The 72,089-nt window shown below is 37.4% G+C and overlaps 2 pseudogenes; both read left to right on the top strand.

Annotated features, from left to right (window-relative positions):
• Positions 1 to 10,241: 10,241 nt before the first annotated feature.
• On the top strand, positions 10,242 to 12,450 carry LOC137965256 (villin-2-like; annotated as a pseudogene).
• A 4,382-nt stretch (positions 12,451 to 16,832) lies between these two features.
• On the top strand, positions 16,833 to 56,608 carry LOC137965257 (transcription termination factor MTEF1, chloroplastic-like; annotated as a pseudogene).
• The last annotated feature ends 15,481 nt before the right edge of the window (positions 56,609 to 72,089 follow it).

Consider the following 72,089-nt stretch of genomic DNA (forward strand, 5'->3'; position numbering starts at 1 on the left):
TTCTCGTATTTCGTTTTCAGGATCAAGAAGTTCAAGGTCGGCATATGGTTTTTGTTTATTCCACCATTCTAATGGTTTCTCAGAACAAGTGGAATCCAGAAGCTGCTGAACTTCTGATTCACAGGATTCTGCGAGGAGGAGAGATTCTAAGAGGGGAACCTCATCACCATGCTTGCTGCGTTTTTTGAAGACCAAATGGAGGACGTCTCCATTGCCAGAAATGGCAAAGGCTTCAGGGGGTTTAATTGCATAGACAAATACTGTAGAATTATTTATTTCGCATCGAGTACGACAACAACGTTTATAGTAGGCTGGTGTTTTTTCTATAGGGGCATGGAACATGAGCCATTCATTTTCTAGGACTAAATCTGGTCCTGTGTTTATGTGAGGTCCTAAACTAATTAGTTTTGGGATCATAAATTTTTCACCTCCACTGTCGAGATGAATGTTTCTGGCTTCTACAGGAAACGAAATATTTTTGCCTGAGCCAACTGTTACTTGAAGGGGTACTTCAAGGGATTTCCATAAATTTGTGGGAAGTAGATCTTTATCCCAAGATTCATGCATATTTGCAGCATTGCTCATGCTTCTTTCCCATTCTTTAAGGAATTTTTCTCCATCCTTGGTGCAATCCAAGTTGAGGGAAAATCCAAAAGGGTTTATGCTATCTATGGATTGGTGTCCCTTGGTAGCATGTGATGGATCGACATTTGTGTATTTTTTCGAATACCGTTGTCCTCCCAAAGAAGCCTTGGAGAGGGAGAAACTTTCTCTTTCTCCAGAGTTATCCGTTGTGCGGTCTCGAAAGTTGTCTCGGAAGCTGTCTTCCATGTGGGTATCTCGTACCCTTGAAGTTTCTGCTTCATGTTGGTGACTACCTCGAAGCATTCTAAATCTTTTACCAAGATCATCTGCCTTTTTGTCTTTAGCAGAGTAGTCTGTTGTCTTGGTATTTTCCATTGCAACTTCGTCAGAGTCCCATGCTTCTAGTTCACTGTCTTGTTGCTCTTTTTGTTTACTAAAAGAAGGTTTTTCCTCTTGAACATAATAGATCGGTTGGCGACCAAAAGTATTATATTTTGAGTAAACTTCATCATCTGTAGAGGATGAGGCTTTTGAAGCGATCCTGAAGTCTGAAGGTTCTGGATCTTTTTTCCTAGGTGCAATGCAAGGTGTTATATACACTAGGTTTTAAACCCATCCAGTAATGTCAGGAAGGCCTAAAGGTTATGGAGTTTCCATATCAGTTAAATAGAAAAACTCATTCATAGAGCTAATTCGTGAAGCTTTCTTTGAAGTCTTCGAATCATGCACAGTAGTGCATATGCTCTAATGTATAATCTTACCCATTCAGCTCGATACTCGATATAAGCTATTGTGGTTTCATTTGCTGGTCTGAGATTATCTCAGGTTTTTAGAATTCTATCTCTTGTTATACGTACCAGAGTTAAACAATCTAATAGTCTTTCTCTATAGATCATTTTTAAAAAGCTAAGAGGTGTAGCTTTTGTTTAATTCTTTTGATCTTGCCTCTTATTTTATAGGCGCGATCATTATATCTTTTCCATAGATAATTGTACCACACTATTGCCTGGATTGTGTCATCTTCAGATTGAAGAGTGTCTCTTTGTAGTAGGACAAAGGCAAGGCCATTCTCTTTCTTTCTAGACGATCTAAAAGTTTCTTCTTATAGATCATTTTGGAGTCCAAGGTGTAAAAGGGGTTTTATACCTTGATGGGCTGGAAGAACCCAAATGTTCTTTTAATGCTAAGACTTCGGTGAGAAGTTCTTGCATTTTATATTTGTTTAGACTATCTAAACTTTGTTTTAGTTCTATTAATTCTTTGAAGAACACAGGGCTATTTCCATGCTCAATTTTTTCTAGAATATTTTCTAGAATATTTTCTAGGATATTTTGACATTTTATTATTTCTCTATGTTTATATTCATCATAGAGAAAATCAACTTTCTGCTGTAGATTGTCAACAACATTTTCTAACCTAGTAAGGGCCTTTTCATAAGACTCTAAAGTTTGGTTGGAATGGGTGACTATGTCGATGTTTCCTATTGGTGGACCTAAGGCTTTATATGGGTTATGTGCCATCATCGATGTGAAGTGGAACATAGGCATTGGGCCTTGGGTTTCCTATTCCTTAGAAACGGGAACTGGTTGAGGCTCTACTGGTTGAGGTAGAGGGCCTATCCTGTTCGAGGTGAAAGCGGGGCCTAGCATTTGTAATCACTAGTTTGCCTTCTATGCCCCTAAAGACTTCTCTAATGAGTCCAAAGGTCATCTTCGGGATGCTATCCATGCTTGTTCAACATCTTCTTTTGTCTAGAACTTTCTATGAGAGTTACCAGGGAATCCTATGACTTGGTCTTGGGCTTTTTCCCAAGAATCATATATTCCGGGTTGTCGTCCAATAAAGACAACGTACCATTTTTGTGCTTGTACTGGTATACCATTTTGGTATACGGTGTCTGCTTGGTTCATTCTTTCAATTTCTTCTTGAAGGATGATAACCAATTTCTCTAAGAATTGCTTAGATTGTGGATGATCATCCGAAGCAATCGGTTCAATGGCAAGCATGGGCCAAATACTGCTACAACACTTCATTCCACTCCGCCTTGCAATCCACTCCTTTCAGGGTTCTTTATGGCTGGGATCCTCCTCGTCATCTCTCTTATACTCCAAGGTCCACCCATGTGGACGCCATTGATCAGGCACTCATGGATCATGACTAGGTGTTACAGAATATTGTAGAATGCCTACGGCGAGCTTGGGTTCGCATGAAAGATGTCTACGACAAGGGACACCGCGAAGTCACGTACCAGGTAGGGGACTATGTTTGGTTACGCCTACACCCATACCGCCAGCAGTCCCTTGTAGGACCACCATGCCATAAGCTCTCCCCCAAGTATTTTGGACCTTTCTCCATTATTCAATGTGTGAGGTCAGTAGCCTATCAACTACAGCTGCCAGCCACGATCAAGCTACATGATGTATTTCATGTCTCCCTCCCAAAACCATATACAGGGTCACCGCCTATATCCACTCCGTTCCTTCCTCTAGTGGACAACAAACACGTCATTCTTACACCAACCGCGGTGTTACATGCCCGTTTGGTCAATGACGTGTGGGAGATTCTAGTTAAGTGGACAGCTACAGAACCTGAAGCAGCTAGCGGTTGGACATCTTCAAACATGTCTACCTGGCTTATGAGCATGAGAACAAGCTCTTTCTCCAAGGGGAGGCAGATGTTGTGGACTCAATAGCTAACCGAGTCATACAACGGAGGTGCACAGAGTTACAGAGTTAATAGTTTCTTTTCACGTTGTTTTAAATTCGTTTTTCATGCACTATTTAAGTTAAATTGCCATAGGGGCAGAATTGTAATATTTAACCCTAAAACAAGGGGGGACGACAAGCCTACTTGGGGGAAAAGGAATGAGAAAAGGGAAAGCATTGAATTAGGTAAATAGGGTTTGGTGTCCTCCTGGATGAGCTCTAGGGTTAGGAGGTCTCCATGATGATCTCTAGGTCCAGGTTCCCTTAGAATCTGAATATCTTTTCTCTCATCATTGATTACTATTTCCATTGATCTATACCGAGAAAGGGAACCTATCCCTTTTTCTGAGTTCAAAGAGAGGCTTCAGCCTCTTTTTCATCACTAGCAGCAAGAAAGGGATTCTACCCTCCTTACCGAGCAAGAAGTGAGGATTCTCCATCATCATATCACGAGCAGCACTGGTGCAAGGGATTGAATCTAGATCAGCAAGAAGAAGGTAAGGATCCTCTATCACGTGATCCAAAAGTTGTACAAGATAGGAGCTTTCCAGCCCTATCACAAGCAGCAACCAAGAGGGGTCCTTACCCTCTTTTCTGTGACCAAAGAGGAGACTTTCTTCTTCTATCCGAGCAGCAGCAGTTAGGGTTTCCTACCCTTACCCTAAGATATCAAATTAACCTCATAAAGGGAGTTATTTTCCTCCAATCCGAGATCAGACCCAAAGAAGGGATTTTTTTTCTTCTTTACCATCACCTCACTTACAGTGCTGGATTCTCATATCCCATGCCGAGTTACTCGATCCATGACTAGGGACCATAACAACTAGCTGCAAGTTTTGTAAACTTGAAATAGTTTATTGTCCAATGTGGGTTTTCCAATTTCTCGATTATTAATATAAAAATTGCACATGATATTATTAATGCAACTCTAAAAAAATCGATAAAAAATTATGTTTTTTTGCCTTCAACTACAACAAAAATAAAATTTATTCATAAACACCCACTCAAAATTTAGGAAATACGTATTGATACCGATTTTTTTTAAAGATAACTTTCAAATATGGTCCTTTGTTGCATTTTCAAATAGGATGCTCTATAATCAAAATTTAGTAAAGTATTTGTTTCAAATTAGTAAGAAATAATAACAATAAAAGGGAGCAAAAACCAAAGAGAGGCATGTGGAGGTGCTTACTTCCAATTGCTTCTATATAACTCTCACCTTGTTCTTGGGCTGATGAGGTGGCTTAGATTCTGTCAGGATGAAGAAATCCTCTTCAATCTCCTCTTTAGAAAACACAACTGAGAACTTCCTTCTGTGTTTCTTCTCTCCATTGACCAACTCATGAATGAAAGCTTTCACATGCAACAACCAATGCTAAAAAAACTTGTTTTTTGAGTTTTAGTTGATTTGTTTAGGAGACTTGCCTGGTTTTTGTTATACCTAGATAAGGACAATACTTTGCAAATTAGACACTTAATGGAGTCACATTGAAATGAATCTAAACATTGTCTGTCTTGGTTGCTGAGGCTTTCTCTTGTTGGTGATATTTTGTGAATGTGATAGATGTAAGGCTAGGCATTAACCTTATTGTAATCCAAGGCATATGGTTGTTTCCTTATGAATTGCATAATATTTCCGAACAAACGATGATTTAAGAAAATATTGATGAAAATATAGAGAAAAAAGAATAAAGATGGTAGATTTTTATTCTTGAAAGATGCAATTGCTTTTTTGTAAAAAATAAAATAAAAAAGAAAGGTTCAAATCCAAAATAATATTTAATCAACAATTTGTTAACTACATAACTATTGATTACTAATTATTGCTTTTTGTATATATATGTGAACCTCCAATAGCTACAAGTTATTGCTCACTAAGCTAAATGTATGAGAAGCTGAAAAATATCTGTTTTCTGGATTGTTAAACATAATTTTGTTAATTATTTCTCAAAAGAGTAATTTTCACTTCAAAGAGGAATTTTTATCTTTTTACTTTCACCTACTAGCAAAATCAAGGTTATTTGCTTCTTTACGATATTTAAGTTGTTTTATTTTTCATTCTCTATAAAAGGATGAATCAGTAAAAAACTAAAATTCTGGTAATTAGCTTTCAACAAGAAGATTTTTCAAAGAAGAAAAAAAATCTTCATAGAGAATAAATTGACAACTTATGATGAAAGGATATAGTGTGCTCTAGTTTTTGCTGGTTTTTACTATTTAAGGGTAGGGGTCAGACACAAAATGCATCCATCGTCTTTATCTAACTAAGCAAGAAATACCTGCAATACTTGTGGTTCTTTTGTGGTGCTTTACTATAGTTCTTGATGGATGTATTTCTGTAGAGTGCTTCAAAGCATTTGGTTAGCAGCATATATACTAACATTTAAGTTTTTTAAATAGCTTAATTGTGTGCTTTCTACGGGTTTTGTTGAATTTAGGACCCCCTTGATAATATCTCGAGCAAGGTGAGTGAGAAAGAAAAAGCCCAAGAAGGAGAGAGAGAGCTCTCAGGTAGAGAGGAGAGAAGAAGAAAAGAAGAAGAAGAAGAAGGAGAAGGAACTTTACACGAGAGAGGGAGAGGAGAGAACTCTTTGCATTGATTGATTTCATCATGAGTAGAAGCTCATCTATTTATAGTGGAGTGATAGAATTTATGTACACTTACAAAAGATAAAACTTACTCAAATTCTAACTTAAATTCTAATCCTTCTATAAGGACGTGACGTCTTGGCTAGAGATGCTAGCTCGTGTTGTATCTTTCCGGGTCCCACTTGATCTTCCAGCTCATGTGATAAAGATGCCATGTTGTGGTATCTTTGTGGGTCCCACTAGATCTTCAATTCTGCCAACTCATGCCAGCTCATGCCAGCTTGTGTACTGACTCCTCTTGGCTTCTCACATCCTCATGGTGGATCCCATCAACTCGTGCAACCAAGGTGGGTCCTACATTGTAACACTCCTTGTCAAGTTGGGGGTGTGAAAACATCGTAGATGCCTAACTTGCTATAGATGGTGGACAAAATTTTATGAGTGACTGGTTTGGTGAGAATGTCTGCAACCTGGTTCTACGAAGATATATGCTTGAGAGATAAGATGCTTTTATTGATTTTTTCTTGTATGAAGCGGCAGTCTACTTCAATATACTTTGTTCGCTCATGGAAGACTGGATTCAATGTGATGTGTATTGCTGCCTGATTATCACAATATAGGTTCATAGGAGCTTCTTTGTAGAATCCTAGTTCAGTAAGAAGAGATTTGATCCATAGGAGTTCACTGACTGTGTGTGCCATGGCTCTGTATTCTGGTTCAGCACTAGACAGTGCAATTACATTATGTTTCTTGCTTCTCTATGTAACCAAGTACCCTCCAACGATCGTATAATATCCAGAAGTAGATTTTCTGTCATCAAGGGATCCGGCCCAGTCCGCATATGAGAATCCTTTGATGTTGAAGTGACCATGATTTTTATAGAGAAGCCCTCTTACTGGTGCTCCTTTCAGATATCGCAATATCCTTTCCGGTGGTTTCCAATAACTGGGTTGTGGGTTCTGTATATATTGACTTACCACACTGAGTGCATATGAAATATCTGGCCACGTTATGTAGAGGTATATAAGTTTTCCTACCAATCTTTGATATTTTTTATATCTACCTCTTCTTCAATACTTGCACATAATTTTGTATTTGAGTCCATAAGAGTTTCTCCTGGTCTGCATCTCATCATTCTGGTCTCCTCTAGTAGGTCAAGGACATACTTCCTTTGAGATAATACAATTCCATGTCAGGATTGTAGTACTTCAATACCCAAAAAATATTTGAGCAGTCCGAGATCCTTTGTCTTGCATTCTGCACATATCCTTTCTTTTGTTTTCTGGATGCCCACGGGATCACTACTAGTTATAATAATATCATCAACATATAATGCCAAAATTACCTTGCCCTTAGTTGTGTCTTTAATAAAGACAGAGTGATCTCCAGAGCGTCTGTGAAATCCTGCCCGTATGAGTGTTTGGCTAAAATTTTCAAACCATGCACGAGGAGACTTTTTCTAACCATAGAGAGATTTTTTAGTCAACATACGGACTCCCCCTCAATCACATACCCAGGTCGTTGTTGCATATAAATTTCCTATTTGATATCCCCATTCAGAAAGGCATTCTTTATGTCAACTTGATATACCTACTAGGAAGAGTTAGGTGCCAGAGATAATAACACATGTATCGAGTTCATTTTTGCCACTGTCGAGAAGGTTTCCTCATAATCAATGCCATAACATTGTGTATAGCCTTTAACAACGAGGTGAGCCTTCAACCGAGACACGGACCCATCCAGATTGTGTTTCACAGTAAACAACCATTTTGTAATTGACGAGTTTCTTCTCTAATAGAAGTGGGACTAGAGCCCATGTCTGATTTTCATAAAGTGTCTGCATTTCTTCATCCATTGCCACCTTCCACCTTGGATGTTTGAGAGCCTCCAGATATGACTGTGGTATAGATATGGAGGAAATAGCAGAGAAAAATTGACAACATATAGGAGATAGACAATGATGAGACACAAAATTTGATATGGGATGAGAAGTAGAGGGCATGGTGCATGATTTGGGTTATTTTTCTTATGGCAATAGGATGAGTATCATATTGTGGTAAAAAATAACTAGAGAAGAGGAACTTACCTCTGTGGGATTTGTAAACACAACAAGTGTAGTGTCATCCAGTATTTTTGAGGGTTAAGTAATTTCTGTAGCACGGGGCACAACCGGTCGAGGAGAACTTGGTAATGAAGATAAACCTGGAGGAGCATTGTCAGAATAATATGGAGTCTTCAAAAGATGTGACATCCCTGGACACAAGTAAACTACGAAGAGTGGGATTATAGCAAATATAACCCTTTTGTGTGCGAGAGTATCCTAAACAGATACACTTCATAGATTTGGGATCAAGTTTACTGTGTTTTGGGGAGGAAATATGGACAAAACATTGACCCGAAGACTTTCAAGGGTAGTGAAAAAGGATTGATCCTCTTCATCAGTAAATAATTTCTTTGGTGTTGGTGTGGTAGACTGATCCTCTTTTGTATCACTCACTAAGGCTTGGTTAGCCTTATTCTCGTTTGGTTTGCCATTGGCTTTATATCCCACAATAAGTGCATTCCTTCCCATTTGTTCTGTCAAACCCTTTCCTTCCACCTCTTCCTCATCCTCCTCAATAATTTATGCACCGGCCTCGACCTTGGTCAAATGATGGTCCCCTATGTCCAGAGTACATAGCGGATGATACTTTAGTATTAGAGGAAGAACCGTTTAGAATACAAAGAACTGTGGCACATCCATCATCGAAAGTGGGAACCGCAAAAGAGCTAAGAAGTTGACTCTTAGCAATTTCAAGATATGATTTAATATTAGAAAGGCATATGGCAGTGACTAAGGCTTCTTTTTATTTGTCTTGGACAGAGATATCCGTGGAGGTAGGCTGGGCTATCTTCCATTCTTGAAGAAGATCTCTAAAGCAAATCAAATATTCATGGATATTGTTATGAACACAATAACATTATTATTTTATTGTTTCTCTTTAATTTACTTTATTTATTTTAATTTTTGGCCATAGTGGTATTTTTGTAATATTTTATCTTAAACCCTAACAGGGTGAACCCTATTTAAGGGGTAAAAGTAATGAGAAAGACATGCATTGATTTTAGGTCAATTTTAGGCTAAACAAGCTTGGAGCTCTCCTTGACGAGTTCTAGAGTTTTCAAGCTTCCCTTTGGCTTGATCTTTGTTTTCATCTCCATGTCTCCCTACAATTTCACCATGTCTTTCTACAATTCCCCATAGCCGAACAGGAACTGTAACCACGAATCCTTGTGTCAGAGCCGGGACCATAACAACTGGTATCAGAGCGGGAACACATTAATATCAGAGCAGGGTTCTCCGATGAAAATCAGCAAAAGTGAATTACTGGAGTTGATCCTCAGATGTCAGGAAAAGAATTACAGAAAATTTGATGAGATGTTTGAGAGGCTCTCTAAATTTAATCTCGATATAGAGAGGTTGAATGGGAGGATGGACAACATAACAAGTCTAACGAGTGGAAGGAACACAACGCCGACACAAAGCGGAGGGGGAGATAAGTTTGCCACGAGAGAGAAACAAACTGCTGATGTCGCTCGAGACGCTGTCTCGGAAGGGCAGGAGACGCAAGAAATCAAAGAGCCCTCTATCTCTCCAGCGGTGGAGAAATCCAAAATTGGGGACACAAATCAGAAATCGGACTCCAAACTTCCAAAATTTGACGACAGGGACCCGGGAAATCCAAAATCGGAGGGGTTTTCTGCTAACACCGCGTCGGCGTTGGACAAATTGGGTGAGACCTCAAATCCGAACTCACACCAACAAGGCTCACGACAAGCAAAACACCTTGCCTAACAGGAGAAGGTAATATTTCCGGTGTGTCTTCCGACCGGGATGTGTTTCCGAGAGCACTCTGTCTCGGCAAATCTCCAAGCGGCGAAGCCTCCAAGGGCCGCTGTTCGCCACTGGAGAAGGGGGAGACTCCGTCGGCTCCATCAGACAAATTTCCGTTCAACCTCGCCCTTGGCAGTCCAGCGGGGAACCACCATCAACGTCTTTTGGGGTAAGCTTTGAACATGGCTTCAATCGATATGTATAATTTTTTTTTTCCGTGGGGCTGAAGGGGCTACCAGGGGCTGAGCAGCAGCACCGTTGCTCGAAATTTGGGGACGACAGTTCTCTGTTCCGTGACGTAGAGAAACAGTACCCAATTGAAGGTATTCGGGCTTGGGTGTATGAATTTCGACATGTAATTTTTCTGGGGATGCCGGCATTCATAGAAATAATTTTATGGGGACTGCTGGAAATTTTTTTTTGGAGGGATAAGTTTCGCTGTTGATGAGCACACTCACTGTGCGTGGGTTCGTTGCTCAATTGACACGATGAGGCTGTTTAATTTTTCAATTGACGAGACCAGTGTGCATGTCCCGTATATGTCTGTGCTTAATGGGATGCTCCTACATGATAAGCACGTTAATTTTGAGAATACAGCTTTCGTTGAGAAAATGCAAACAGGAGGCGATCTGAATCTCATTGGGCAATTTGGAGTTGGTTCCTACTCGGTATATTTGGTTGCTGATTATGTTGAAGTTCTCAGCAAACAAAACAATGACAAACAATATCTATGGGAGTCTACCGCTGACGGAGTCTTTGCAATCTCAGAGGACACATGGAATGAACCATTCGGTCGTGGTACCGCGATCAGATTTCATCTCAGGGATGAAGCTGGTGAATATTTGGAAGATGACAAATTGAAGGAATTGGTGCAAAGATACTCTACATTCATCAACTTCCCCATCTATCTCAAGGCAAGCCAGGAGGTTATGAGTCAGAAGTTCCAGCAGATGATGATGAATCAAATGAAGATGAAGCAACTGCATATTCATCAAAGGAGGAAGAAGTAAAAGAGGAAGATTGTGAGAAAAAGCCAACGACAAAAAAAGGGAAGGAAACAACTTCTGACTGGGACGTCATGAATGATGTGAAGGCCATATGGCTGTGCAATCCCAAAGAGATTACTAATGAAGAGTACTACAAATTTTACCATTCTCCTGCAGGTGATGTAGTGTTCAAAGTTGTTCTGTTTGTTCCTCCTCAGGCTTCACCTGATTTGTATGAGAGTTACTTCAATACCAACAAAGCCAATTTGAAGTTGTATGTGCGAGTCTTCCTCTTAGATGAATTTGATGAGCTTCTTCCAAAATATTTAAGATTTTTGAACCACTCAATGTGTCTCGAGAAATGCTTCAACAACATAGCAGTTTGAAGACAATAAGGAAGCAACTCATCAGGAAGGCACGGGACATGATCCGTCGTATGGCTCATGAGGATCCTGATGAGTTTTCCACTGGAGATAATATAGCTGCACTCAGTGATGAAGTGTTGTTGAAGAGAGGATCCTATACTAAGTTCTGGAAAGAGTTTGGCCACTCCATAAAACTAGGCATCATCGCGGATGTAACGCACAGGAGAATGACACCAGGGTAGAAGGACATCTTTGACATTACTGGGACTTCTGGTACAGAGGATGGAAGAGGGAAAGTGGCAGCTCTGCTGAAGCAACAAGGAGTTGATGTTAACGGAATGGTAAAACGTGGTCCTGTCGTTGTGGATGTTCCTCCCTTGCTGGAACTTGGTGGAAAAGTTGAGGTCTGGTGCATCAATGGCAGTGCCAAGACTCCAATTCCCAAGGAGGAGATTGGTAAATTTTATAGTGGAGATTGTTATATTCTTCTTTACACATACCATTCTGGTGAAAAGAACGAAGATTATTTCTTCTGCTGCTGGATGGGAAAAGCAAGTACTTAGGAAGACCAAATGATAGCTTCTAAGTTAGCTACTACAATGCATAATTCCTTGAAAGGGAGGCCAGTTCAGGGTCAAATCATTCAAGGAAAGGAACCACCACAATTTATTGCCATCTTTAATCCCATGGTTGTCTTGAAGCGTGGCCTCAGTTCCGGTTACAAAAAGTATGTAGAAGAGAGAGCTCTAACAGATGAGACTTATACTGCTGATAGTGTTGTTCTAATCAGAATATCTAGTGCATCTGTGCACACCAATAAAGTAGTTCAAGTTGATGCTCTTGCAATGTTACCAATTGCTTCCTCTTGCAATCGGGTTCTTCTATTTTCACTTGGCATGGAAATGACAGTACAATTGAATAGCAACAGTTTGCTGCCAAGGCTGCAGAGTTTCTCAAGCCTGGAGCTGCATTGAAACATGTGAATGAAGGAACTGAGAGTTCTACTTTCTGGTTTGCTCTTGGTGGAAAACAAAGTTATACAAGTAAAAAACCCCCCATAAGGGCCTGTCAGAGATCCCCACTAGTGTACCTTTTCACTCCATAATGGGAAGTTGAAGATCACTGAGGTTTTTAATTTCTCTCAAGATGATCTATTGACTGAGGATATACTTCTACTTGATACACATGCTGAAGTTTTTGTGTGGGTTGGTCAGTCTGTGGACTCCAAAGAAAGGCAAAATGCCTTTGAGATTGGCCAGAAATATGTAGCACTGGCTACTGATTCTAGTCATTCCCAGGGGGCTGGTCATGATGTTGTTGCTGCCATGCTGGCAATGGGTAGGTAGTGAAACTTTGCCAATGGGGGGCCGCCATGAGGGGCTCTTTCCCACCAATCTAGGACTGAGGGAGGGCAGCACTGCTGCTGGACGAGATGTAGCGACATTTGGCACGCTTTCCAATAGTTGATCGACGAAGGCGAGATGTAGCGACATTCGGCACGCTTTCCTACGGTTGACCGACTAAAAAAAAATTGTTCCTAGAGGGAATGCTCCAGTTTTGGGCGTCCAGGGGCGGACAGAGATATCGCGGATGCCACTTGGGAACAGGTGGAGACGTCGGCATATAAACCCTACTTTCATGCTTGAGGACAAGCTCGTTCTTCTAGAGGGTGTAATGTTATGAACACAATAACATTATTATTTTATTGTTTTTCTTTAATTTACTTTATTTACTTCAGTTTTAGGCCACATGGGTGTTTTTGTAATATTTTATTTATAGGGGTATTTTTATAATATTTTATCTTAAACCCTAACAGGGTGAACCCTATTTAAGGGGTAAAAGTAATGAGAAAGACAAACATTGATTTTAGGTCAAGTTTAGGTTAAACAAGATTGGAGCTCTCCTTGACGAGTTATAGGGTTTTCAAGCTTCCCTTGGCTTGATCCTCGTTTTCATCTCCATGTCTCCCTACAATTCCACCATGTCTTTCTACAATTCCTCATGGCCGAACAGGAACTGTAACCACGAATTCTTGTGTCAGATCCGGGACCATAACTGATATTGTCTCCTTGTTTAGTGGTAAACATCCGTTGGAGAATATCATATGGCCTGTGTAAGTTGTCAGAGCTAGAATGCACCTTAGCACATGTCTCACAAATTTGTTTAGCCATATCAAGATGAATAACATTGTTGGAGACATGTTCTTCCATACTGTTGATAAGCCAACTAATAACCAACGTATCATTCTTTAACTACTTGTTATAAAAAATATCCTCTCCATCAATATGTGGTCCACGATTGGTGAGGTCACCAAGGAGGTCTTTTGTGATAAGAAACCGATGAACCGATGTAGATCAACTCATAAAATTTGATACCCACTACAAGGGTATAGTGGTAATTTTGAGTATGTCACTCTTGTGACTCATGCTTTCTTCAATCATAAGAGGCAATTCAATTGGAAAAAAACTTCTCCAATCAATTAATAAAAAAAAACCAAATAGATGTCTTTAACCAACTCGGTTAATGGAGAGGCTTAGCATAAAAACTAAGTAATCATATTTAATGAATAATCACTCATAAAAAGGCTCAGTACCATTCTTCTTTATTTGGTGTTGAAAGATGGGCTTAAGCCCACAAGCTCAATGCTAGAAGCCCACACGTCAAAGGAGTTGCAAAGTGGGTATTTATAGTATGTTCCATAAGGATGGCATGGGGATGTAAATACATTGTCTTAATATATCTTTTAATCTATTGAGTTGTAACCCTAAGGGCATTGTAACACTATAAATAAGAGCATTGGCTAAGAGGTAAGGCATTCAAGCCTTCTCCTCTCTTTGTGAAAACGTCCAGCCACCCTCTCTTCTCCCTTGACGCTTTCTCTCCTTCCCTTAATCCAAACTCTCCTCTCTAACGTCCTTCTCCTTTCTCCCTCTTCTCTCTCTTCTCTGCTTCTTCTTCCACTTTAACCTAGAGTCATTCTCATGGGGTCCTAACTTCTACATGGTATCAAAGATTGGTGGTTAGGATCCCTATTCAAGTATCTATGTCGTCCATTCAAGAAGTTGTGTATAGAAGGAGTTTTGCCATGAAGAGATAGGTAAAATCTGTTTTCTTTTTCATATTCTCTCTTTACGGTTTCCATTTTTTCCCTCTTCTTGAATTCTTGATTCACGTCAAGGCAATATAATCTTCATAAACATTGTGAAGATCTATCTTGTATGACTAAAATGATATTGTAGTCTTGATCATCTTGTAGCAAAATTACATGATTGATCAAAGGTTGTTTTTTTCTGTTTTTTATTTGGATTCAGTTACCTTTATGTAATGGAAATCAAACATTGTTGATATGGGATTCTAGCATATGTTGCTGTCAATTCTATTATCTAACGTTATTCATGGGAGTGTGTTATGTTGTTGGATGACCGTTATATATTTGATAAAATTCTGGCACTCACTTCTACCTATTATTTTTGTGTTTGAACTTCAACAATTGAATATTTTTTTTTTGTGTTGAAGTATTCCCATGAGTTGGAATTTATTTTGCTAAGAAATTGCTCTCGGTTTGCCAAGAAAGGGGACTTTCCAATTACCTCTGGTAGTCACAATCGGCACGGAGGGTTCTCATTAAGTCATGTTATCAAAATCCCTCTGATTGATGAAGAAGATGAAGTCTACCGTAAATGGGTAAAAAATGATAACGTGGTTATCAGTTGGCTTATTAACAACATGGAAGAGCATGTCGCTAACAATGTAGTCCACTTGGAAACTTTCAAGGATATTTGGGACACATGTGCTAAGCTCTATTCCAGTACCGCCACCTTGCAAAGAGTATATGATATTTTCCAAAGTATGCTAGCTACCAAACAAGGAGATAATATTCATGAGTTTTTGGCCTGGTTTTGTGGCCTTCTCCAAGAATGGAAAATTGCTCAACCATACTCTACTGACATTGTTGTTCAAGAAGAGCAGCGCGAGGCCCTGGCAACGGCTATTTTGGCTTACCAATTTTAAGTCGTATCTAGTGGTGGCTAAGACTCAATTTATTAGTTCCTTTCCCCTTCCGTCTTTTGATGACAATAGAGCTACGATGTTATGGATTCTTGATCCATCTCGTCCTTCTCCAATTCATACTCCATCAGCTATGTTATCTGGTAATCGGGGTACATCATCCCCATTTTGAGGATGCGACAGAAATACAAGAGGAGGCCACAATAGAGGTAGTCGAACGGGTCCGACCCATTCCCGTACTGAGCCTCGATTTTGCACTTACTGAGCTGGTCAGAACTACCTTGTGGACTTATACTAGAAACTCAATGGCGAACCTGATTGAGTGACAACCAATCCAGCCTCAGTTAATGTTGAGAAAAAGGAGGATAGGACCAATTCACATTCCAGGAATGTGACTATTTCTTTGGAAGACTAAGCTGCAATTCAGAAGTTGTAATCCTTATTGGATCAGTCCTTTACTCCACCAAGCCCTACTATTGCCACTACCATTGCCTCGGGTATGCTTTCTTCTGCTTCAACCCCTTCCTCTTGGATCATTGACTCTAGGGCTTCCGAACACTTGTCAAGTAACAGACACATTCTTCATTCATTGTCTCCATGTCTTCCTCATAAATTTGTCACTATTTCTAATGGTTCCCAAACCAAGGTGCTTGTCCAGGGTTCCTCCTCTCTTACCGCGTCTATTCCTCTCCAAGATGTGTTATTTTTTCCTCAATTTTCGTTAAATTTGCTCTCCATTAGTCAATTAACCAAACAATTGAATTGTTTTGTCACATTTTCACCATCTTCGTGTATATTTCAGGATCTAACTACAGAATAGGTGATTGGTGGCAGCCATGAAAAAGGGGGTTTATACTATTTTATTCTTCCACCAGTAGCTGCTATTTCATCCACTACATCTGAGGCTCAACTGTGGCACAGCCAACTTGCTCATTCATCTACCTTGTCACTTCGTTCTTTAGTTCCATCTCTTAAATCTTTGTCTAATTTCAATTGTGAGACATGTGAATTAAGTAAGCATCTTAGGAATACATATTCTTCTCATCTTACAACTACTAGTACTGCTCCGTTTGCATTAATACATTTTGATGTATGGGGCCCTTTAAAGGTCTCTAACATTTCTCAAGTTCAATATTTTGTTACTTTTGTGGAAGATTTTACCTATGTAACTTGGTTGTTTTTGTTTAAAGAATGATAAAAAAATTCTTTCTATTTTTAAAATGTTTCAGGCAATGGTTCTAATACAATTTGGAAAAAAAATTCAAATCCTTAGAACCGATAATGCTAAGGAATATTTGTCTAATGAGTTTAAATCATTTTGTAAGAGTAATAGGCTTCTTCATCAAACATCATGTGAGTATACCCCAAAAAAATGGTATTGCTGAAAGAAAGAATCGTCACCTGCTTGAAGTTACTTGGGGCCTCCTCTACTCCATGAAGGCACCCTACTTTTATTGGCCTCATGTTATTCTTACAACATGTTTTCTCATCAATAGGTTACCTTCATCAGTATTTCAAAATCAAACTCCGTATTCTGTTTTGTTTCATAGTTAAGATCCATTTTCTCTTCCTCTTAAAGTATTTGGTTGCACATGTTTTATTCATGATACTTAACCACATAAAATTAAACTTGATCCTCGGTCTCTGAGGCGTATATTTTTGGGGTATTCTCAAACTTAGAAAAGGATATATTTTTTATAATCCTACACTTCAGAGGTTGATGGTATCTCGGGATGTGACTTTCTTTGAAGACACTTCCTTCAACTCCTCACATGAGGCTCCTCCAGAGTTTAGATTTCCTCCTACCACTCCAAGCCCGATTGTGCCATATAATGAAGATATTACTCAACCCCCTGAAGCACCCATCATCCCCTCACCTGAGGAGTTGTCCAATCCACCTGGGGTAAGTCTTTCTACTCCTCTTATGTTTGGGCCTGAATTTGATACTCGGCTAATTACGTTACGAAAGGAAACATGGTCTTGTACTACGTCTCATCCAATTGCAAATTTTAAGTCTTCTCTCTTCATTTGTGCATTTCCATTTTAGATGTTCAATTTTTGTTTTTATATCCAAACTTGATTTTTCACTCTCCTTTTTTTCTTGAAAATAAAAAGATCAGGCAAGTAGATCACAACAAAATGAAACTTTTAGAGTTTATGTATGCAAAAAATTTAAAAAAATAATAAATGTATGTATAGATAATTTATTTGCATACCACAAATGAACACCAAAGTTTTGTTATCCATGTTTGTACAATTCCACTGGTACAACCCCTAATAGCTTGGAATTGTATAAGAAAGCGATTTCTCATTGATCCTAACATATTTTAAATATGGATATGCATCCATGAAACTTGTTGAAGATGCAAATGACCTAAGGATCCAAGACTTTTAAGTAGAAAAATAAATGTTCATTAAATTCTCAAGTGAACGTGGGGCGGGATAGTTATCGAGCCAAACAAGCCATTTTTTCCCCTTTTACAAAAAGCTGACCTAAAAATCATAGATCATTGTAAAGTGATTGATCGATCAATCATGACTAACAAACTATATTTTTATAAGAAATGACTTATGGATCAGGAGTCAATACTCGGTTTGTTACAATGTGGGACCCACCATTGCCCCACAAGCTGGTGGGACCCACCATGAGCTCGAGAGGTGTCAACAAGAGTCCTCATACAAAGTGGCTCTTGCTAAGAGATTAGGAACATGTGCTGGAATTAAATAGAAGATTTGAAGATCAAGTGGGACCCACAAAGATACCACAAGCTGGTATCTATATCTATATGAGCTGGAAGATCATGTGAGACCCACAAGATAAGACCAAGAGCAGGCTCTCTAGCTTGATTCACGTCCTTAAAGAAGGTGCTTGTAGTTGAGTTAAATTAGTCTCTTAAATAGATAATGTAATCTAATCATAATAGGCTTATCTTAGAGAGTTCTAGTTGCAATGTAATTACAAGTCCTAAGGTTAATTGTACATGGACTCTATCACCTCCTCAACTATAAATAGGGGTGATTGTAACTCGGAAATATCAAGCAAGTTTCTTAGTTTTTTTTCTCTCTCGTGTGAAGTGCTCTCTCTCTACTTTCTTTATTTTCCTTCTCTTCTCTCTAAACCCGAGAGCTCTTCTCTTTTTCATTTTTTTCTTTCTCTCTCCCCTTGCTTGAGGTATTATTCATGGGGTCCTAAATTCAACATAGTATCAGAACTACCAATTTAGGATCCCCATTATGCTCTATGAAGATATGATTAAAAGCTGCTCATAGAAGGCTCCTTATGAAGCAAGATTGAAGCTCAAGAGATAAGTATTTATTTCTGATATTATTAATTTTATTCTACTAGTTTCGATATTAAGAGGTGGTTTAGAGATGTCCTTATTCATGTTTTTATCTTATGAAATTATGTGAATATATGCATCTTGGATTATCTTTGATTAGAAGAGATTATCAAGGCATTTTTTGTCAGTTGCCACAATACTTTGACCGAGACCAGTGCATATTGTTTTTTTTTAAATATGTGGGAACAAGATTCCTGGATAAAGAAGGATGGTTTTGAGACTTTTACTAGTCATTATCCATTAAAATTACTTACTTAGTGTTTATTCTAAGCATCTCCATTAACCAAGTTCGTTAAGCCTTCCACATGTTCATATTTTGATTTCTTGATTGGGAACTATTTTACTTGATTTGCCTACTATGGCTGAAGATAATATGAGTCACAAGAGTGATATTCTCAGAATAACCACTGTACCATTATGTGGGGTATCAAATTTTATGAACTGGTCCACATCGGTTCGTCGGTTTCTTATCACAAAGAACCTAGTTGGTCATCTTCACCAACCGTGGACCATATATTGATGAAGATGATATATTCTATACCAAATGGTTAAAGGAGGATACATTGGTTATTAGTTGTCTTATCAACAGTATGGAGGAACATGTCTCCAATAATGTCATTCATCTAGAGACGGCTAACAAATTTGGGAGACATGCGCCGAGTTGTATTCATGTTCCAACAACTTACAAAGGCCATATGATATTTCACAATGGATGCTTACCACCCAACAGGGAGACAATATACATGAATATTTTGCCTGCTTTCAAGGCTTTCTTCAAGAATGGAAACTTTCCTAACCAACCTCTACAGATATCTCTGTTCAACATAAACAAAAAGAGACCTTGATTAGTGCCATATGCCTTGCTAACATTAAACTGCAACTTGAAGTTGCCAAGACTCACCTACATAGCTCTTCCACGGGTCCGGCTTTTGATGATGTGTGTGCTACACTTCTCCGTATTCCATACACTTCTCCCTCTTCTACTGAAATACAATCCACTAGGTACTCTAGACATAGGGGAACACCATCTGACCAAGGCCGAGGCCGAGGCAGATTTTATAGAGGAGGAAGAAGAAGATGTGGAAGGACAGGTTTTGACCGAGCAGATGAGAAGGAATGCACCCATTGTAAGGGATATGGCCACAATAGAGATACATGCTTTCACCTGAACGAATGTTCTATATATGGTAGATTGGGTCACTCTTGCTAAAGATGTTATAAAGCTAATGAGAATAAGGCTAACCAAGTCTTAGTGAGTGATACAAAGGTAGAGCAGTCTATCACAACCACTCCAAAGCATACTTTTACTGATGAAGACTATGAACTATTCCAGAAAATGAAGACCATGATGCCCAAGTACTTCTTCACCCACCGCTGCCACCACCGCTCCAGGTATGTTTTCTACCTCCAATTCATCCTTGATAGTTGACTCAGGTGCCTCCGAGCATCTTACAGGTAACATACATCTACTATACTCAGTTTCTCCATGTCTTTCACATAAATTAGTTACCATTGCTGATGGTTCACAAACTAAAGTTCAAGGGAAAGGATTCACTTCTGTTACTCCATCACTTCCGCTCACTTATATCCTTTTCGTTCTTACTTTCTCTTTGAATCTTTTATTGGTTAGTCAGTTCACCAAACATTTTAATTGTTCTATCACTTTCTCACCCATTTCATGTGTGTTTCAGGATCTTACAATGAAACGGGTGATTGGTGGAGGCCGTGAACAAGGGGGCTCTACTACCTAGATGTGCCACAAAGAAATAATGCACCCATGTTTGTACAATTCCACTGGTACAACCCCTAATAGCTTGGAATTGTATAAGAAAGCGATTTCTCATTGATCCTAACATGTTTTAAATATGGATATGCATGCATGAAACTTGTTGAAGAGGCAAATGACCTAAGGATCCAAGACTTTTAAGCAAAACAACAAATGTTCATTAAATTCTCAACTGAACGTGGGGTGTGATATTTATGCGAGCCAAACAAGCCATTTTTCCCCTTTTGCAAAAAGCTGACCTAACAATCATAGATCATTGTAAAGTGATTGATCAATCAATCATGAGTAACGAACTATATTTTTATAAAAATTGACTTATGGATTAGGAGTCAATACTCAGTTTGTTACAATGTGGGACCCACCATTGCCCCACAAGCTGGTGGGACCCACCATGAGCTCGAGAGGTGTCAACAAGAGTCCTCATACAAAGTGTCTCTTGCTAAGAGATAAGAAACATGTGTTGGAATTAAATAGAAGATTTGAATATCAAGTGGGACCCACAAGGATACCACGAGCTGGTATCTATATCTATATGAGCTGGAAGATCATGTGGGACCCACAAGATAAGACCAAGAGCTGGCTCTCTAGCTTGATTCACGTCCTTAAAGAAGGTGTTTGTAGTTGAGTTAAATTAGTCTTAAATAGATAATGTAATCTAATCATAATAGGCTTATCTTAGAGAGTTCTAGTTGCAATGTAATTAGGAGTCCTAAAGTTAATTGTACATGGACTCTATCACCTCCTCAACTATAAATAGGGGTGATTGTAACTCGGAAATATCAAGCAAGTTTCTTAGTTTTTGTTTCTCTCTTGTGTGAAGTGCTTTCTCTCTACTATCCTTTATTTTCCTTCTCTTCTCTCTATACCTGAGAGCTCTTCTCTTTTTCATTTTTTTCTTTCTCTCTCCCCTTGCTCGAGGTATTATTCATGGGGTCCTAAATTCAACATGGTATCAAAACTACCAATTTAGGATCCCCATTATGCTCTATGAAGATATGATTAAAAGCTGCTCATAGAAGGCTCCTTATGAAGCAAGATTGAAGCTCAAGAGATAAGTATTTATTTCTGATATTATTAATTTTATTCTACTGGTTTCGGTATTAAGAGGTGGTTTAGAGATGTCCTTATGCATGTTTTCATATTATGAAATTATGAGAATATATGCATCTTGGATTATCTTTGATTAGAAGAGATTAGCAAGGCAGTTTTTGTCGGTTGGCACAATACTTCGACCGAGACCAGTGCATATTTTTTTTTAAATATGTGGGAACAAGATTCCTGGATAAAGAAGGATGGTTTTGAGCCTTTTACTAGTCATTATCCATTAAAATTACTTACTTAGTGGTTATTCTAAGCATCTCCATTAATCAAGTTGGTTAAAGCCTTCCACATGGTCATATTTGGATTACTTGATTGGAGAACTATTTTACTAGATTTGCCTACTAGGGCTGAAGATAATATAAGTCACAAGAGTGACATTCTCAAAATCACCACTGTACCATTATGTGAGGTATCAAATTTTATGAACTGGTCCACATCGGTTCGCCGGTTGCTTATTGGAAAGAACCTAGTTGGTCATTTTCACCAACCGTGGACCATATATTGATGAAGATGATATATTCTATACCAAATGGTTAACGGAGGATACATTGGTTATTAGTTGGCTTATCAACAGTATGGAGGAACATGTCTCCAATAATATCATTCATCTAGAGACGGCTAACAAATTTGGGAGACATGCGCCAAGTTGTATTCATGTTCCAACAACTTACAAAGGCCATATGATATTTCACAATGGATGCTTACCACCCAACAAGGAGACAATATACATGAATATTTTGCCCGTTTTCGAGGCTTTCTTCAAGAATGGAAACTTGCCTAACCAACCTCTACAGATATCTCTATTCAACATAAACAAAAAGAGACCTTGATTAGTACCATATGCCTAGCTAACATTAAACTACATCTTGAAGTTGCCAAGACTCACCTACATAGCTCTTCCACGATTCCGGCTTTTGATGATGTGTGTGCTACACTTCTCGTATTCCATACACTTCTCCCTCTTCTACTGAAATACAATCCACTAGGTACTCTAGACATAGGGGAACACCATCTGACCAAGGCCGAGGCCGAGGCAGATTTTATAGAGGAGGAAGATGAAGATGTGGAAGGACTGGTTTTGACCGAACAGATGAGAAGGAATGCACCCATTGTAAGGGATATGGCCACAATAGAGATACATGCTTGCACCTGAACGAATGTTCTATATATGGTAGATTGGGCCACTCTCGCTAAAGATGTTATAAAGCTAATGAGAATAAGGCTAACCAAGTCTTAGTGAGTGATACAAAGGTAGAGCAGTCTATCACAACAACTGCAAAGCATACTTTTACTAATGAAGACTATGAACTATTCTAAAAAATGAAGACCATGATGCCCATGTACTTCTTCACCCACCGCTGCCACCACCGCTTCAGGTATGTTTTTTGCCTGCCCTTCATCCTTGATAGTTGACTCAGGAGCCTCCGAGCATCTTACAGGTAACATACATCTACTATCCTCAGTTTCTCCATTTCTTTCACACAAATTAGTTACCATTGCTGATGGTTCACAAACTAAAGTTCAAGGGAAAGGATCCACTTCTGTTACACCATCACTTCTGCTCACTTATATCCTTTTCGTTCCTACTTTCCCTTTGAATCTTTTATTGGTTAATCAGTTTACCAAACATTTTAATTGTTCTATCACTTTCTCACCCATTTCATGTGTGTTTCAGGATCTTACAATGAAGTGGGTGATTGGTGGAGACCGTGAACAAGGGGGCTCTACTACCTAGATGTGCCACAAATAAATAATGCTTCCACCTGTGACACTAAAACCAGGTTATGATACAACTGGTTGGGAGATCCGTCCGCCCAATCTCTTCATCATATTTTTCCTAAAGCACGGTCGGACCTTCGTTGTGAAGCATGTCAAATGAGTAAACATCAGAGGTCTACATACTCACCTCATCCAGAAATTAAAAGTTTTTCTTCTTTTTCGTTAATTCATACTGATGTATGGGGACCCTTGAGTGTCTCCAATATTTCTCAAGCAAAATATTTTATTACATTCATTGATGACTTCACTCATACCACTTGGTTATTTTTGTTTAAAGAGCTTTCTGAAATACCATTGATATTTAAATCTTTTCATGCAATGGTACTCACTCAGTTTGGGAAAAAAATTAAAGTCTTTAGGTCATATTATGCCAAAGAATACACATCCAAAGATCTTGACTCGTTTTGTCAGGAAAATGGCATTATTCATCAGACATCATGTGCCTACACCCCTCAACAAAATGGTGTAGCCAAACGGAAGAATTGTCTTATTCTTGAGGGTTTACTATATGCCATGCTAGTTCCATACTTTTATTGGCCGGATGCAGTTCTTACCGCATGTTTTCTTATAAACTAATTACCCTCTTCCGTTATTGGTAAAAAAATCTGCCTACTCTCTATTATTACCTGATGATGATCCTTTTTCACTGCCCTTGAGAGTCTTCAACTGTCAATGTTTTGTCCATATTTCCTCCCCAAAACACAGTAAACTTGATCCCAAATATGTGAAGTGTATCTTCTTAGGATACTCTCACACACATAAGAGTTATGTTTGCTATAATCCCTCTCTTCAGCGTTTACTTGTGTCTAGGGATATCACATTTTTTGAAGACTCTCCATATTATTCCGATAATGCTCCTCCAAGTTTATCTTCAGTACAAGGTTCTCCTCGATCGATTGTGCCCCATGTTGCAGAAACTACTCAGCCCCCAGAAACACTGGCTGACACCACATCTACTGAGTTGACGGATCCTACCGAGGTAAGTCCATCTTCTTCGATTATTTTTTGGCCCAGAATATGATACTCATCCTATTGCTGTTAGGAAAGAGCCCAGATCATGCACCATGCCTTCTACTTCTCATCCCATAACAAACTTTGCGTCTCACCATCGTCTATCCCTTGTTTGTTGTCAATTTCTATCTGCTATTTCCTTCGTACCAATACTATAGTCCTATCAGCAGGCTCTCAAACATCTAGGGTGGAAGGTGGCTATGGATGAAGAAATGCAGGCCCTTTATGAAAATTAGACATGGGTTCTCGTCCCACTTCCTTCTGATAAGAAACCCGTCAGTCGCAAATGGGTATTTACGGTGAGAGACAATCCGAATGGGTCTGTGGCTCGGTTGAAAGCTTGCCTTGTTGTTAAAGGCTATACACAGTGTTATGACATTGATTATGAAGAAACCTTCTCTCTAGTGGCTAAATTAAACTCGGTACGTTTGTTATTATCTCTGGCAGCTAACTCTTCCTGGCAAGTCAATCAACTTGATGTCAAAAATGCTTTTCTGAATGAGGATATAAAGGAGAAAATTTATATGCAGCAACCACCTGTGTATGTGGTTGAGGGGGAGTCCATATGTCAACTACAAAAATCTATTTGTGGTCTAAAATAGTCGCCTCGTGCATGGTTTGAAAAATTTAGCCAAGCACTCATACGGGCTGGATTTCGCAGATGCTTTGGAGATCACTCTGTCTATATTAAAGACACGTGAAGGGCAAGGTAATTCTAGCCGTATATGTTGATGACATTATTATAACTGGCAATGATCACGAGGGCATCCAAAAGACAAAAGAAAGGATATGTACTGAATTCAAGACATAGGATCTCAGACTGGTCAAATATTTTTTGGGTATTGAAGTACTACAATCCATACATGGAATTATATTATCTCAAAGGAAGTATGTCCCTGACCTACTGAAGGAGACTTGGGATGTAGACCAGCAGAAACTCCTATGGACTCGAATACAAAATTATGTGCATGTACTGGAGAAGAAGTAGAAGTCGAAAAATATCAAAGATTGGTGGGATGATTTATTTATCTCTGTGTAACGAGGCCAAATATTTCATATGCAGTCAGCGTGGTAAGTCAATATATGCACAAAACACAACTTAGTCATTGCTAAGCACTAGAACGAATATTACGATATTTGAAAGGAGCACCAGGAAGACGGCTCCTCTATAAAAATCATGGACACTTCAACATCGAAGGATTCTCAGATGCAGACTGGATTGGATCCTCGAATGACAAAAAATCTACTACGGGATATCATACGATGGTTGGAGAAAACTTGGTTACATGGAGAAGCATGAAACAGAATGTAGTTGCAAGGTCTAGTGCAGAAGCAGAGTACAGAGCCATGGCTTACACAGTCAGTGAACTCCTATGGATCACATCTCTCCTAACTGAACTGGATTTTTACATAGGAGCTCCTATGAATCAATGTTGTGATAATCAGGTTGCAATTCAAATCACATCAAATCCAGTCTTTCATGAGAGAACTAAGCATAGAGAAATAAATTGCCACGTCATACGAGAACAATTCACTGCCGGCATCTTATCTCTCCAGCATGTATCTTCAAAGAACCAAGTTGCAGACATTCTTACCAAACCAATCACTCACAAAATTTTGTCCAACCCCTAATAGCTAGGAATTGTATAAGAAAGAGATTTCTAATTGATTCTAACATATTTTAAATATGGATATGCATGCATGAAACATACAGAAGATGCAAATGACCTAAGGATCAAAGACTTCAAAGGAGAACAAAAAATGCTCATTAAATTCTCAAGTGAACGTGCAGTGGGATATTTACCCGAGCCAAACTTACCATTTTTTGTCCATTTACAAAAAGCTCATCTAATATCCTAGATCACTATAAAGTGATTGATCGATAAATCATGAGTAACGACCTATACTCTCTTTGGAAATGACTTAAGGATTAGGAGTTAACACTTAGTTAAATCCCCCACTCCCCTTTTTTTCGATATTTTGAAAACCTAATATATAAAAACTAAAAGAGTTCACAATACCAAAAAATTACAGAGAATTTTTGGAATTATCTCTCTCTGCATTTGTGCATTTCCATTTTAGATGATCATTTTTTGTTTTTATATCCAAACTTGAATTTTCACTCTCACTTTTTTCTCGTAAAAAAACATAAGGAAAATTGATAAAAATAAAAGTTTTAGAGTTTATGTATGCAAAAAATTAAAAAACAATCATTAAATTTAAGGAAAGAAAATTTATTTGCACACCACAAATTAACACCAAAGTTTTGTTATCCATGTTTGGAAAATTCCACAAGTACATCCCCTAATATCTAGGAGTTTTATAAGAAAGATTTCTATTTGAGCCCACCATGTTTTAAATATGGATATGCATGCATGAAACATGTTGAAGATGCAAATGACCTAAGGATCCAAGACTTTTAAGGAGAACAAAAAATGTTCCTTAAATTCTCAAGTGAACGTGGGGTGGGATATTTATGCGAGCCAAACAATCCATTTTTCCCCTCTTACAAAAAGGTGACCTAACAATCATAGATCGTTGTAAAGTGATTGATCAATCAATCATGAGTAACGATTCAACACTCAGTTAAATCCCCTACTCCCCCCTTTTTCCGAAGTTTGCAAAACCTCATATATAAAAACTAGAAGTGTTTACTATCCCTAAAAGTTACAGAGACTTTTTGGAATTATCTCTCTCTGCATTTGTACATTTCCATTTTAGATGTTTAATTTTCTTTTTTATACCCAAACTTGAGTTTTCACTCATCCTTTTTCTCGTAAACAAAAAGATAAGGCAAATAGTTCACAACAAGATGAAAATTTAAGAGTTTTCGTATGCAAAAAATTAAAAAAATTAATAAATGTAAGTAAAGAAAATTTATTCGCACACCACCATTGAACACGAAAGTTTTGTTATCCATGTTTGGGAAATTCCAATTGGACAACCCTTAATGGCTTCGAATTCTATATGAAAGAGATTTCTAATTGATGCTAACATGTTTTGAATATGGATATGCACGCATGAAACATGTTGAAGGTGCAAATGACCTAAGGATCCAAGACTTTTAATGAGAACAACAAATGCTCATTAAATTCTCAAGTGAATGTGGGGTCGGATATTTATACGAGCCGAACAAGCCATTTTTTTCGCTATTACAGAAAGCTGACCTAACAATCATGAGTAACAAGTTATATTTTTGTAAGAAATGACTTATGGATTAGGAGTCAATACTCAGCTAAATCATCTGCTCGTCCATTTTTCAATGTTTGAAAATTTTGATATATAAAAACTAAAAGAGTTTAAAATGCCTAAAAATTAGAGTCACTTTTTGTAATTATCTCTCCTGCATTTGTGCATTTCAATTTTAGATGTTCAATTTTTTTTTTTATATCTAAACTTGAGTTTTCAGTAACCATTTTTTCATGTAAACAAAAAATAAATCTAATAGATCATAAGAAAATGAAAATTTCAGAGTTTATGTATGCAAAAAATAAAAAACAATAGTAAATGTAAGTAACACAAATTTATTCAAAGACCACAAATGAACACAAAACTTTTGTTATCCATGTTTCTGAAATTCCACTAGTAGAACCCCTAAAAGCTTCAAATTATACATGAAATATATTTCTGATTGATCCTCACATGTTTTTAATAAGGATATGCATGTATGAAACAACTTGAAGATGCAAATGAACTAAGGATCGAAGACTTTTCAAGAGAACAATAAATGTTCATTAAATTCTCAAGTGCACAAGCAGTGATTTATTTATACAAGCCAAACAAGTCATTTTTCCCCTTTTACAAAAAAGTTGACCTAACAACCATAGATCATTGTAATGTGATCGATCTATCAATCATGTGTAACGAGCTATATTTTTTTTCTAGAAATGACATAAGGATTAGGAGTCAACACTCAGTTAAATCCCCTGCTCGCCCTTTTTTTATGTTTGCAAAACATTATATAATAAATTATAGAGACATTTTGGAATTATCTCTCTCTGCATTTGTGCATTTCCATTTTAGATGTTCAATTTTTGTTTTTATATCCAAATTTGAGTCTTCATTCACCTTTTTTTTTCTCATAAACAAAGAGATAAGGCAAATAGATCACAACAAAATGAAAATTTTAGTGTTTATGTATGCAAAAAACTTAAAACAATAATAAATGTAAGTAAAAAAAGTTTATTCAGACACAACAAATGAACACCAAAGTTTTGTTATCTATGTTTGGGGAATTCCAATTGGACATGCCATAATGGCTTGGAATTCTATATGAAAGAGATTTATAATTAATGCTAACATGTTTAGAATATGGATATGCATGCATGAAACATTTTGAAGATGCAAATGACCTAAGGATCCAAGACTTTTAAGGAGCACAACAAATGCTCATTAAATTCTCAAGTGAACATGTAGTGGGATATTTATGCAAGACAAACAAGCCATTTTTCCCGTTTGACATAAAGCTGACCTAACAATCATTGATCATTATAAAGTGATTGATCGATCATTCATGAGTAATGAGCTATATTTTTGTAAGAAATCACATATGGATTAGAAGTCAACACTCAGCTAAATCACCTGCTTACCCCTTTTTTCAATGTTTACAAAATTTGATAAATAGAAATTAAAAGAGTTTACAATGCATAAAAATTACAGAGACTTTTCTGTAATTATTTCTCTCTGCATTTGTGCATTTCAATTTTAGATGTTCAATTTTTGTTTTTATATCCAAACTTGAGTTTGCACTAACCATTTTTTCGTGTAAACAAAAAATAAGGCAAATAGATCACAAAAAAAAAGAAAATTTTAGAGTTTATGTATGCAAAAAATTAAAAACAATAATAAATGTAAGTAAATAAAATTTATTCACACACCACAAATGAACACCAAAGTTTTGGTATCCATGTTTGGGAAATTCAACTAGTACAACCCCTAATAGCTTGGAATTGTATAAGTAAGAGATTTCCAATTGATCCTAACTTGTTTTAAATATGGATATGCATGCATGAAACATGTTGAAGATGCAAATGTCCTAAGGATCAAAGACTTTAAAGGAGAACAAAAAATGCTCATTAAATTCTACAGTGAACGCGCAGTGAGATATTTACCTGAGCCAAACAAACCATTTTTACCTATTTACAAAAAGCTCACCTAACATCAAAGATAATTGTAAAGTGATTGATCACTCAATCTTGAGTAACAACCGATATTTTTTTTGGAAATAACTTATGGATTAGGAGTCAACACTCAGTTAAATCTATGACTCCTCCCTTTTTTCTATGTTTGCAAATCCTAATATATAAAAACTAAAAGATTTTACAATCCCAAAGATTATAGAGACATTTTTGAATTATCTCTCTGCATTTTTCCATTTCCATTTTTTATATTCAATTTTTTTTTTTACATCCAAACTTGAATTTTCACTCTCCCTTTTTCTCGTGAACAAAAAGATAAGGCAAATTGATCACAAAAAAATAAAATATTTAGAGTTTATGTATGCAAAAAATTAAAAACAATAATAAATAAGTAACAAAAATTTATTCACATACCACATTTAAAAAAAAAGTTGTGTTATCCATATTTGGGAAATTCCACTAGTACAACCCCTAATAGCTTGGAATTGTAAAAGAAATAAATTTCTAATTGATCCTCACATGTTTTTAATATGGATATGCATGTATGAAAAAACTTGAAGATGCAAATGAACTAAGGATCGAAGATTTTTCAGGAGAATAACAAATGCTCATTAAATTGTCAAGTGAACGTGCAATGAGATGTTTATATGAGCCAAACAAGCGATTTTTTCCCCTTTTAAAAAATGTTGACCTAACAATCATAGATCATTGTAAAGTGATTGATCGATCAATCATGTGTAACGAGCTATATTTTTTTTTAAGAAATAACTTATGGATTAGGAGTCAACAGTTAGTCAAATCCCTTACCCGCCCCTTTTTTTGATGTTTGCAAAACCTAATATATAAAAACTAAAAGAATTTACATCCCCATAAATTACATAGACATTTCGGAATTATCTCTCTCTGCATTTGTTCATTTCCATTTTAGATGTTCAATTTTTGTTTTTATATCCAAATTTGAGTCTTCACTCACCCTTTTTTCTCATACACAAAGAGATAAGGCAAACAGATCACTACAAAAAGAAAATTTTAGAGTTTACGTATGCAAAAAATTAAAAACAATAATAAATGTAAGTAAAGAAAACTTATTCACACACAACAAATGAACACCAAAGTTTTGTTATCCATGTTTGGGAAATTCCAATTGGACAACCCATAATGGCTTCGAATTCTATATGAAAGAGATTTCTAATATGGATATGCATGCATGAAACATGTTGAAGATGCAAATGACCTAAGGATCCAAGACTTTTAAGAAGCACAACAAATGCTCATTAAATTCTCAAGTGAACGTGCGGTGGGATAATTATGTGAGCCAAACAAGCTATTTTTCCCGTTTTACATAAAGCTGACCTAACAACTATTGATCATTGTAAAGTGATTGATCGATCGATCATGAGTAACGAACTATATTTTTGTAAGAAATGACTTATGGATTAGGAGTCAAAACTCAGCTAAATCACCTACTCGCCCCTTTTTTGGATGTTAGTAAAATTTGATAAATAGAAACTAAAAGAGTTTACAATGCCAAAAAATTACTGAGATTTTTTTTGTAATTATGTCTCTCTACATTTGTGCATTTCAATTTTAGATGTTCAATTTTTGTTTTTATATCCAAACTTGAGTTTTCACCAACAATTTTTTCGTGTAAACAAAAAATAAGGCAAATAGATTACAAGAAAATGAAAATTTTTGAGTTTATGAATGCAAAAAAAAATAAAAAAAATAAATGTAAGTAAAGAAAATTTATTTACACACCAAAAATGAACACGAAAGTTTTGTTATCCATGTTTGGGAAATTCAACTAGTATAACCCCTAATAGCTTGGAATTGTATAAGAAAGAGATTTCTAATTGATACTAACATGTTTTAAATATGGATATGCTTGCATGAAACCTGTTGAAGATGCAAATGACCTAAGGATCAAAGACTTTAAAGGTGAACAAAAAAATGCTCATTAAATTCTCAAGTGAACGTGCGGTGGGATATTCACCGAGCCAAACAAGCCATTTTTTACCCATTTACAAAAAGCTCACCGAACATCATAGATCATTGTAAAGTGATTGATCACTCAATCACGAGTGACCTATATTTTTGTTGGAAATAACTTATGGATTAGGAGTCAACACTCAGTTAGATCTACGACTCCTCTTTTTTTCGATGTTTGAAAAACCTAATATATAAAAACTAAAAGATTTTACAGTCCCAAAGATTATAGAGACTTCTTGGAATTATCTCTCTCTACATTTGTGAATTTCCATTTTTGATGTTCAATTTTTGTTTTCTAGCCAAACTTGAGTTTTCACTCTCCCTTTTTTCTCGTAAACAAAATGATAAGGCAAATAGATCACAAAAAAATTAAAATTTTATAGTTTATGTATGTAAAAAATTTAAAACAATAATAAATGTAAGTAACAAAAATTTATTCACATACCACAAATGAGAACAAAAGTTTTGTTATCCATATTTGGGAAATTCCACTAGTACAACCCCTAATACAATGGAATTGTACAAGAAATAGATTTCTATTTGATCTTCACATGTTTATAATATGGATATGCATCAATGAAACAACTTGAAGATGCAAATGAACTAAGGATCGAAGACTTTTCAGGAGAACAACAAATGCTCAATAAATTGTCAAGTGAACGTGTGGTGAGATATTTATATGAGCCAAACAAGCCATTTTTACCCTTTTACAGAAACTTGACCTAACAATCATAAATCATTGTAAAGTGATTGATAGATCAATCATGTGTAACGAGCTATATTTCTTTTTAAGAAATGACTTATGGATTAGGAGCCAACACTTAGTCGAATCCCCTGATCGCTCCTTTTTCTTTGTTTGCAAAACCTAATATATAAAAAGTAAAAGAGTTAACATCCCCATAAATTATGGAGAAATTTTAGAATTATCTCTCTCTGCATTTGTGTATTTCCATTTTAGATGTTCAATATTTGCTTTTATATCCAAATTATAGTCTTTACTCACCCTTTTTCTCATAAACAAAGAGATAAGGCAAATAGATCACAGCAAAATGAAAAAATTTGAGTTTATGTATGCAAAAAAATTAAAGAAATAATAAATGTAAGTAAAGAAAATTTATTCACACACAACAAATGAACACTAAAGTTTTGTTATCCATGTTTGGGAAATTCCAATTGGACAACCCCTAATGGCTTGGAATTTTATATGAAAGAGATTTCTAATAGATCTTAACATGTTTTAAATTTGAATATGCATGCATGAAACATGTTGAAGATGCAAATGACCTAAGGATCCAAGACTTTTGAGGAGCATAACAAATGCTCATTAAATTCTCAAGTGAACGTGCGGTGGGATATTTATGCGAGCCAAACAAGCCATTTTCCCCTTTTACATAAAGCTAACCTAACAATCTTAGATCATTGTAAAGTAATAGATCGATCAATCATGAGTAATGTGCTATATTTTTTAAAGAAATGACTTCTTAATTAGGAGTCAACACTCAGTTAAATCCCCTACACGTCCCTTTTTCCGTTGTTTGAAAAAACCTAATTGTTGAATTTATGAAAAAGTGAAATACTTCATTGACATCAATAACTTGTTGTAATCAACCGAACAGAATCTACACAACGGAAGGTATGGCTGGAGAGGGGAGGGTCGATGGAGATTCAAGAATCCCCAGTTTCTGAAAACGGCAGGAATTAGGAGAGAAAGAGAGAGGGAGGGAGGGAAGGAGAGATATACAAAGCGGTTTTTAACGTTCAGGTGTGATTCTTAGGAGTTTGGGGTTTTTATATTCGAATATGATGAAAGGCGGTTGCTAAAATGCTGTGAAGTGATAGGTGTGGATAGTCACGTGAGTACGTCGCCCGTGCCCCAATGGGAGTGCCAGCTTCCAATGGCGTAGATTCAGAAATCCAATTTCTTCTATAGGTTTCTGGGTCTCTTCTTTGGCCACCTCGAAGGTCTGGATCCGGTGAGCGCCCATATATCGTCTTCAATCTCCTCCTTCGACAGCGAAATCGATAACCTACGTATCTCCAATTTTCTACTCTTCTCCACCTAGCGGCGGAGCTAAGCCCCTCAGTCATAGTGACCTGAGGCAGTGAAAGAGGTGAAGCGGTCACTCTAAGCTCCTCATCCTCGTCGGCGTCCTTGGTAGTGTTTTGCGCCTGAAAACGTTGCGCCACTTGTCATGGCACATGAGCTGAGTTGACGGAGGGAGGGCTGTCCGTCGGAAGAGGCGAAGTGTGGCAGTGTTTGCCAGAGTGAAAAACGAGAGAGACGTGAGTGATTGGGGGAAGGGATATGGAGTTGGAATCAGGGTTGGGGTTACATTTGGGAAACCTGAAGCGGGTGTGATTGGCCCAGTTGAGAGACGGCAGGGAGGCGAAGTTGATGGAGGAAGAAGGATTGGAGGCCAGGCCCTCGAAGACGGCGGCCATTAAAGACGAAGAAAATTAAATAAAAGGATTTCATCAAGAAAAGGTATTTATAATGTTCCCGTTAGGATTAATATGTTTTAGAAATTTAATATTTTACGTTTGTTTTTTTAATGTTCCCTATTAATATCAAGAGCGGTGAGTGGTGAGGGCGAAGGAGAGTCCGTAGAATGGATCGGGGTCCCATCCCTTCTCACCCGATGGCTCCTTTCCGTAGCGACGAAGATTGAAGAAAGAAAGCGTGTGTAACGCACATTAAACAACTACCGAAAACCTAATACAAGAAAAAAATTTAATAATTTCACTGAAATTTTAATAAATTTTAAAATAAATAATTATTTATTATTATAAAAAATCTGTAAAATGATATATGAACATAATAACTTTAGTAATCATTATTTGAATAAAAAAAGTTGATTCTCTATTTTCGACAATAAAAATTTAAGGATAAGTTATATTACTAAGTTAAATTAGTAAATTTATTGGATTAAAGTGAAATATATTTCACTTTATTTAAATTAACACACTCGTTTTACTTATATTAATATGATAATAATAAATTATAAATATAATATTATAAAAATATACAATTAGTTCAACTAAATGATTGTGTTTATATCATTTAAATAATGGCTTTTTTATACTTTTAAATAATAATACATTCTTTCTATTATAGAAGATTCTATAATATGAGATTATAATTATAGTATAAATAAAACATTGTTTAATTTTTTAATTTTTAAAGTGTAATGCAAATATATTTATTGTTTTAAATTATTAAAATAATGAGTTCAGTTTATAACTAATTAAAATAATTATTTTAAAATATTTTTTAAATTTAAAAAATGTATTTTAAATTATAAAATTTTTTTATAAATAATTAATTTTAAATTTTAATATTTTAATAAAATTAGTTTATAATTAGAGTTTCAATTTATAACTTTATTTAGTTTTAAACCTATTTACATTAGTATAAAATATAATCATGTTTTACTTCAATATTTTAAATATATTAACTAAATACAAGTTAGTAATAAATATTAAAATTGATAGAAATAATGACTTCTTAGTAAATTTTATTTATTTATATTTAATTATTTTACATTTCAAATTTTCAAATATCATGCCGATGTAAAACAACTAAAATGAAGGTTGAAAGCCACTAGTTGCATGTTTCGTATACTTGAAATAGTACATTGTCCAATGTGGGTTTTCCAATTTCCCGAATATTAATATAAAATATGCACATGATATTATTAATGCAACTCTAAAAAAAAAAAAAAAATTTTATGTTGAAAACACCCACTCAAAATTTAGGAAATACATATTGATATCGATTTGTTTTAAAGATAACTTTCAAATATGACACTGTTGAATTTTCTAATAGGATGCTCTATAATCAAAATTTAGTGAAGTATTTGTTCCAAATTAGTAATAAATAATAACAATAAAAGGGAGCACAAACCAAACACAACAGAGAACTTCCTCCTCTCCTTCTCTCTGTTGACCAGCTCATGAATGAAAGCTTTCACATACTATAACCAATCCTGAAAAAACTTGTTTTTTGAGTTTTAGTTGATTTGCATAGGAGACCAGCCTGGTTTTTGCTATAACTAGATAAGGACAATACTTTGCAAATTAGACACTGGAGTCACAAGGAAATGAATCTAAACATTGTTAGTCTTGATTGCTGAGGCTTTCTCTCGTTGGTGATATTTTGTGAATGTGAGAGATATAAGGCTAGGCATTAACCTTATTGTAGTCCAAGGTTGTTTCCTTATGAATTGCATAATATTTCCGTACATACGATAATTTAAGAAAATATTGAAGGAAAATATAAAGAAAAAAAGAATAGAGATGGTATATTTTTGTTCTTGAAAGATTCAACTGCCTTTTTCTTGAAAAATAAAATAAAAAAGAAAGGTTCAAATCCAAAATAATATTTAATCAATAATTTGTTAATTACAAAACTCTTGATTACTAATTATTGCTTTTTGTATAGATATTTGAAAGCTACGAGTTATTACTCACTAAGCTAAATGTATGAGAAGATAAAAAATATTTGTTTTTTGGGTTGTTCAAACATAATTTTGTTAATTATTTTTCAAAAGAGTAATTTGCACTTCAAAGAGGAATTTTTATCCTTTGGCTTTCCAGAGGGGACTTTTAGGAACTAGTGCCCTAATTCCAAACTAACAAGAACAATAATAATAAACGCGAAAGAAGGAAAAAAAAAAAGCACGAAAAAACAAACAAAAAGATTTATACAGGTTCACCTCAAGGTGAGACTACGTCCTATCTTTCGTAGCTGCAGTAATCCACTATGAAGATGAAATAGTTTACAAGAAAAATCATACACTTACAGGTGTTTCCTTCTAACCTCTCGGGCTGCAACTCGAGATGCTCCTCGGGTTAAGATCATAAAACCTTAATAGTGGCGTCGCTCAATTATAAAGAGAAAATTAAGGCAACCGGATTAAAAAAGTGAAATTCCCAAACTACCGCGAAGTTTGAACTTCGATCAACTCAATATAAGGCGTTACTTAGGCTCCACAACTTAACAGAGGTGCTTATGCAAGTTCTTTTACAAAGTCCTTGATTTTTATATCTCTTAAAGGAAAAATATATGAAATGATAATTTAATTGTTGACACTATTAAGTTTTGTTATCATTGAAATATGGATGAGATTTAACTCTATGTCAATAGTTGTGACAATGGCGGAGGAGGACAACTCATATATGGTCTGCGACTAGGCAGCATCAGGCAAGGAGGTTTCAGACATCTAACAGTAGAACAAAGTGTTGAAGCTCCCAAAGGAAAGGAGGAGGATTCTTGTTGGAAATGGTGGAATCCAACACATAACTGGTGGGTGATGATGCTTTTGGATGGTAGGAGGGGTGACAAAAAGAAAACCCTAATCGTTGGTTTTTCTACCGTAGCAATGCTTTTATAGGTGGTGTCAAGACGATTGGCGAGTCAGGCATACAAACATCGAAGAAAATTTGGATCTCATAAAACTCACATTATGATATCTTGGAAAGTTGGCAAATAAATGTAGCTCCATCGTTAAACAAAGTATTGAATAGTTAGACATGATCTAGAATGATTATTTTTCCTCTTCTTCCCTTATCCCTCAAGCCTGACTATAAGGATGAGAGAGTAAATAAGGTGAGTGTTTTTCCTTGGGCAAGGAAGGAGTCTCCTCTTTTGGCCATTATTGGAAAGGATAGGATGCCTCTCTCAATTGTCTATAAATTTTAAAATAATAAAAAAATAAATAAATTTAAATATTAAAAAACACAATCATGATATCCTTAATAGTTTCAATTACATTTAAGAGAGTTTTACTAAAAAATTGACCATATATGATGGAATCATATGCTAAGGATGGTTTTGTTAAAGAAGCTCTGAGCCATAGTTCCATCCATTTTGAGCCCATTTTAAGTAATGAGTTTAAGAATTCCATCAATCTGTATAAGACGTCATTGGATCATTTAAGTTCATAAGGATGCATCGATATGTGTTGTCCTTGTAACAACATGCAGCTGCCTTTCCGGTTTTGTTTTTCCAGAAAGGTAAGAAACAGTGACACGAGAGAGTAGGAAAGGAAAATGACAGTATGCAGGATACTATCTTTTCTCTATTCTCAGCCAAATATCTCTGGATGTCGAAATAATTAATAATTACCGTGAACAACAACCCCTCGCATGTAGAAGTCCAATATCAAGGGAAACTAAGTTAGATTCAAATTGTATACAGAATATTAACTTATCTCCATTCTCATCCAAATATCTCTGGATGGCAAAAGAATTCATAATTACTATAAACAACAACCCCTTGCATTTAGAAGTTCAACATCAAGTGAAGCTTAGATGCAACTTGAATTCAGACTGTGAACAAATCTAGAATGTGAATCAAAATCCAGAATACTCCCATTGCCATGAAAATTTGTAGCAAAAGAGTTTTTTTGAAGAATTTCGTAACAAAGAGTTAGTATCCTGATGTGACACCTCTTATAATAATCAATATTGTTCTACAACAAATTGAAAAAGTGCCTAGGAGATATTTAAATTGATAGGTGAACTTTCTTTCCAATGTATATTTAAAGATGTAATGTACCTCTAGTGATTGTAAGAGATGTTTGTGCAGGCATTGTTAGCCAAAGAAAATTTGATCATGTAAAGTTGGTCGAAGAAACCAAAACTGATGAAAAGATAGTAGTTCACTTGTGTAGTAAAAGTTGAGGTTGATTCTGAAACCTTGTAAGAAATTCAGAGTAAAGTGATCGCCAGGGGAAAAGTTCCCTGACGTACCAGACTCATTCTAGAGAAGCAAAGTGAAGAAAAAATCCATTGCAGACAATAATGTTACAACCTACCAGATCATTAGACTTTTCAAAAGGTTTTCTATCTAGAAAGTCATAAAACTGTACACATGAGAAAAATACCCACATAAGAGAGAGAGAGAGAGAGAGAGAGAGAGAGAGAGAGAGAGAATCGGTCTCAAGTATGAGAAAACCCATGTAGGGAAAGAGCATAAATCCTCACGCTGGAAATTCTTGGAAAAATTTCATGTCTCCTTGATGAGCTATTCAAAATTAGGCTTGCAGTAGAGCTATTCAAAATGATGCTTGCAGTAACATTCATGGAAGAGTAGTTACTCATCTAAAGATATACATCATCAGCGGAATTAATGAAAAATAAAAATATATACAACAAATATAATTCATGTCAGGTTTTGCTCAAAAGCTTATTCAAATGGGTCATACTAATTTCAACAATACAACACTTCTAGCCAGAAAAATTAGAAAAATAAAAAAACTTATCCGTGATCCTAATACAAAAATACTAACCATTAGGGGGCCTCCACAATGGTTACATTTGAAGCAGGTCTTGTGATAGGTCACACCATCAGAAAATAACATATCAACAATGTAAACAGTCCTACACTTCTCCAAGTCCCAGTGAAAGCCATCTTGAAAAATCAAAACTTGAAGGAACAAACAAACAACAAACAAACAGATGATAGTATGTAAACATGAAAGCCTCTGCAAAGGGGAAGGCCAGGTTCTTGGGTACCAACCCCTCCACCGCCACTTATCTAATAGTAAAAATTAATTCTCTGATTTAAAGAGTATTCGGAATTGGTATCAGGTAACGTATCGGGCATATAATAGATTTAGAGGTTATAGACCAGTATTCCGATACAGCTGTTTTTATCTCAACCTCACCTTCGGTTTTCTCTCACTCGCCCACTCTGAGACTCCAAAACCGCCACCGTCACCTCCATCCTCTCCATCGTCTCCAATAAATGGGAAATGGACCCCAGCCCAAGCAGTGAAGGCAGGGAAGATGACGACGAAGAAGAAGAACAAAAGAAAGGTCTCTGTGAATGGGACTTCCACCTCTCCACCCTCGTCTCCACCAATGCCATTCACTCTGCTGTCTCCGACACCCTCGTCGTCTTATAGATCGATCCTTCTGGCCAGATCCTCGCCAGTCCTGGAATCGCTTGGAAAATTCAGATTCGGGTCATTGGTAGGAGAGCATGTGATGAATTTCATCATTGGAGTTCACGTAACTACGAAGTTGGATTACAACTATGCATGCGAGTCTTTATTCTTTAAGGCTAATCGTGTGAATTCTCCCGGACCTTCTTGCGCTGAAACGAAGGACAAACCATATTCTCTTGAGAAATTCATGCAATAAGTTTTGTGACATTAGGTTTCGTATTTGAAGCTACAGTCATATAATAATTGCTTTCTGTCTTTCCGCTCATAATGGGAAATCGAACTGCTGGCTATCTAGGCCTAATCGTTCTGTTTGGAAGAAAAAATAGTCTCTACGAATAACCCCAAAGAAAAAAAAATGAAGAAATGAACACGATAGAAAAAAAGGGGTAAAGAAATATGCCGTGTTTGATAGTCGCTTGAGATGAGAATTTAATAACAGTAGTAGCGTACCAAGAATGAGGCAAGAAAAAAAAAACAGAGCGGTAAAGAAGTTCATGTTAGAATTTTTTCAGGCCGAAAATATATTCTTAAAAGCAATAAGGGGCGAACCTTGTCCTCAGTTCTATGAATCCTTGGATTGAGCACTAAAACACCCTCGATGCGAACCTTGTCCTCAGTTCTATGAATCCTTGGATTGAGCACTAAAACACCCTCGATGGTCATCACTGGAGCACTTCTTCTGCAGAAATTATTTTGGGTATGTCTCTTTTCATGTTGTACCTACTGCGAAGCCCTAGGTTAATTTATTCCGAAAAGCAAGAAGGAGTGAACCTGGTCCTCATGACTTTGAATTCTTGGACTGCCTCTACGGTCGTCACCGAAGCACTTCTCCCGCAGAAATTTGTTTCGATATTGCTCCTCATACACGGTGAAGCATACGGGACAAAGTGGCCACCAGGGCCCGTCTGTTCCATATCCTTGACCCGCCTCTCCGTGCATAGGAGATGGGAACGTGAAGACAAGAAAACCAGAATGAGAACGGATTTGTGTGATTTGAAAATCTTTAGACTTTGGGATTTTTGACAAGTTGAAACACTGAAAAGGGACATAGCAATGCAAAGTAAGACATGTTGTCAAAGTTGGAATTCATTACAAGACCAATATCGCGGATTTAATGGAGTCAATAAGCTGTAGTTCAAAAAAGAAAAAATTGTATTTCCATAGGATGAACACTCTTTTCCAGCTCAAATATAGCTCTCACTTAGGTAGACATTGTCCATCAAATCATTAGCTTGTGTTGGATGTCATTAGCTGAAAACAACATCTTATTAAATCAATTATCATGTTGGTGTTAGACTTCAACTCATGAACTTCTTAACAAAGATGAAATTCATCAAAATTGAAACGGAAAACGGACCTCCCGTCATGGCAATCAATTTTATGCAATCGGAGATGTCTCGTCTATCTCAGAGGCTCGTTGATGGCAATGTCCAAGCATCCCTATGCCAGACCAGATCCAAACTTAAAGTCCTTTCCATAAAAGAGAGGAGAAGTTGTAATTGCTACCAGTTACAACCGACGACCACCATCCACCCAGTGAATGGGTCAGTTATGGAATCTGACTTTCATTCTCCCACTTGACCCATTCACATACTTAATATGTATCATTGAATATTGATACATCTTCAAGAATGTTTTCCATGGATATAATATCCTTATACTCAAACAAAGAAGATTAAATTACATGAATCGTGGTGGTAAGTCCTTTAGAGAAAGTATTACCTTCCACATATTACAATGCAACTATCTCCTTTGAATGAGAACCTTATGTGGCACATTTCTTTATGAATGAGCTTCCATAATGCTCATTCAGGATCATCTTACATTGTCATTCTCTAAGCTTTATGCATATAACCAAATAAGAGAAAACAAAAATAAACTTAATGGAGTTTTTCAAATGACAAATTGAGATACAAACATAAAGGGAATCTCAATTACATAAATTACTTAATAGAATTAAGTCTCATATGTTCAACATGCCCCTTATAAGAAACGGGTGGTAGACCTTTTGCCAACGGATCAACAATCATTAATCCGGTGTTGATGTGTTGCGCAACCACTTTATTTTCTTTGACACGTTCTCGAATAGCTAAAAACTTTATGTCAATATGCTTACTACGACTTCCACTCTTATTGTTCTTTTCAAAAAACACTACTATGGAATTATCGTAATAAATCCTTAATGGCTTAGCAATTGTGTCAACAATTTCAAACCCTGAAATAAAACTCCTCAACCATATACCCATTGATTACACTTCAAATCATGCTACAAACTCTACTTCTGTGGTTGAAGTAGCAATCAACGATTGCTTTTCACTTCTCCAAGAAATGACCCCTCTGACTAATAAGAAAACGTATCCTATTGTCGACTTTCTTGAATCAAAGCAGCCAGTAAAATCTGAGCATGAATATCCAATCACTTCTAGATGATCAGATCGTCTGTACAAAAGTTTGTAGTCTTTAGTCCCCTAAAGGTATCACATGACTTTATTTACAGCTTTCCAATGGTCCAAACCGGGATTACTTTGATATCAGCCCAACATTCCCACTGCATATTCTATGTCAGGTCTTGTGCAAACTTGAGCATACATTAAACTCCCAACTGAGGAAGCATATGGAATGCTTTTCATGTGTTCCCTCTCTAAATTATTTTGTGGACCTTGTTCCAAACTTAATTTGTCACCTTTGACAATTCGTGCAACACCAGATGAGCAATTATTCATATGATATCTCTTTAGAATTTTGTTGATATAGGTTTCTTGAAACAATCTGAATGTCCCATGGGATTTGTTATAGGTTTCTTGAGACAATCCAAATGTCCCTTGGGATTTGTCTCTATCAATCTTTATGCCTATGACATAAGAAGTTTTGCCCATATCTTTCATATCAAATGTCATCGTGAGAAATTGTTTGACCTCATGATGTAATCCTAAATCACTTGAAGCAAGTAGAATATCATCTACATATAGGACTATGAAAATTATTTTGCTCCCACTGACCTTAAGGACAATAACATATATATATATATATCGATCCATGATATTCTCCGTAAAACCAAACGAAAAAATAAAATCATGGAATTTTAAATACCACTCACAGGAGGTTTGTTTTAGTCCATATATAGATTTCTTAAGTCTACAAACCAAGTGATCATTCCCCTCTGAAATGAAATCTTTAGGTTGTTTTATGTAAACCTCTTCTTCTAGGTCTCCATTGAGGAAAGTTGTTTTCACATCCGTTTGATGTGACTCCATATCATAATGAGCAACTAATGCCATGATTATCCGAAATAAATCCTTCTTTGAAATAGGAGAGAAGGTATTGTGATAATCAATTCCTTCTTGTTGAGTAAATCCTTTGGCTACAAGTCTTGCCTTATATCTTTCAATATTTCCTAAAGAGTTTCTTTTGGTTTTAAAAACCCACTTACAACCAATGGCCTTCCCTCCTTTAGGCAATTCAACAAGATCCCATACTTGGTTTTTAGCCATTGAATCTAGCTCTTCCTTCATTGCATAATTCCATAATATTGATTTATGTCCACTCATAGCCTATGAAAACGTAATAGGATCAACTTCGGCACCAATGTCCGTGTCAAACTCTTGAAGGTACAATTCATATTCTGAAGAGATTGTAGGCTTCCTAACTCTTGAAGATCTTCTTAATGGTACTTTAACATTTTTAGGTTGAGAATGTTGAGTAACTGGATCTATAGGAATATCCTCATAATGAGATGGTTCTTCAACTATTGGTTGTTCTTGAGTAATCGTATCCTAATGATTATCCTGAATGACAACCAATTTCAATGAAGTTGTAGGAGCAGTTTGAGAACTTGTATGTTGCTCAAAACTAAGTTTCGAGGTTGGCTACTCCCACTAATCTTATCATTCTCAAGAAACCTTGCATTCTTAGATTCGACAATTCTTGTCGAATGAGATTGACAATAAAATCTATATCCCTTAGACTTTTCCACATAGCCAATGAAATGTCCACCAACTATTCTTGAGTCTAACTTTTTATCATGTGGATTGTAAACCTGAACTTTAGTTGCACAACCCCAAGCATGTACATGTCTTAAACTAAGTTTCCAACATTACCATAACTCAAACAACGTTTTATGAACCGCTTTGGTTGGTACATAAATTGCAGTTTTGAGAACTTCACTCCTCAAAGACAATGGGAGAATGAAGTTACTAAACATACTCCTCACCATGTTTATTAATGTTCGGTTTCTTCTTTCAGCCACACCATTTTGAGACGGTGAGCCAGGCATTGTGTATTGTGCCAAAATCCCTTGTTCCTCAAGAAACCTTGCAAAAGGACCAGGCAATTGTCCATTTTCTGTGTACTTTCCATAATATTCACCACATCTATCTGACCTCACGATTTTGATTTTTTTGCCTAATTGATTCTCTACTTCTACTTTATAGACATTAAAAGCATTTATTATTTCACTTCTATCATGAAACAGAAAGAGATACATATATCATGTATGGTCATCAATAAAGGTAATGAAATATTTCTGACCATTGAAACATGCATCTGAAGGACCTGAAATATCAGTGTGTATTATTTCTAAGACATTAGAAGTCCTCCTGAAACCTTTCTTGTACTTGTTGGTTTGCTTTCCTTTAATGCAATCCAACCATGTAACAAAATCAATAAAATCAAGAGCCTCAAGGACTCCATCATTAACTAATCTTTTAATTCTATCAATAGAGATATGACATAATCTCATATGCCACAACATGGAGGATTTCTCATTTATAAAACTACCCTTAATGCCAACATTAATACCATGCACAATAGTAAGACATCAATCAAATGTAGGGTTTAAAAGAAGTTTGAACAATCTTTCACCTAAAATTCAATTTTCAACAAGAACATGGTCTTTATACAATTGAAGGGAATTTCCAAGGAAATTAAAAATGAATTCAAAAGATGAAAGTTTGGAAACTGAGATAAGGTTTCTAGAAAAAGATGGAACATAGAATGTCTTTTCAAGGTCTAATACAAAGTCAGTATTGAGGACAAGTCAGTAACTTCCAACCGCCTCCACATGTGAACCCATCTTGTTTCCTTGATGTTGAATTTATGGAAAAGAGAAATACTTCATTGACTTCCTTAGCTTATTATAATCAGAGTATATGAACCTCTATTTAGAATAGAGGAAGGTAGTAGAGTCCAATTACAATAAAACTACCTTTGTCCCAATTACATCCAAACTCTAACACTTAACGATAAATCCTAGCATAATTGAATAACTCAATATAGATAAAAGACAAACATAACTCAAGCTAGAAATTTTCTAGGATGTGACCATGAGATAAAGATGCCTTTGTGATTCCTTCTTGATCTTCCAACTTATGTGATAAGGAGGCCATCTTGTGGTAATCATGGTGGGTCATACTTCTTATGTGCTTGGACCCATCTTGTGAGCCTTCCTTGGTCGTGTGGCCCATCTTATAATACTCTTAGATATGTGGGCCTTCTTTGGTTATGTGGGCTTGGGGCTATCTTCCAACACTCCCCCTTAAGCTAGGGGTGAGGGAACAACATGAACTCCTAGCTTGCTTCAAATGATGTATAGAATTTTTTTGTATAAAATGGCACATCTTCCAATATGCCTTCATCTTCCAACACTCCGTCTCACGCTGTTGTGTCCTTCCATGAGGCCCTGCTGGCATAATATAAGTGAGAGTAAAAATCACTCCTAGCCGGTAAGACATTGCTCCATACTCCAATCCTAATGTTGGATGTAGGGCACACTCTGACTTCTGTAGGTAGTGTGTCCATCGGCATTGCTCTGAAGTGTTCACCACCGTGTCCCTCCACAGAACAACGACTCTCAATTGGTAGGAGTAATAAAAACCATTATAGGGGGGTAGTGGGTTTATTTATAATGGTGTCCCAATCCGGGCACTGACTCTCATGGTGTCCCAACCATGATATTTTGTAGAGTGAAATAAATTATGGTATGAGACAAGGTAATGAGGCCACCTCTTCTTCAATAATAATGTCTCATCCAAAGAGACATAATAGCAGCAACTGTAATGTAATATGACCATCTTCCAACACATATAACATAAACAAAAATAATAAACCATGTAGAAGGACCCATAAAATAATCATAATCTGATATAAATATTTTTTCTTAGATGCATAAGCTTCATTATTTGTGCTCCCCCTTTATTGAATATTTTTCTCACATAAACGTATCACCAACATATGGAATAAAATACCTCTTTCTTGTACTTCTTCTTCTTCTTCTCCCTCATAAACTGGGAGGTAATGGCAGTGATCCAAGCTTGAACCAAATATCATAGATGCAGCAATAAACCCAATAAAAATAGATGTAGTAATAAGCCCTTAAACAAGGGAGAAGTGAGATATTTTCCTGATATAACAACTCAAACAGTGACGCAAAACTAAGGGCATAAATTCGGATTTTTCAATACATCAGAATACAAGCATGACCTTTGATTCTTCCAATGCGAATATATCTTTAAATATTGATCAGATTGACATGAAATTTTCTCATTATGAAACTAGAATTAAATACCTTTCATCCAAATATAACTTCTATTCATAAAATATAATTATCATAAGATAAATAATCTGATAGATTTCGGTCTCTGCCATCTGGCCGAATTAAGCATTGTTTCTCCTTTTTTTCCGGCAAGACCATTGGCTCTTACAAGATCAATATCTCCTTATAAAAAACTCAGATAGAGAATTGGTTGAATAGATAAGAAAATAGACTTATAGATATTTCCTTTGATATATAATTCTCCATATAAAGTCTCGTTATTGATAGAATAAAATACCTTGGAAGTTGAAGCTTTCTGCTGCTACTTGAACCTTTTTTTTCTATCTGACCTTTGTTGCTTCAAATATCGATTTCTCTTTGTAGATAAATGCAATTTAAAATTGGTCGAATATGTAAGAGAATAAACTTACATATATTTTTTTTGATATATATATATATCCATATAAATTCTCATTCTTGATAGCATACAATACCTCGGAAGTTGAAGCTTTCTGCTGCTGCTTGAACCTCTTTCACAATCTGACCTTCGTTTATTCAAATATCGATTTATCTTTGTAGATAACTCCGATTGGAACAAATAATTTTTTTCTTGGAAAGTAGACTTAAGTATATTTCCTTCAATATATATTTTTCAATATAAAACTCTCAGTATAGAGGTGAAAAACACAAAGCAAACTACGGGTGTAGGGACTAAAAAAAAACTACAAACCTAGACTTAGGGTTTAGGGTTTAGAGAAAAGGATCTCATTATCTCTGTGGGTTGACCAATTCAACTCATAGAACCTGGTCTGATACCATGTTGAATTTATGGAGAAGAGAAATACTTCATTGACTTATTATAATTAGAGTACATGAACCTCTATTTATAATAGAGGAAGGTAGTAGAGTACAATTACAATAAAACTACCTTTGCCCCAATTACACCCAAACTCTAACACTTAAAGATAAGCCCTAACATAATTAAATAACTCAATATAGATAAAAGACAAATATAACTCGAGCTAGAAATCTTCTAGGATGTGACCATAAGATAAATATGCCTTTGTGAGTCCTTGATCCTCCAACTTATGTGATAAGGATGCTAGCTTGTGGTAATCATGGTGGGTCCTACTTCTTATGTGTTTGTGCCCATCTTGTGAGTCTTCCTTGGTCATGTGTCCAATATTATAATACTCTTAAATATGTGGGCCTTCCTTGGTCGTGTGGGCTTGGGCCTATCTTCCAACACTTGATAGATGGGGCATTCACTTGGCGTCGGTTTCATTGGTTCAAGAAACCCTACATGGTGTTGGCAACATGGATTGTAGTACCCGAATCAATCCACTAAGCGTTATAAGAAGCATGAGTCATATTAGATTTAAAACACACTAAGGATATGAGATTACCTTTCTTTTCAAACCAATGCTTGAACTTGGGGAAAATTTTCTTGATATGTCCTTTCTTCTTATAGAAGAAACTTTTGACACCGCCCTTATATTCTTTATTAAGAGGTGTTTTTCCCTTCCCTATCTTAAAAGTTTTCTTGTCTCGAGTCGTCAAATGCGCACTTTCGATGCTCTCTTGATTCAGCCTCCGTTCCTCTTATACACGTGTAGAATGTAGGATCTCATGAAAGGAACTTTAGATCAACAAGAAAGAAGAAGAAGAAGAAGAGAGAAGGAGAAGAGAAGAAGAAGAACGTGGAAGAAGAGAGTTTGGATTAAGGGAGAAGAGGGTTGCGTCAAAAAGAAAAATGAGGGCTGGACGAATTTGTGGAAAGAGAGGAGAGTGCTTCAATGCCCTACCTCTTAGCCAATGCCTTTATTTATAGTTTTACAATACCCTTAGGGCTACAACTTGATAAAACAAAAGACATAAAAGGAACACATATTTACACTTCTATACCATCTTTATGGAAAGTACCATATTTTATACATATGCCACTCCTTTGACGTGTGGGCTTCTTGTCTTGAGTTCGTGGGCTTGAGCCCATCTTCCAACAACCCCCCTCAAGCTGGATGAGAAAAGACATCATAAATACCCAGCTTGCCACTTATAAATGATAGGATTTTAGATGTAATGGGTTTAGTGAGAATATCAACTACTTGCTCTTGAGATGACACATGTTTGAGAGAGATTATTCCTGCTTGAAACTTCTCCCATATAAAATGACAACCCACCTCAATATGTTTAGTTCTTTCATGAAATACTCGATTTGAAGTGATATGAATGGCTGCTTGATTATCACAACACAGATTCATGGACCCCTTTTTATAAAAACCTAGTTTGGTAAGAAGGGTCCTAATCCATAAAAGTTCACTAACGGTATGGGCCATTGCTCTGTATTCTGCTTCGGCGCTAGATCTTGCAAACACATTTTGCTTCTTACTTTTCCATGTAACCAAGTTTCCCCCAACCAGAGTAAAATATCCTGATGTAGATTTTCTATCATCAGGAGATCCAGCCCAATCTGCATCTGAGAAGCCTTCTACGTTGAAGTGCCCATGTTTTTTATACAACAATCCTCTTCCTGGAGCTCCTTTTAGATAGCGTAATATTCTCTCTAAAGCCTGCCAGTGGGTAATTTGTGGTTTGTGCATGAATTGACTCACCACACTTACAGCATATGATATGTCTGGCCTAGTTATCGTGAGATAAATCAGTTTTCCCACGAGCCTTTGATATTTGCCAATATCGATATCTTCTTCATTTGTGGCACATAATTTTACATTTGTATCCATATGTGTGTCAACTGGTCTACAACCCTTCATTCCTATTTCTTCAAGGAGATCCAAGAAATAATTCATTTGAGACAATATTATCCCATGTTTGGATTGAAGAACTTCTATACCCAAAAAATATTTAAGCATACCAAGGTCTTTAGTCTTGAATTCCTGACATATCATCTGTTTCACCTCTTGTATGCTCAAAGCATCATCACCGGTTAAGATAATATCATCCACGTATATGGCCAATAATATTTTCCCTTTGACTGTATCTTTATAATATACGGAATGATCAACTGAGCACCGATGAAAACCAAACCGTAGGAGTGTTTGACTAAATTTATCAAACCAAGCCCGAGGGGACTGCTTAAGCCCATATAAAGACTTTATTAACCGGCATACTGACTCCCCCTCAACCACATAACCATATAAATTTCCTCACTGATATCACAATTTAAAAAAGCATTTTTAACATCCAACTGATAGACAGGCCATGAGGAGTTAGCAGCAATAGATAAGATGATGCGTACCAAATTCAATTTTGCAATAGGAGAGAAAGTCTCCTCATAATCTATCCCATAGCACTACCTATAGCCCTTAGCAACCAGTCGAGCTTTAAGACAAGCAACCGATCCATCCGGATTATGTTTCACTGAAAAAACCTATCAACAACCAACCGGTCTTTTACATTACGGGAGTGATTTTAAGTACCAGGTTTGGTTTTCGTATAAGGCGTGCATTTCTTCATCCATAGCCGCCTTCCATCCTGGATGTCTCAGGGCCTCCTGATACGACTGCGGAACGGAAGTAGAAGAAAGGGTCGCAAGAAACTAAAAACACTCGGAAGACAAGCGATGGTGAGACATAAAATTTGAGATAGGCTGCGTAGTAGTACAGAAGCGACGTTCTTTTCTTAAAGAATTAGGCCAAGTATCAAATTCAGGCCCATACATAGGAGGAGAAGGACTTACCTCGGGTGGATCCGACAACTCCACAGGTGAAGGTACGACCAGTGCATCAGGGGATGGATCCACTTCAAGATTAAACGGCACAAGCGGACAAGGAGTAGTAGAAGGACAAGTCCATCCTGGAGGAGTATCATGGGAGGAATAGAAGGGAGTGTCCTCAAAGAAAGTCACATCCCTAGAGATAAACATCCTCCGAAGGGTAGGATTGTAACAGACATAACCATGTTGGGTGCGAGAGTATCCCAAAAAAATGCACTTCATAGACCGAGGATCAAGTTTATTTTTATGTGGATATGTAACATGAACAAAACACGTACATCCAAACACTTTCAAAGGAAGAGAAAAAGGATCTTCACCATTAAATAACACAGAGTAAGGAGTTTTATGATGAAGGACTGATGAAGGTAACCTATTAATAAGAAAACATGTTGTAAGTATAGCATGAGGCCAATAGAAATAGGGTACCTTCATGGAGTAGAGGAGGCCCCGAGCAACTTCAAGAAGATGACGATTCTTCCTTTCAGCAACACCATTTTATTGAGGAGTATAGGCACATGATGTTTGATGAATAAGCCCATTACTCTCACAAAATGATTTGAAGTCATGAGACATGTATTCCTTAGCATTATCAGATCTAAGGGTTTGAATTTTCTTCCCAAATTGTGTCAAGACCATAGCATGAAAGTTTTTAAACAAAGGAAGAATTTCAGAACACTCTTTAAGTAGATATAACCAAGTCACTCGAGTAAAATCATCAACAAAAATGACAAAATATTTAACTTGGGAAATATTTGAGACACATAAAGGGCCCCATACATCAGAATGTATTAGTTCAAACAGAGCAGTACTTGTTGTTGTAAGACGAGGAGAATATGTACTTCTGACATGTTTACTTAATTGACAAACCTCACAACTGATATTAGAAAATCCTTTCAAAGATGGAACCAAAGAACGAAGTGAAGGGGTAGACGGATGACCAAGTCGGTTGTGCCAAAGTTGGGCCTCGGATGTAGTGGACGATAATGCAGCTAATGGTGGAAGAGTGAAGTAGTACAAACCCCCCTTTTCATGGCCGCCACCAATCACCCGCTTCGTAGTGAGATCCTGAAAGACACAAGAAGACGGTGAGAAGGTGATAGAGCAATTTAATTGTTTGGTCAATTGGCTAACCGAGAGCAAATTTAAAGGAAAACGAGGAACAAACAAAACATCTTCAACGGGAATAGATGAAGTAAGAGAGGAGGAAACTTTGCCAAGGACCTTGGTTTGGGTACCATCAGCAATAGTTACAAATTTATGAGGATAACAAGGAGATAAGGACTGCAACAAGTGTTTGTTACCTGATAGATGTTCGGAGGCCCCGGAGTCGATGATCCAAGAGGAACAAAGCATACCTGAGGCAATATTAGTGGCAGCAGTAGATGATAAGGGAATAGATGATTCCATGAAGGACTTCATTTTCTGAAATGCAGCATAGTCCTCAGCCATAAGAGTCACATTTTCGGATGATGATTCAGCCTTATCTTCATTTTTCTCAACGTTAACTGAGACAGAGTTAGTTGTGGCCCAATCAGGCTTGCCATGAAGTTTCCAGCATGATGCCACAAGGTGGTTCTAACAGCCACAATAAGTGCAAAGTTGAGGCTCAGTATGGAAATAATTCTGACCCGTTCTACCACCTCTATTTTCAGCCCCTCTCATAGTTCGACCCCCTCTCTTATTTCTGCTCCATCCTCGGGATGAGGAAGATGTTCCCCGATTGTCAGAGAACATTGCCGATGGAGCATCAATAGGAGAAGGAGGGGATGGATCCGGTATCCTAAGTAATGTAACACTAATATCATCGAAGGATGGAAGAGCAGAAGAACTGAGAAGTTGAGTTTTGGCCACCTCAAGGCATGGTTTAATATTAGATAAGCAAATGGCTACTGCCAAAGCTTCTCTTTGTGGTTCTTGAATGGCAATATCAGTGGAATATGGCTGAGCTAGTTTCCATTCTTGAAGAAGACCGCGAAATTGTGCCAAAAATTTGTGAATATTATCAGCATGTTTCGTATGCAGCATGTTTTGTAAGACATCATATATTTTTTGTAATGAAGCAGTGCTTAGTAAAGCTTGGCACAAGTGTCCCATATGTTCTTGGAGGTTTCCAAGTGGACCACATTGTTGGCCACCTGTTCTTCCATGCTATTAATGAGCCAATTTATCACCATGTTATCATCCTTAACCCACTTGTGGTAGGACGCATCTTCTTCATCAATCGGAGGAGGAAAGTTAACAATGTGGCTCAAGAAGTCACGAGAAATAAGAACCCTCTGTACCGATTGTGACTAGCTCATGTAATTGGAGAGACCTTTGAGTGGAATTGTAGTAATACGGAGTATATCACTCTTATTACTATTGTATCCAATCTCCATGATGAGGCAAGTAAAATATGGAGGTCAAGGGAAATGCCTTCTTCAAAGAACAATTACTCTATGTAATTTGAAGAACCCGTAGACCAAATCAATTACTAACAAAAGAGAACAAGAACCAATTTCTTTCACAAGGGCAAGCACCAAATTATCAACAAATTTGTGCCTTTAGAAAGTGATAATAACATCCAACCATCACTCAACTTCTCTTGTATTCATAAGAACAAAGAGAAGAAAGTAGATGTAACCGATTAGGCCTTAATCCAAACTCCAACACAAACGAGCAATAGACAAAAATTTAGAGAAGATTTAACGACAAACCAATACACTTGGAAGAGATTTATCTTCAGCTCATGGGAGACTTCAATATAAGAAAAAAATCAATTGTTGAAGTTAAAAAAAACAGAACTACAAAAGGTAAATGGCTGTTGGCATTTCATCAAACATATAATGGGCATCCAACAACATAACGCAAACCCATGAGCAACCTAAAGTAGGAGAAGATACAGCAACATGTGCTGGAATTCTACCTCAAATGAGATGGATCCAAATTACATAAAGGTAATTGAATTTCACCCATCAATCTTAATAAGATGCAAATAGCAAATGATCTTGATCACTTTTGTAATTGATTTACAAGGAGTCAAGATTATAACATCAATTTAGTCATAGAAATAAATCTTTACAACATATAAAGATTTATCTTGACTTTATGTGACTCAAAATTCAAGAAGTAAAGAAAAATAGTAAAAAGGAGTATGTAAATAAGAAAAGGAAACAAAAAAAAAAAACATAAATAAGAAGATGATGAACTTATCTCTTTATGACTGAACTCCTTTTACAACTTCTTGAACAGATTTCATAATAACTCCATGAAAAGATCCTAAACTCCTTGCTCTGATACCATGTAGAATTTAGGATCTCATGAAAGGAACTTTAGATCAACAAGAAAGAAGAGGAAGAAGAAGAGAGAAGGAGAAGAGAAGAAGAAGAACGTGGAAGAAGAGAGTTTGGATTAAGGGAGAAGAGGGTTGCGTCAAAAAGAAAAATGAGGGATGGACGAATTTGTGGAAAGAGAGGAGAGTGCTTCAATGCCCTACCTCTTAGCCAATGCCTTTATTTATAGTTTTACAATACCCTTAGGGCTACAACTTGATAAAACAAAAGACATAAAAGGAACACATATTTACACTTCTATACCATCTTTATGAAAAGTACCATATTTTACACATATGCCACTCCTTTGACTTGTGGGCTTCTTGTCTTCAGCTCGTGGGCTTGAGCCCATCTTCCAACAACACACATGGTCAAAAGTTCATTAATTGACCATTTCTCCTTATGTGTGTTATAAGAGATTTTGAAGGGTGCATATTCAGACGGAAGCAAGTTAAGGATGAAGTGGACCAAAAATGACTCGGATATCTCAATCTCCTTCAATTTTAGTCTTGCGGCCATATCCCGCATCTGCATGTTGTGCTCATGCATACCCTTGGTGCCAGTAAATTTCATGGAACACATTTGGGTTATTAGGGTGCTCGCTAATGCCTTATCGGAAGTCTCAAACTGTTCCTGAATAGCTTTGGCACATTTAGGTATGGATCCACAGATACTCTTCCTATTATGGGACTTAATAAACATTAAACTTAATCGACTGGATTGCTCCCAATGTTCAAATGATGTTTTCTCAATTTGGATACTAGATTCCGTGGAATTTGGAGGTTCATCTACTCGAAGTGCCAAGTAAAGATCCATGCACACTAATAACAGGAGAATTTTCTCCTTCCACTCAATATAATTTTCTCCATTCAATGGAATAATAGAGGAATCAAAGTTTGGGACAGACAAAGTTTGAAAAACAAAAAAATAGACAATAAGCTTACTAAACATGTAATGAAGCCAAATTGTTTAAATATTTGCCCATGTAAATAATTCAAACAAACAAATCAACGTGTTATTATAATCTTTCATGTGGGCTTAGATTATAACACATATGAGATTTATGTCTCGTTATGATGGGACCGAGAAATTTTTTTGTAAAGGAATATTCTAGGCTTTTGGGCAACTAGATTTTTTTTTAAGTATTTTTTCCCTTCTTGATTAATCACATTTACCTTGTGGGGTTAAATTATTATATCTACGTGATTAATCACAATTTTTTTGCCATTAACTTTATGTGACTAAACTTAATGTCACTAGACATTTTCATAATTAAGAATGCTATGGCAATTACTGAAATATTCAAATGCATACAAAAAATATGACATAAAAATAATTGACTAAAATTGATGTCAATTATCAAATCCTTATATTTAGGTCAACTTAAAATATGGATAAAAATGAAGTATGCATAAAACCTAAATAAAAGTTTTCACAATTGAAAAATTAACAAAATATGCACAGTATACAACTATATGTGCGTGCACAATTTTTAATTCATATGAATTAAAAGAGAAATTGCATAAAAATAGATTTACTAATTTACTGCAATTTACATATGTATTAACCGTGTATCCAAAGATAAGACATGAAGGCCAGTAGGCCTAACGTTCACTGGCGACAAAATTGACTGCTCGGGCGAGTAGGGTTAGCGAGTTGTGATGGGAGAACCGAGCCAACTCAACATGTCCTCGCCACGACTCAACCCATCCGTGCCGCAACTTGACCCATCCGAGTCAACTCAATCGTGACTCGTTCTTTAAATGAAACTAAAGTTATGTTTCATTTTTTTTCTTTTTTTTCTGCGCATTGGATGTCGTCTTCAACCTCCAGCCTTGTACAGTGGGGTGAACGATGGTGGCCACCGTTAGTCCCCCATTGGACGTCAGCCACAGTCATCGGCATCACTGGCACACCCCGCTTTGGCCAACGACGCTATTTCGCCGTAGAGGCCCGAGAACATGGCGGACGAAGGGAGTCGTCCATCGACGCATCCAATGCCACCCGGCACACAGTGCCAAGTTGAGAAATGCCGGCCAACGCGTGCAGAGAGCACAAAGCTTGGCTTTGTTTTCTCAACGAAAATGAAGCCATGATCAGAGAGGAAAGCTCTGATACAAAAAATGTTAGACTTCAACTCATGAACTGATGAAATTAATAAAAAATAAAATAAAAAATGCACCTCCTGTCATGGTGATCAATTTCTGGTGATCATAGATGTCTCGTCTATTGCAGAGGTTCATCGATGGCAACGTTTAGGCATCCCTCTACTAAACAAGATCCAAACTTAAACTCCTCTTTTCCAACAAAGAGAGGAGAGGTTGTAATAGCTACTTGTTACAACCGATGCCCATGATCCACCTAGGAAACCACCCAATGAATGGGTTAGTTATGGAAACTGACTTATAGTTGGAAGTCATTATTTTGTGTTATTAATAAAATAATTTATTTATTTATTTATTATATTAATTTTTTACTATATTAAATTAGTGATTTAAGAGTGGTAATTAAAAAATTATTAAAGTAACTATTTGATCAATTATTTAATTTAATTATTCCATTTTTATGTTAAAATATTTCTTATGTTATTAATAAAATAATATATTTATTTATTATATTCATTTGTATTATTTTTTTTGCTTTTATTTATCTAATTTTATAATTAATTAGTACGCAATTAATTGTCACACATAATTATTGATTAATTTACAATAAACTGCAATCATTTATTAATGAAATATATTATTTAATTAATTAGTATATTAATATATTTTAATACTACATTAAATTACTTATTAGTGTAATAGTAACCATGTTTGTTTTGGTTAATTATTTGTTTAGATATATGTTCTATTTAGGTATATTATAAAAAGTTACTTATTCTCTTTGTTTACAACATAATTTTCATTTTAGGCACTAACACTGGAAATTTTTTTCCAGTGTACTTGAATGCATCCACACTAACACCAAATTTCACATGAACTTGAACTAGTTCAATCCCTTGAACCAAAAGTGCATTAACCACCCCCCCTTCTCCTGTACTTACTCAAAATTGTTAGTGCTCACACACGAGTGAAGGTGTAAGTAAATGAACTATGTAATTTATTTTTAGTCGCTCCAGTGTAAAATGAGTGAAAGATAATTCTGATGGTTCACCCAGTTCATTCACTTTCACTTGCTCACTGGAAAGCTCCTTTACGTAGAGCACCTCGATGTCAACTCCTCCAAGGCCCTCGAGAAAAAACCCTAATTTCAGCTCCACCTCCCTCGAGTGGGTCATATCCGCCAAAAAAAGTCTTCTACACTTCAATATTGAACATTCCGATATGGGACAAATCTTCGGGCTGCTTCCACAGCTCCTGACCACTGAGCCCACCTCTGACCTCTACCCTATTTTTGAATTTCTCTTGACCAAGTTCAAATTGCAATTGTGGATATTCAGAGATCCATCACTCAATGCCCGAGGCTACTCATCTCCAATGTTGTTGATCAGCTTCGAACGACCCTCTTCTTCTTGTGAAGACTAGGTTTCGTGGGACCTCACAAGATCACTTGTCAGACTTCTCTTCTCCTAGTGTCTAGCATGAAATCAACCCTGACTCCCAAGCTCAAGTATTTGCAGAGTTTGGGATTTACTTATACATAGACCATGAAAATGGTCTTGAGGTCACCTGCCTTGTTGACGTTTAGTGTTGAGAAGAATTTTAGACCAAAATTTGATTATTTCTTGAATGAAATGAATGGAGAATTGAAGGAATTGAAGAAGTTTCCACAATATTTCTCGTTTAGCCTAGAGCGGAAGATAAAGCCTGGTGTTCTATTGTGAATATCAAAATAAACAAGGATGATGAATAGATTCATGTTATTCAGATATTGATTTATTTCATTGGAGCTTGTTTCACTAGATAGCCTAGCTAAAAAAGTAGGAAGTTCAGTTGTATATTTCATTGGAACTTAAACATTGTCTAATATATCCATTCATCTCAGGAAAATATTCTAAAAGAAAAAGTAGGACAAAGAGCTACAAGGTAGGTCATTTTCTCACTAAGTTAAGAAACTAACATTATCTCAACCAACATGAGCTGGAAGATCAAGTGGGACCCACAAAGAAACCACACGAGCTGGCATCTCCAGCCAAGAGGTCACGTCCTTATAGAAGGAATAGAATTTAAGTAAGTCTGAATTTAAGTAAGTTAGAATTTGAGTAAGTTTTATCTTTGGTAAGTGTACATAAATTCTATCACTCCTCCACTATAAATAGAGGAGCTTGTACTGATAATGAAATCAATCAAAGCAAGGAGTTCTCTCCTCTCCCTCTCTCATGTAGAGTTCCTTCTCCTTCTTCTTCTTCTTATTTTCTTCTTCTTATTTTCTTCTTCTCTCCTCTCTACCCGAGAGCTCTCTCTCTCCTTCTTGATCTTTTTCTTTCTCTCTATCACCTTGCTTGAGATATTATTAATGGGGTCCTAAACTCAACATTGTATCAGAGAATCAAATTTAGGATCCCTACGTCAAAGGAATGCTCTAAGAAGATATGATCAATACTACTCATAGAAGGCTCCATATGAAGCAAAATTGAAGCTCATGAGATAAGTGTTTTTTTATGATATTATTGATTTAATGCTACTGGTTTTCGGATATTAGAGGATGGTTTAGAGATGTTTTTATGCATATCTTCATCTTATGAGATTATGAAAATATATAGATCTTGGATTAGAAGAAGTTATCAAGGCAATTTTGTCGATTTAGAATTTTTCTATTTTTTTGATTGAGACCAATTAATGTTGAGATATTTTTTATAACTCTATGGGAAAAAGATTCTCATATATAGAAGAATTGTATTGAGCCTTTTATGAGTGATTATTCATTAAACATGATTACTTAGTTTTTATGCTAAGCCTCTCCATTAACCGAGTTGGTTAAAGACATCTACTTGGTTTTGTTTTTTATTAATTGATTGGAGCAATTTTTTTCCAATTGAATTGCCTCTGAGGCCTGAAGAAATCATGAGTCACAAGAGTGACATACTCAAAATTACCACAGTACCCTTACAGGGGTATCAAATTTTGAGCTGGTCCACATCGGTTCGTCGGTTTCTTATCACAAAAGACCTCTTTGGTCACCTCACCAACCGTGTACCACATATTGATGAAGAGGATATTTTTTATAACAAGTGGTTAAAGAATGATACGTTGATTATTAGTTGGCTTATCAACAGTATGGAAAAACATTTCTCCAACAATGTTATCCATCTTGATACCGCTAAAAAAATTTGGGAGACGTGCTAAGCTGTATTCTAGCTCCAACAACTTACACATGCCATATGATATTCTCCAACAAATGCTTACTACTAAACAAGGATGTTGGAAGATAAGATCAAGCCCAAATGACCAAGGAAGGCCCACATATGTAATATTATTATATGATGGGCCACATGACCAAGGAAGGCCCACAAGATGGGCCCAAGCCCATAAGAAGTAGGACCCACAATGATTACCAAGAGCTAGCATCCTTGTCATATCAGTTGGAAGATCAAGAAGGACTCACAAAAGTATCTTTATCTTAGGGTCACAACCAAGAAGAGTTTTAGTTTAAGTTATATTTGTCTTTTATCAATATTGAGTTACCTAATTATGGTAGGACTTACCTTAAGTGTTAGATTTTGGGTGTAATTGGGACAAGGGTAGTTTTATAGTAATTGGACTCTACTACCTTCCTCTATTATAAACAGAGATTCATGTACACTGATTACAACAAGTTATTGATGTCAATGAAGTATTTCACTTTTCCATAAATTCAACATGGTATCAGAGCAGGTTCTATGAGTTGATTTGGTCAACTCACGGAGGGAATGTGATCCTTTTCTCTAAGCCCTAAACCCTAGGTCTAGGTTCCTCCGTCATGGACTTCCAACCACAAATAATTTTAATCTTTTTTTACGGAGATGAAGTTCCTCCGTTGTGGACTCCCAACCACAAATAATTTTCATCTTTTTGACGAGGATGAAGTTCTTCCGTCATGGACTTCCAGCCACAAATAATTTTCATCTTTTTGACGGGGATGAAGTTCCTCCGTCATGGACTCCTAGCAAATAATTTTCATCTTTTTGACGGGGATGAAGTTCCTCCGTCGTGGACTCCCAACCACAAACAATTTTGATCTTTTTGACGGGGTAAAATAAAACTATTTTTTATCTTTTATTATGTATCTTGTGGTTGGAAGTCCATGACGGAGGAACTTATGATTACATCTATGTTATCCCCCCCCCCCCCCCCTGTAATGGCTTTTATGTCTCCTACCACTTGAGAGTCGTTGTCCTGTGGAGGGACACGGTGGTGGACACTTCAGAGCAATGCCGATAGACACACTACCGATAGCAGTGGAGTGTGCCCTACATCCAACATTAAGACTGGAGTATGAAGCAATGGCTTACCGACTAGGAGTGATTTTTACTCTCACTTAATGCCGCAGGGCCTTATGGAAGAACGCAACAACATGACGGGGAATGTTGGAAGATGAAGGCATATTGGAAGATGTGCCATTTTATACAAAAATATTTTATACATCATTTGCAGCAAGCTGGGAGTTCATGTTGTTCTCTCACCCCCAGCTTGAGGGGGAGTATTGGAAGATAAGATCAAACCCAAACGACCAAGGAAGGCCCACATATGTAAGATTATTATATGATGGGCCACATGACCAAGGAAGGCTCACAAGATGGGCCCAAACCCATAAGAAGTAGGACCCACAATGATTACCAAGAGCCGGCATCCTTATCACATCAGTTGGAAGATCAAGAAGGACTCGCAAAAGAATCTTTATCTTAGGGTCATTACCGAGAAGAGTTTTAGTTTAAGTTATATTTGTCTTTTATCAATATTGAGTTACCTAATTATGTTAGGACTTACCTTGAGTGTTAGAGTTTGGGTGTAATTTGGACAAGGGTAGTTTGATAGTAATTGGACTCTACTACCTTCATCTATTATAAATAGAGGTTCATGTACTCTGATTACATCAAGTTATTGATGTCAATGAAGTAACTCACTTTTCCATAAATTCAACAAAGGAGACAATATCTATGAATATTTGGCTCACTGTAGAGGTCTTCTTCAAGAATGGAAGATAGCCCAGCATACCTCCACAAATATCTCAGTCCAAGACAAACAGAAAGAAGCCTTAGTTACTGCCATATGCCTTGCTAATATTAAACCGTATCTTGAAATTGCTTAGAGTCAACTTCTTAGTTCTTCTGCAGTTCCCACTTTTGATGATGTATGTGCCACACTTCTCCATATTCCAAATGCTTCTTCCTCTAATACTGAAGTATCATCCGCTATGTACTCTGGACGTAGGGGACCATCATCTGACCAAGGACGAGGCCGAGGCAAAAATTATAGAGGAGGACGATGAAGAGGTGGAAGGAATGGGTTTGACATAACATATGGGAAGGAATGCACTTATTGTGGGATATATGGCCATTCTAGAGAAAAATGTTATAAAGCCAATGGCAAGCCAAACAAGAATAAGACTAACCAAGCCTTAGTGAGTGATACAAAAGAGTATTAGTTTTTATAGAAAATGAAAACAATGATGGGTTCCTCTCCAAGTACTTCCTCAACTACCGCTGCCACCACCGCTTCAGGTATGCTATTTGCCTCCCCTTCATCCTTGATAATTGACTCAGGAGCGTCCAAGCATCTTATAGGTAACAAAATTTTATTACACTCAGTTTCTCTTAGTCTTTCATATAAATTTGTTGCCATAGCTAATGACTCACAAACTAAAGTTCAAGGAAAAGGATCCACTTTTGTTACACCATCACTTCTGCTCAACGATATCATTTTTGTTCCTACCTTCCCATTTAATGTTTCATCGGTTAGTCAGCTCAACGAACATTTTAATTGTTCTATCACCTTCTCATCGACTTCATGTGTGTTTCAGGATCTTATAAAGAAGCAAGTGATTGGTGGAGGCCGTGAACAATGGGGGGATCTACTACCTGGAAGTGGCAAAAATAATTATTGTTTCCACCAGTGAAACTAAGACTAGGTTATGGCACATTATGGCACAACCGGTTGGGACTTACGTCCACACAATCTCTTCATTATATTTTTCCTACTCTTAAAGCAAGTTCAGATTTTCATTGTGAAGTCTGTCAAATGAGTAAACATCAAAGGTCTACATACTCACGTCATCCAGAAGTTAAAAGTGTCAATCCTTTTTCATTAATTTATACTGGTGTATGGGGACCCTTGAGCGTCTCGAATATTTCACAAGTTAAATATTTTATCACATTTATTGATGACTTCACTCGTAGCACTTGATCATTTCTATTTAAAAAGTGTTTTGAAATACCATTGATTTTCAAATCTTTTCATGCTATGGTACTCACTCAATTTGGTCAGAAAATTAAAGCACTCCAGTCTGATAATGCCAAAGAATACACATCCAAAGACCTTGACTCCTTTTGTCAAGAAAATGACATTATTCATCAAACATCATGTGCCTACACCCCTCAACTAAATGGTGTTGTCGGACGGAACTACCATCATATTCTTGAGGTAACTCGCGGTTTACTATATGCCATGAAAGTTTCATACTTTTATTGGGCGCATGCAATCCTTACCACATGTTTTCTTATAAACCGGTTACCATCTTCCATTCTTGGTAATAAATCCCCTTACTCTCTATTGTTACCCAATGATAAACCTTTTTCATTGCCCTTGAAAGTCTTTGGGTGTCAATGTTTTGCCCATATTTCCTCCCCAAAACACAGTAAACTTGATCCCAAATCTATCAAGTGTATCTTTTTAGGATACTCTCACACACAAAAGGGTTATGTTTGTTATAATCCCAATATTCAATGTGTAATTCTGTCCAGGGATGTCATATTTTTTTAAGACTCTCCATATTATTCTGACAATGCTCCTCCAAGTTTATCTTCATTACCAAGTTCTCCTCGACCGGTTGTGCCCCATGCTACAAAAGCTACTCACCCCCCAAAAACATTGGCTAACACCACACCTGTTGCGTTTACGGATACCACCGAGTTAAGTCCATCTTCTCCAGTTATTTTTGGCCCACAATATGATACTCGTTCTATTGCCATAAGAAAAGAACCCAGATCATGCACCATGCCCTCTCCTTCTCATCCCATATCAAATTTTGTGTCTCATCATCGTCTATCTCCTGTATGTTGTCAATTTCTCTCTACTATTTCCTCCACATCTATACCACGACCCTATTAGGAGGCCCTCAAATATCCTGGTTGGAAGACAGCAATGGATGAAGAAATACAGGCACTTTATGAAAATCAGACATGGGCTCTAGTCCCACTTTCATCAGAGAAGAAACCCGTCAGTTGCAAATGGGTGTTTACTGTAAAATACAATCCGGATGGGTCCGTGGCTCGGTTGAAGGCTCGCCTCATTGCTAAAGGCTATACGCAATGTTATGGCTTTGAGTATGAGGAAACCATCTCGCCAGGTACAAAAATGAACTCAATGTGTGTGTTATTATCTCTGGCAGCAGCTAACTCTTCCTGGCAGGTATATCAACTTTACATAAAGAATGTCTTTCTAAATGGGGATATCAAAGAGGAAACTTATATGCAACAACCACCTGAGTATGTGGTTGATGGGAAGTCTGTATGTCAACTAAAAAATTCTCTTTATGGTTTGTAACAGTCTCCTCGTGTATGGTTTGAAGAATTTAGCCAAACACTCATACAGGCTAGATTTCATAGATGCTCTGGAGATCACTTGTTATGGACTCCATAGCATCAAGAGTGGCTAACCGGAGAAGAGAATAGATGGAGTAAACTTGTATTTCAATATCTTAGGGGTTTAATTGTAATTTGAAGTTCCATAAGGGTCTAATTGTAATTATAGAACCTTTGATGTTTTCCTTGACCTATTTAGGGCGTCAAGTGAAGTAATGAAGACAAGCATTGAGTATTAGTCTAAATGAGATCAGGTTCTCTCTCAAAAGAGGCCTAACGTGAGAGCACCTTTCAAGGCTCACGTCCTTCACCATTGGGCGTTCCAAGAACCCCAAATCCTTCCCTTCCTCATCATTCAATCTAGAAGCTAGAGGAGATCGCCGGGTGACTCGATCCATGGCTAGAGAGCCTAACAACGTGGTATCAGACAGGACCACCCTTGGTGATTCCTCTTCCCCTGCAAAAATTCAAAATTTTGTGGAAGAGAACCGTGCTGATCTACAATCTCAAATCAATGGCCTGGAGGGCAAATTCCAGATGTTCCTGTCCCGCATGGAGGAGGGCTTTACCCAGCTTTCCGTCCAGATGGCATCCTCCTCATGCCCAGCAGATCATCTCAACCCTCATCCAACACCTCCACCTCCTCCCCTACGCCAAACACCTCCACCTCATGGGGGCCTCAATCCAGCACCCCCTACCGTGCCAAGGTACACAAAGCTTGATTTTCCAACGTATGATGGGTCCTCCGACCCTTTAATGTGGTTACACAAGTGTGATCATTTCTTTTCCAATCAAAGAACTCTGCCCGAAGGCAAGGTTCAATTAGCTGCCTTCCACATGCTCTATGAAGCGCTTATGTGGTTTCATCAATTCAAAAACGAGTTTGTGGTATATGATTGGGAATTTTTCAAAGAAAATTGCATGCTAGGGTTTGGTCCTCCGCTTCGCAGCAACCCAGTTGGGAATTTGGTCAATCTAAAACAACTTGGAACTATAGAACAATATCAGAAATTGTTCAAAGAAAAACTTGCTCGTGCAAGTCATTTGGTGCGGCCTGAACTTTATGTCAATTTGTTCACGGCTGGCCTGGTAGAACCCCTTCGCCTAGAAGTGGAATTGGAAGCCCCCACTTCCCTAGCCCACGCCATGAATTTGGCAAGAGCATTGGACAACAAATAGCACATCTTCCGAGAGTCATTAACCAAACGTCCCCCTTGGCCACCTCGCCCACAACCCCATGGTCCTTATTCCACTAACCCAAGGCCTCAACCCAACAACCCCTCTCCACCACCACCACCAGCCTTTACACCCCCACCGGAATTTATCAAACGTCTCACAAAAGCAAAAATTGATCAAAGAAGGGCTCAGGGCCTATGTTTCAATTGTGATGAAAAATATGGTCACCTGGCAGCACCATTGCACAATTTACTAAAGAAACATGCCTTTCAGTGGTCTCAGTTGGTAGACTCCTCGTTTAACAACTTAAAACAGGCATTAGCGTCAGCACCAATTCTCCAATTGCCCAACTTTGCCGAAAATTTCATCATAGAATGCGATGCATCCGGGGGAGGGATAGGTGCAGTATTGCAGCAACAGGGACACCCCATTGCCTATTTCAGCCGCCATCTCACTCCTCACCATCACAAGTTAGCCACATACGAAAGGGAACTCACCGGTTTGGCCAAAGCCGTGTAGCATTGGAGGCCGTATCTATGGGCCAGACCTTTTGTGACCCGGACAGACCACTGTAGCCTCAAACACTTATTGGAGCAGCGCCTTACTACATCCCCACAACAACATTGGCTCAACAAATTAATGGGATTCAATTTTCAAGTGGAATACAAACCGAGTTATCTCAACCGGGCAGCAGATGATTTGTCCCACAGAGAACTAGGGGATTCACACTTGCACGCACTGAGCCACCCCAGGTCCCCTTTGCTGGACACAATCCGTCACAATACTAGCCATCATCCAAATCTCCTTGCATTACAAGCTCAAATCGAAAACCATTCCAAGGACAAGAACTGGACACTACAGGACGGTCTCATTCTGTATAAATGACGCATATATCTTCATCCTTCGTTGGTACTCCTTCCTGCCATTATTGCCTCCTTTCATGATAGTACACATGAAGGCCAGCAGAAGACATACTTCCGCCTCAGTCGGGAGTTTTATTGGAGAGGTATGAAGCGGGTCATTGCTGAGTATGTTGCAGCGTGCCAGGTCTATCAGAGGAATAAGTCTGAATCCTTACAACCCGCTGGCTTGCTCCAGCCACTTCAACTTCCTTCTATGGGCAGATCTCTCAATGGATTTTATCAATGGTCTTCCTCCTTCTGTAGGGAAATCTGTTATTCTTGTTGTGGTCGACCGGTTCTCAAAATATGCCCACTTTATGGCCCTCAACCATCCGTATACAGCAACACAAGTCGCTCAGCTCTTCATGGATAATATTGTCCGCCTCCATGGCCTTCCGAAGACCATCACTAGCGACCGTGATGCTATCTTCACCAGTAAATTCTGGGGGGAAATATTTAAGCTCCATGGCTCCAAGTTAGCTTTTTCTTCAGCATACCACCCTCAAACAGACAGCCAGACAGAGGTGGTTAACCGCACATTGGCGATGTATTTTCCGTGCTTTGAGGGGGACACGCCTCGACAATGGGTTCATTGGTTAGCATGGGCGGAGTATTGTTATAATACCTCATACCACACCGCACTGGGTACTACCCCTTTTTGAGTTGATTATGGATGTGAACCTCTGCGCCTACTTTCTTATGAACCGGGGTCTTCTCTGGTAGCGGCATTGGACCAAGCATTAGCAGATAGAGATGCAATGCTTGCTCAAGTCCGCTTTCAGTTACAACGTTCACAAGCCACAATGAAGCATACTTATGACAAAGGACACCGTCCCCTTTCCTTTGCACCCGGAGAATTTGTTTGGCTCAAACTTCAGCCATATCGCCAACTATCTCTTGTAGCCATCAAACGCCATAAGCTCTCTCCAAAATTTTATGGGCCATTCCAGGTCCTTCACCGTATTGGCACTGTGGCGTATCGTTTGAAATTACCACCAGACGCCAAGCTCCATGACGTCTTCCACGTCTCCCTTCTCAAGCCGTTCAAGGGAGACTCACCACTACTGCATACCCCTCTGCCTCCGCTCAAAGATGGCAGGTCCATGCCCACGCCCGCACAGATCCTTCAAGCAAGGCGAGTTAACAACGCTTGGGAAGTGCTCGTTCGGTGGACTGACGAGGAATTAATAGAAGCCTCTTGGGAGACACTCGAGTCCTTCCAAACTCTATTCCCCACTTTCGAGCTTGAGGACAAGCTCTTTCTTCAAGAGGTGGGTGATGCTATGGACTCCATAGCATCAAGAGTGGCTAACCGGAGAAGAGAAGAGAAGGAGTAAACTTGTATTTCAGTACCTTATGGGTTTAATTGTAATTTGAAGTTCCATAAGGGTCTAATTATAATTATAGAACCTTTGATGTTTTCCCTAATCTATTTAGGGCATCAAGTGATTGAATGGAAGTAAGCATTAATCAATTAGTCTAAATGAGATCAGGTACTCTCTCTAAAGAAGCCTAAGGTTGGAGCTCCTTCAAAGGCTCACGTCCCTTCATCATTGGGCGTTCCAAGAACCCCAAATCCTTCCCTTCTTCGTCATTCAATCTGGAAGCTAGAGGAGATCGCCGGGTGACTCGATCCATGGCTAGAGAGCCTAACATCACTCCGTATTTATTAAAGACACACCTAAGGGCAAGATAATTTTGGCAGCATATGTTGATGATATTATTATAATTGGTAGTGATCTCGAGGACATCCAGAAAATAAAAGAAAATAAATGTGCTAAATTGAAGACAGAGAATCTTAGACAACTCAAATATTTTCTAGGTATTGAAGTTCTACAATCCTGACATGGAATTGTATTATCTCAAAGGAAGTATGCCCTGGACCTATAGGAGGAGATCGGAATGATGTGATGCAGACCAGTAGAAACTCCAATGGACTCAAATACAAAATTATGTGCAAGTACTGGAGAAGAGGTAGATATCGGAAAATATCTAAGATTGGTGGGAAAACTTACTCACCTCTGCATAACGAGACTAGATATTTCATATGCACTCAGTGTGGTAATTCAATATATGCACAACCCACTACCCAGTCGTTGGCAAACACCAGAAAGGATTTTGCGATATCTCAAAAGGAGCACCAGGAAGAGGGTTTCTCTATAAAAATGATGGTCACTTCAATATTGAAGGATTCTCATATGCAGACTAGGCCAGATCCCCGGATGACAGAAAATCTACTTCGAGATATTGTATGATAGTTGGAGGGTGTTGGAAGACAGGGCCCAAGCCCACACAACCAAAGAAGGCCCACATATCAAAGTGTATAAGAAGATGGGCCCAAACCCATAAGACCAAGGAAGACCCATGCATTCAAGAGAAATAGAAATCGGGCTCAAGGCCCACAAATCAAGGAGAAGGCCCATAGGCCCATATACATTGATGGAAGGATGGTAAATAAAGGGGCATTTCATAGAGATGGCATTGATGTAATTAAACTAAATTTCCAAGGATAAAACCCTAAACCCTAAGGTCATGGGTATTACTGTAATATAGTAGTTTCATAAATCTATAAATAGATCTTCAGGGGGAGGGTAAGGAATAATCAAGTCCATAACCCTTCTTCCTTTAGTTTTTTCCCAATGGGCTTCTTTCCTTTTTCTTCATGATCTAAATTCATGGAGTCCTGAAATCAACATGGTATCAGAGCTTTGATTTTCAAGACTCGTAGTATAGTTTCAGAATTGCTGAAACTCGTTTTTTTTTTTCTTTACCCATATTTATGTTTTTTTTATTGTGGAATTAATGGAAAAGAGAAATACTTCATTGACTTCATAAACTTATTGTAATCAAAGTACATGAACCTCTATTTATAATAAAGGAAGGTAGTAGAGTCCAATTACAATAAAACTACCCTTGTCCCAATTACACCCAAACTCTAACACTTAAAGATAAGTCCTAACATAATTAAATAACTCAATATCGATAAAAGACAAACATAACTCAAACTTAAACTCTTCTTTGATATGACCATAAGATAAGATACTTTTGTGAGTCCTTTTTTATCTTCCAATTGTTGTGATAAGGATGTCAGCTCATGGTAATCATTGTGGGTCCTACTTCTTATGGGCTTGGGCCCATCTTATGGGCCTTTCTTGGTCGTGTGGCCCATCTTATAATAATCTTAGATATGTGGGGGTTCCTTGATCGTGTGGGCTTGAGCTTATCTTCCATCACTCCCCCTCAAGCTGGGGGTGAGAGAAGAACATGAACTCCCTGCTTGCTACAAATGATGTATAGAATATTTTAGTATAAAATGGCACATCTTCCAATATGCCTTCATCTTCCAACATTCCCCCTCACGTTGTTGCGTCCTTCCATGAGGCCCTGCTGGCATAATATAAGTGAGAGTAAAAATCACTTCTAGCCGGTAAGCCATTGCTTCATACTCTAGTCCTAATACTGGATGTAGGGCACACTTCATCTTCTATCGGTAGTGTGTCTATCGGCATTGCTCTGAAGTGTCCACCACCGTATCCCTCCATAGGACAACGACTCTCAAGTGGTAGGAGTCATAAAAGCCATTATAGTGGGGGTGGAAGAGAGGTGGGGGGGGGGGGGGGGGGGGGGGGTTGGGGATAACATAGATGTAATAATAAATAATAACTTCCTCCGTCATGGTTTCCCAATCGTGATATTTTTTTATAGGGCCTATCATGGTTTCCCAAGCGTGATATTTTTTTACGGGGCCCATCATGGTGTCCCAACCGTGTTATTTTTTTATAGGGTATCCTCCGTTATGGTTTCCCAACCATGATATTTTTTTACGAGGTAAAATAAATGATGATATGAGGGTCACCTCTTCTTCAATAATAATGTCCCCAAAGAGGCATAATAGTAGTAGCTATATATAACATGACCATCTTCCAAAACATATAACACGAACCAAATAATAAACTTTGTAAACGAACCCATGAAATAATCCAATATATAAATTTCTTCTTAGATGAACAAGCTTCATCTTTTGTGCTCCCTTTTTTCTTGAATATTTTGGTCACATAAACTTATCTACAACATATGGAATAAAATACCTCTTTCTTGTACTTCTTGTACTTCTCCCCCTCAAGCTGGGAGGTAATGGTAGTGATCCTAGCTTGAACCAAATATTTTAGATGTAGCCATAAACCCAAATAACAGAAATGTATAAATAAGCCCTCAAACCAGGGAGAAGTGAGATATTTTCTGATATATCAACTCAAAAAGTGACGCATAACAATGGGCATAAATTTGGATTTTTCAATACAACAAAATACCAGCATGACCTTTGATTCTTCCAATGCAAATATATCTTTAAATATAGATCAGATTGACATAAATTTTTTTCTTTCTGAAACTAAAATTAAATACCTTTCATCCAAGCATAGCTTCTCTTCATAAAATATAATTATCAGAAGATAAAAAATCTGATAGATTTCAGTCTCTGTCATCTAGCCGAACTAAGCACTATTTCTCCTTTTTTTTCAGCATGACCATTGACTATTCCAAGATCAATATCTCCTTATAAAAAAATCATACCGAGAATTGGTTGAATAGGTAAGAAAATTGACTTACAGATCTTTCTTTTGATATAATTCTCCATATAAAGTCTCTTTCTTGATAGCATAAAATATCTTTGAAGTTGAGGCTTTCTACTGCCACTCGAACCTCTTATCTTATGGTCATGTCGAAGAAGAGTTTTAGTTTGAGTTATGTTTGTCTTTTATCTATATTGAGTTATTTAATTATGTTAGGACTTATCTTTAAGTGTTAGAGTTTGGGTGTAATTGGGACAATTACAATAAGTTTATGAAGTCAATGAAATATTTCTCTTTTCCATAAAGTCAACATGGTATCAAAGCTTTGATTTTCAGGACTCTGACTATGGTTTTTTAAGTTTCATTCTCTTCCTTCGTTAGAAATTTTTTTCCTTTTATTTCTTTGTCTCGTGCATTATTTTTTTCTCTTTCTTATTTTGATTAAATTATATCCCATCTAGTCTCTGTTGCTGTTTTTCTAACTGTATGATCGCTGATGATTTCTCATCCCTGCTAATCGTCCAACAGCTTCATTGACTTCTAAGCTGATAGTCTTTGCCAACACCGTCAAGAAAATTGCTCCACCGAAGAGCATGGATATTTTCCGTCAAAACTTCTTAGTCACCAATCAGGCGATGAGAGTGGCGAGATAGAGAGACGACATGAAGGTCGTCAAAAGCTGACTGTCGATCGCCGCGCCACCAAAATACCCATAGCTGCAGCGGTGCCGTGTTTGGTCACCGATAGGAGAAGTCAGACGCAAGGAGACTGACTGCCGATCGTCGACAGAGATGGGAGAGGTGAACCCTGGTGGTCTGGGCTGCTAGCCGATAACCTCGCTTAACATCACCGGCTATTTCCTTCCACTTATCTGAAAAAAATGATTACTGCTATCGTTGTTTGGCTGACGGGAAAGATGACCCACCATCACCGGAGAAGATGACTCTGCACCCGAGAGAAAAAAAAAAAAAGGTCTGCTGCATGGTTTCCGCGGGAGGACGATGACACCAAAATGCAAGTTTCCGTTTCTGGATGGTTTCCACTGAGAGTCCGTCGGCGCCGAGAAAAAATGACTACTGATGTCGTTGGCATTCCTATTACGGAAGGAAACCAACTGAGAGGAAGACGAGTTGCCGTTTCTGGACGAAAACGTTTTGTTTCCGCTCTCTTCTGCCGAGAGGAAACAAAGGATGTTCCAGATCTCCCGATCTCTTCGGTGCCGAAAAGGACGCACTGTTGCGATCGAAAAGTATCTTCTGCTACTGACTATTTTCAGAAAGATTTTCCGAAAACTCTTCACACCGATTAATGTGCCTGGATTTTATCTGTTCGTCGCTATGTGGTTTTTCGGCGCCGTGGGAAGGAGAAACATTTGTTGAAATAACTTATTAAATCCGAGTCGCCCACCAGTTCTGACCCGAACATGGACCAAAGTTCACCCAGCGACAGTCTACTGACCCGAGGATGCTCCTGTTCTACTAAGCGAACTCGGACCGAGTCAACCCGGTCTAGGTCAACTCAGTGGGTCAACTCGACCCGGGTCAACCTGACTCGGGCCACTTATATTTGCTGCCTCGGTATATGTGTCTGTACCAAACCTTATACATATTTTTGCCACGACTCAGATATAATGATCTATTATTTGACTCGATGCGACTCGATGAATTTTCGCTCTGGCTAGATTATTATTTTTGAAGAATTGACAGATTATTCCTTGGTCAGCATATTATTTGGTACATATATGTGCATTGGTTTATTTTATGGGTCCTTCTACAAGGTTTATTATTTTGGTTAATGTTATATGAGTTGGAAGATGGTAGTGTTATATTCAGCTGCAACTATTATGTCTCTTTGGAGACATTATTATTGAAGAAGAGGTGGCTTCATATCATCATTTATTTTACCCCGTAAAAAAAAATATCACAGTTGGTAAACCATGATGAGCCTTGTAAAAAATATATATATATATATATATATCACGGTTGGGAAACCATGACGGAGGAATTTATTATTATATTTATGTTACTTCCCCCCATTAATATCATATATTACTACTCTACCACCTGAGAGTCATTGTCCTGTGGAGGGACACGGTGGTGGAGATGGACACTTCAGAGCAATATCTTAGTAGCTAGGAGTGATTTACTCTCACTGATATTATACCAGCTGGACCTCATGAACGAAAGAACCAGCATGAGGGGGAGTGTTGGAAGATCTGCCACATTATACAAAAAAATAAAAATAAATTATATATAGCATTTTCAACAAGCTAGGAATTCATGTTGTTCTCACGCCCCCAGCTTGAGGGAGAGTGTTGGAAGATAGGGCCCGAGCCCACATAACCAAAGAAAGATCACATATTCAAGTGTATAAGAAGATGGGCCTAAACCCATCAAACCAAGGAAGACCTATGCATCCTAGAGATATAGAAGACGGGCTCAAGGCCCACAAATCAAAGAGAAAGCCCTTAGGCCCACATACAAGATGGCAAGATGGTAAATAAAGGGTCATCTCATAGAGATGGTATTAATGTAATTAGATTAAAGTTCCTGGGTTAAAACCCTAAACCCTAAACCCTAAGTTCAGGGGTATTATTGTAATAGAATAGTTTCGTAAATCTATAAATAGAGTTTTAGGGGGAGGGTTAGAAAAAAGTCCGTAACCCTTCTTCCTCCTGTTTTCTCCCAATGAGTTTCTCTCCCTTTTTCTCCGTGACCTGAATTCATGGAGTCTAGAAAATCAATATTTATAGTTGCTAGAATTAAGGTTTTAGATTTTGTTCTCTACTGTTGGTATTTTAAAATTATTGCTTTATGATCATCACCTCGATAACCTGTTTAGCTTCTAGAATGCCAGAACTTTCTCGTCCCCAACATTGATTCCCATCATTGAGTTCATATTGCGCCGATCCATGGTGATTTGGGAGGTATGGTGGAG

This window comes from Aristolochia californica, unplaced genomic scaffold, assembly GCF_029961685.1.
Source record: "Aristolochia californica isolate CCGP_79_NKW_82.1479 unplaced genomic scaffold, dmAriCali1.0.hap1 SCAF_5, whole genome shotgun sequence".
Lineage (NCBI taxonomy): Eukaryota > Viridiplantae > Streptophyta > Magnoliopsida > Piperales > Aristolochiaceae > Aristolochia > Aristolochia californica.